Genomic DNA, 72,089 nt, shown 5'->3' with positions numbered 1-72,089 from the left:
CTTGTCCATGCTGGACACAAATATATTACACATCACACATTAGTAAGAAACTGTATTTATAGCCCAACTGCAATTTCAGTTTTCTTCATGAATTAAGAGAAACAAGTCATTTTGTTGATGATGAGTTGACAATTATACTTTACAGCTCGATCGAATAATCAGATCTGATGCTGAAGCTCCAAAGATTGGAACACAAAGTTCCAATAAGTTCAATAAGATCTCACATTTGGACAAAGTGTTTTTTGTACAGTACTATAAATACTATGTATGTATGTATGGTTGAAGAGAGTCTAAATTATAGTAAAAAGTAGTACTCATAATCAAAGAAGTTGAACTCTTTGGGGATGTGATCAGGGCCCTCGTGCTTGGCCCACAGTAAGATAACTGACGGTGTCATCTTGTGGAGAAAGGTGAAAGACTTTAACACACCAAGGTTGTTTTGTTTTCTTAAAATGAACCTTGTCCCAGTTTACCCTGAAAACAAAAGTGTTGCTGGGAAAAAGAAGTCTTTTTTTTCAATTCACAAATCATTACAGCAAATAACCTAACTTGAAAAAACTCATGAGCTTGTACAGATCCTCAGCTCCATCACTCAGGTTCAGTATTGGTCTCAACCACAAACCCTGTGGACCTTTCTGTAAAGCCTTCTGTCTGCTGTAACTGAGTAAGCTAGAAAGTCTTCATGTGTCCACAAAACCAGGAAATCTTTATGATTTTGACAGTGAAAATTGGTCCATGCGGACATCAGAAGTTATACTTGAAAGTTTTGGCACAAGTCTATAAAAATCAAATTTCTATATTTTGTTTTAATTGTATTAATATATTTACATGTTTACACAGACAACTACTTTACACTTAAAGTGTGTAAGTCAAAATGTGCCATTAATCCAATCACGCAAAAAAATGTGTTAACCACCATGAGATAAAAGTGACGCATTTGAGATCAGTTATTGACTGACCTGAGAGTTATATTCACTATAGATCATCCCTGAAGCTTTTAGCAACCTGAGACCTTTAGCTGTGAAATGTTACCATCTAATAAGATAATCTGCTTTGGAAATCCTGAGTAATGTGTATTCGTTTTTCCACAAAAAGGATATAATTCATAAGTATTGAAAATGTGTCTAATCTAGTAGCCTGCTGAATGTGTGTACATGCACTGAATATGGCAATAATTCAACTGGGCATTTATATGCACAGCAATACCATGATTAGAATTCAAAAAAACAAACAAACAAACAAACAAAGTGGATCAGTGAAGTAGAGTGGCGGCTACAATTATCGACACCTTAATGATCTTTTGACTGTTGCAAAAGTAGAAAAAATTTTCAATACATAAATTGTGCATGAATAGTTACTCAAACTTCCACTGGAAAAAAAATGAGTTGATTCCCGATTACTTAGCGTATGAGATCATGTGACACCATTCCACAAGTACTGACACCTTTGTCCACAGTTATCGACACCGTTCCACAATTATCAACACCCAGATGATTATTTATTTTAAAAAATAATCAGTATGTGTTATTAAGTTAACAAAACATAGTTCTTATTTAAAATTTGTTTTACATAGACATATTTCGTACCAAATATATATTTATATAAATATATAGATGTCGGTGCTTACACAAATGAGGAAGTAATTCTAATGTTTGGAAACAAATGAACTGATAATGTTTAACCTGTCAGAAAATATTTTTGTTCCACTTTCTACCCACTTTCTAAGTATTTTCGTAGATCACATTTTGTTCATCATTTGTTGTTGTTTGTATTAATTTCTAGTTTTGTAGCTTACCAATAAATGTCAACAGGCAATTGACATTGTAACTGCATGAAACTCCAGGTCAAAGGTTGCATGTCGTTCCTCGAACCAAAATATAAAATGTTTACTGATATTGTAATATGTGGTAGATATATACTGCAAAAAAATATTTTCTGAATGGAATAGAAAAATCTGAACATTTCAAGCATGTCATCTTTTTTTTATATGCTAGGAATTTAATTCTGGTCTAATTCTATTTATTGCAATAGGATTCCAAATACTCTATAAACATTCCATTCTGTTATGAATCAGAAAAAAAAATTATAAATCACAGCACTTTTTTTTTAAAAGTACTTCATCTACTTCAACAATGCTACATGAAGATCGATCCATAACAGTTGTAAATGTCACTTAATTCCACAGGGTGTCGATAATGGTGGACACCAGTGAAAGTGATCACTATTATCGAAACATCACGTGACTTCTCAAACACGTGTTTAGATACAAAATGGCGACTGTCAAATGAAAGAGTAAGAAATAAAGTAGGTTTAGACAGGATATCATGAAATATCTGTGAATTTGATGAGTAAAAACATGTACATGATCTTTCCACCATGCTTACCTGTGATGATAACATCCAGGTTTTTCTCAACTTGCTGATCGTGCTAAAAAATTCCATCTCAGGTAATGAGCATGTCATCAGATGACAAGATCAAAGGGTGAGGTGGGTCTTCCGGTTGATTAATTAACCAATGATACTTGTTGTAACTGAAACTCATCTCATCATCTGTAGCCGCGTTATCCTGTTCTACAGGGTCGCAGACAAGCTGGAGCCGAGCCCAGCTGACTACAGGCAAAAGGCGGGGTACACCCTGGACAAGTCGCCAGGTCATCACATAGACACAGAAAACCATTCACACTCACATTCACGCCTACGGCAATTTAGAGTCACCAGTTAACCTAACCTGCATGTCTTTGGACTGTGGGAGAAACCAGAGCATCCGGAGGAAACCCACGCAGACACGGGGAGAACATGCTAACTCCACACAGAAAGGCCCTCGCCGGCCACAGGGCTCGAACCCGGACCTTCTTGCTGTGAGGCAACTGCGCTAACCACTACACCACCGTGCCGCCTGTAAAACTGTTTTTTATTGGTAAATCTGAAGAGGCGTCAATACTTATGGACTGTTTATAATTTTAGCCATAAGAATAACAACACAAAAAAGTTAGGATAGGGAAAACAAAAGACTGGGAAAGTTGTGTAATGTTTAAAAATAAAAAAATTAAAATTAAAAACAATAATTAAAAAACGAATAAGGTTAATTGGCAACAGGTCAGTAACATGATTGGGTATAAAAAGAGCATCCCAGAGAGGCTGAGTCTCTCAGAAGTAAAGATGGGGAGGGGTTCACCGCTCTGTGGAAGACTGCGTGGGCAAATAGTGCAACAATTTAAGAATAACTTTCCTCAAAGTTAAATTGCAAAGAATTTGGGAACACGTCCTCTACGGTACATAATATCATTAAAAGATTCAGAGAACCTGAATAAATGTTTGTCCACAAAGGATGAACATACTCTCGTCGTATGGTCAAAGGCATCAAAAATCAGGCCAATGCATTACCATATTCTCTTAAGTCTGGGGCTACGCTCTGCTATAAATGAATAAAAGTTGATTGGAATAAATCATGGGGTAAACTGGGCAACAAAGTAAACTACAATGAATTTAAAACAGGATGCAGCAGTAACACCTGACACACTCCCTCTTTATTTTTATTTTCTGTTATTCAGCTGCATCTGTTACCACATATGTTTGTATCTGTGGTTAACTGATAACAAGTTGGTAAAGGAAGTATCTTTGATAAAAACCTTTTAACTTCATATGTACTGTTCTTAGGTTTTTGTACAGCCTCTCATTGACTCTGTATTACTGTGCTGCTGTCAGTGCGCAGTGATAGAGTGCAGAATCTGAGATCTGTAGATCTTTAATAGTAAGTTCAGTTGAGTCTGAGGATGTTTCTGAATTGAATCGAGCGCCAGAAGGGTTGCGCCCATCAGAACTTCGTGACTTTGCCCCTTTAAGCAGTAAAAACTGTGGTGCGCTGTTAGGATATTGTTTATACCAGTAAAGCCAAATGTCATTGCTGCTTGACTGATATGAACATTTCAGAGTAACAGTGTCTGTTTCTTTCCCCACAATGTTGGTATCTTTGTCCATCGGCCCAATGTTATCTGCAAAACTGCCTGTTTGCAAAGAAGAATATAAAGAAATAGATCTGTGAAATATTTCTGTTAACAAAATACTGACTTACAAAATTAAGAAATTAATAAATTGATACACACACGAGCATTAGTTAATACAATGAATGAGCTGATGAAGGTTAATTACCTGTTGCTACAGTGAGAATCAGTGGGATGTATCTCACTGTGTACAGTAAGTTGTATAGTTGAGCCATTTCTGAACACAGCTCTGTGAGGATTCTGTATAATAGTGCTGTATGTGCTGAAGCTGAGGTTGAAACAAGGTTTACACATGAGGGAACATGTGTCTCTAGAAGGCCACACCCAGGAAGTGCAGCTGTTGTAGCAGAACGTTACACAGATCATCACTTCACAGCATCAGTGACAGTGAACTGAGTCACCAGTACAACACAGAACAAGTCCTGCTGCTGATCAACCCAAAGCATCTGATTTTTTTCCCATCGCAATTGTAGTTCATGATGATTTTATCCATAAAATTGATGGATGATCATGATTTGACTCTTAACCAGCATTATTTTAAAAAAAACAGCACACATCCAGAACTGAATATCTCCACCTACACACATCCCTTTATCTTTACTAAGTGCACAGTGGATCTGGAACCTTTTCCTGAACACACTGAGTGAGTCACAGGAATTATCTTCATTTTATTTCAGAGTTTTTGGAGCTTCACAAAAGAAGACTTTTTTTGTCACAACTTGAGGCACAAGCACCTCTGCCAGTTTCTCTGAAATAAATTTTTCCGAACAGGACTTAAACAACGTGTGGAAAAAGGTTTACACACAATGGGTTAGTAAAATGTATATATTTTTTAAACAAGTCAAAATATCCTTGGCAGTTCATCAGTAGATATCGCCGATGGGGAATAAACACCAATAAACAAGATTTCAGCAGATAATTATTGTACAACAATCCTAAAATACCCTAATGATACCCTGAATATGCTGCTGGTGTGAAATTATTTTTCTTGTACATTGCATGTACATCAAGTTATTTATTAAATAAATATATGCAAAACATTATGACTATATTTCAATGAGTTATGGAATTATGTATGAATATTGTAATATCACATTGATATCACCACATTTTAATCAAATTTAATTCCATTAGCCAAGTGATTATCTCATTTAGTGTCAAATTTCTGCACCTGTAACATTGTCTGTGTGTGTGTGTGTGTGTTTATATATGGGAGACCATTGCAAACTTGGCACTGTGAATAACAGTTGAAATAATCATGACTCCACGAATCCACTCTGAAGCTCCACTTCTCTGACCAGCAGGTCTAGTTTTGCCTGTTTAAGGCCCATCCGCTCCTGATGGTGCCACTCATACAGGTCTCGGAGTAACTGGAGCCACTCCTTCTCAATGCTGATCAGCTCCCGGGTGCACTGACGCTCTCGGCCAGCTGTAATCTGGCTGCCTGCAATCTGGGAAGCGGCACTGCGGTCTGGGGAGGTGATGGGATCGATACTGTACCTCCTTCATATGCCAAACATCACTCAGCTGCAGGCCAGTGTATAAGGGACATTAAGCTCTTGACTGGGTAACAATGAAATGAGCAGGCACAGGAAAAACATTTTACTGAACTATTTAACTTGTTATTTGTTCATAATTTTATGTGAATGTTTGCTCATTTAATTAAAAAAATGCTTGGAATTAAAAAACAAATTATTGTCCAAAAATGTAAAAAGTTTCAATTATTCATTCCCACATTATATATGTAATGCTTAACAACAATACAATATATAAACATATTTTGACACTTTATATTTCATTGTTTTTTTTTATTAAAAACAAATACCATCTGACCTCATCGACTGGATTTAGTAACTATGATAATGCCTTTAGCAACTACAGTACAAATACCTTTAGCAGTTACTAATGCCTATTGCGAGGATGCGCATTGCAAAGACGCTCTGGACAAAGTTGCGCTTAAGATTCCTTCTTACGAGTGAGTTCAGGAAAACCACATACAGAGACAATGTTCGTTGCTTAAGAACGTCTTGAAATTTGCTCTTTAGCTCTAAAGTGCAACGTTATCAGGAAACCCACCCCAGATCATTGATAAGTCTGTGTTATTGTTTTTAGCAACATAACTGTAGTCTTTGTTCTCTTGTACCATAGCCACAAAGTGCACAGAATTAACAAATTAATGGATAATTAACATCCAAACATGAAGAGGAAAGGAGAATCTTTACCAGTTTCTTCTCTCAGTTAGTGTTGCTGTTGCTCTGCCCCTCCTCTCTCTCTCTCAGCTCTCTTTTTCTTATATCCACCAACAAAAAAGAATGAAGACATTTCTGCAGAATCAATTAATAAATAAAATGTTATTTTTTTTTAAATCAGAAAAAATTATCCTTGGGGCATCATCAGTATATCTGGAGCATGCAAGTTTCACCTGTGTGTGAGAAACACTGCGAGGCTTTCAGTGGATCATTATTGTGCTACAACTTTGAGAATAATTTTACAGGCTTTGGTGGCCATGAATATATTTTGCACATAATTATTGTTAATGAAGTAAATAATAATAAAAAAACACAAGTAAAGTTTTAACGAATCATTAGTATTTTTAAGAAGTTAGATGTGAGGATTAGTATTTAGGTCTAAGTCCAAATTAAACATTAACAGTTTATAATCAGGACAAAAATGATGATTGATCATCCGAAAGCGAATTGACATACAGGCAGTTAGAATGTGCATGTGAACATATAAATAGCTCCATCTTGTGAGAAAAGCACGACTCTGTTCCAGTCATGTGTAGTGCTTTTTGTACAGTGTAGTTGGGTTTCCTGTCACTGTGGGGCCCAGAGCGCAGTAGTACAGTGCAGAGTCTGTCACTGCAGCAGGGGAGATGAGCAGATCCACTTTCTTACTCGTTTTATCAAGTTTTATGGAAAATTGTGAACGAGGCGGTTGAGCCTTGGTGACACTTTCAGTAACTTCATCAATCAGCATCAGAAAATCTGGTCTTGATCCAGGCTTTTGTCAATACCAGTGGACACGCCAAACTGATCCAGTATATGTGCAGGACAGTGTGGTGAGGTCACTCATGGTGCTTATGGTTTGTCTCTTGAGGTCTTGGCCTGTCCAGTGTTTTTGTTAGCTCAGATGAGAAAGTAGCCAGAATCCACAGCCCACAGCCCACTCTACGATTGACACACTGCATTATTTAAAATGCGTGTCCAATTTTTGCGAGACAAATAGTATACAGAAGCTAACTGCAGCTAGGAACTAAATTTGTGAGTGACTTTACAGCAGTTTCTGGGGGCTGTTTTGGGGCTCAGTGCAGGGTCTTCAAGGTTCTGCTGTTGCCCCAATCTTCAGGAGCTGCAAAAGAGTTAAGGCTCCATAGTTCACAGTGGTGAGAGCACTAGTCTAGTAAACCAGGGGTTGTGAGCTCAATTCTCACTAGAGCCTATAAAGAGTTTGTGAAACTGTCTCTGAATCTTACTTTTGTTGGCTAGGACGCTACCAGTTTTCATATCGGGTGTAAACAAACCACAGCTGATGGATTCTCAATCCTCCCTGCCCTTCTCTTTCTGTAAACGATAAGTTTTTTTTTTTAATTATTAAAACAGAAAAAATGCAGTGAGAAGGTACATTCCAACATCCATGTAGGTAAACCTAGGCCAAAAATGGACATCGTCACTCCAATAATTTTGAGCAATTTTGCACACATCATAACCATAAATAAGCTAACTTCTGTCTGTATCTATCCTTTGCTTCTCTCTGACTTAGATTATCCAAGCAATCTGGTAGTAAAGCTTTTCTAGTGGTAGCTTTCTTCGAACTGCAGACATCTGACATCTTCAATATTGCTTGCCTTCAGTATGTAAACAAAGTTCGCTTGTCCCCCAGGATAATGGCAGTAACGGTTGCTAATGTAAGTGTGACACCAGTGCAAGGGGTCTGTTGCAAATTTTGATAATGTGGCACAAAGTTATAGAAGGGAACTTCTTTATAATCTCACTATCTGGTGTGACCCAGATGAGGATGGGTTCTCTTTTGAGTCTGCTTGCTCAGCTATTGGCTCCAAATCATCCTCAAACAAAAAAACAAAGATTGAGGACGAATTTGAAGCGCTTTCGTGTCTCTTTCAAAAGAATCGGTATCAAGAATTCATGCCACTGAGGAGAATATTAGAGTCCGTGTGGAAACAAAAGAAGGTACTGGTGCAAATAACATCAAGCGTGCAGCGCCGCCAAGCTGCAAATTGCTGTGATCTAATAATGGCGGGCAAGCTTTTAGTGATTTTTGGAACAGGATTCAGATGCAAAAAAGCATTTTTTGAACCAATTTTTTCTTTATTCGCAAACTTTACAGTGTAATTGAGCACAGCACACACAGAAAACCAGGTACGGTATTTTCTGATGTACCTTTCATGAAACAAGCACTTTCAGAACGATGCAGCCAAGAGAAATCCATGTCGCCAGCAGTTCAGGTCGACCGTTGAAGGCATCCATTAAATTAGCTAACTCAATTTTCTGATATTTACCTAAAAGCTAAAAACACAGAAAACAGCTACAACTTAGTAAATGAAGATAAAATATGACAGAACTACAGACAAAAAGATCGGAACTTCAGCAAATGGATGCATGAATTTTTCAACTAGCATCCTGTCTGTCAGTGTTAGCTAACGCTACTTATGTCATCTGCTGCACTAGTATATTTTGCCTGAGAAAGTTTCTCAACTAAAGACAAAATAAACAAAAGAACCACGACTTACCTCTGTCTACTTTGCTAAGGCATCGTGTTTAGCAGATAGTTACAACTTCATACGACACAAATCCTCATAAAATATAAAGTATGACGGACTGATAGAAAACAGTGGTGCCAATTTCTCGAGCTGAAGTTCATTAACGTTAACATTAAACGTATGATGATGCTGTGTGATGTCACGCATTCTCGCAGCGCATGCGCATTCAATGATAAGTCCAATGAAAATGTTTTTTTTTTTAAATTGATGGGTGCAATTCATTTTAGCTTATTTTTTGTTGTCTAAATCATTATTGATGAACTCTCATATTGATGGTGTTTTTAGAATAGATGAAAATGAATAAAAGTATTATATTATAATAAACACTGAAGCAGAGGGAGCTCAGCTCCTGCTGGCTGTACTGCCGAGGCGAGGAGGCGGAGCTGAGCTCCAGAGGGCTCCGCCCAATTTAATTTCTGGGTTCGGAACCTGAAAAGTCGGTCCCCTTCCGGATAGCCGTTTTGTTTTTTGTTTTTTTCCTGGTGCGAACCGTGACGACATCAGAGGGCGTGTTTTTAGTTTAGGATAAGTTTCTACATCTTCTTATGATTACTAGTTGGTCTGTGCTCGTATTTTGGAAGAAAGCAAATATCTGCTATGTCTGCAAGTCTTATGAAGACAAGGAGGCTCAGGCACCAAAGCGCAGCGTGTGGAGAAAATGTAGCTGGCTCCGCATGTTGCTGGTGTTTTTGTTCTGCTCGCACGGCTTTCTGACCACCAGGGAAGAAATAACAGAGCAAAGCTTGCGGGCAAGCAATGCGATCCACCATCTCCGGACTACTGTTTACTTCTGCTGTGCACTGTGCAATGCCTTCTGTCGATGACGCATTCTTGATGACAAATTTCTGTTGAAAACTCATGGAGACCAAGGGCATCACTAGGCCTTTTTTTACTGGGGCACGTGCCCCAGTAAAAATCAGCTGTGCCCCAGTAAGAAAATGTTGAAAGATTTTTGTAACAAACTAGTTTCTTTGGCAGATCATTTATCTACTGTAAGTTGTAGGACAGAGTGTGTTTCAAACTTCTATCGCCTCTTCTTTCTAACTAATTTTCTGATTGGTCTGGGAGATTCTCACTGTAAACATAGTGTGCATGCGGCATGCCATGAGTCCATTTAGCCTACTGGAGAGATGAGTCTACTCTTTGGATGAGTCAGAGAACGGGCTCTGGATGAGTTAAGGTAGCGCGAAGTTTTTGCAACAAAACTAAGCAAACCATATTCTAACAAACCCATTAAACTACATTGAATTAAACGATATTAAATTACTTTTCCAGATGGATATCAGACAATTCTTCTCACGAAGCAGAGACAGGGGCAGGGAAACAGTGACAGATGAGGAGGAGGGTGAGAGAGGTAAGATTAAGGTTGTAGGCTATGTGCTAGTCAGTCATAACTAACTAGCTAAGTTCGTGAATCGTGAGAGTTGAGGTGACACATTTAGCATCAGCATGCATTAAAAGCCCAAATGCCAACAATAATTTTTTTGGGGACTGGGATGTGTTTTCCGTCTAGTTGACCTATTCCTCGCATAACTTCATCCACAAGAGCATGAGAATTATCCACTTTGCATAGGTTGGGGACAGGAATGTTAAGGTGCATTGTGCGGGGGGGCATTTTGTGTGTGTGTTGGGGAGGGGGGGGGTGCAGTGCCCCAGTAAAGCTTAATTCCTAGTGACGCCCCTGATCGAGACCCTTGCTCATGCCAAGGTTCCCAGAAGCCTGACCTAAACCCGTTCAAGAACGCGTTCCCTGGTGGTCGGAAAGCCGTGTGAGCAGAGTGAAAATAACAGCAACATGCAGAGCCAGCTACATTTTCTCCACATGTTGCACTTTGGTCCCTGAGCCCACTTGTCTTCATAAGACTTCAAACACATCGTGCAACTTGCACTCCAGAGCACAACATCAGGGGAGGGGAAAGAAGGAAGGAAGGAGATAGATAGATAGAAAAGCCACCAGCTCTATTTTTGACTCTGTCAGGGTTATGGGAAAGAGAAGAGAGCAGGAACGCATTCCCCCACTTTCAGAAATTATGCAGTCGATATTCCCGCATTTGAGGAATTCGCAAAGGTCTGCACGACCCCGGTGAAATTCCCTCCATCAATGGTGCATCCTCAACAACCATTTTCTGCTCAAAACCCGTGGAAACCCTAGCTGGGTGCTAAGGATAAAAGAAGCCTGAACAAAACCTGTTTTCTAGTGCTCAGAAACACAGCAATACACAGAACCAGAGAGTTATTTTCCACATGTTACCCTTAAGAGCATAACCCTTCCAGCTCCTCAAAGATTTAAAGCAGCTAGTAGCTCTTGATATAAAACATCTGAACACTAAGAAAAGAAAAAATTCAGAAAGACAAACAGCTCTATCTTTGACTCCCACAGAATTAGGTAAAAGGGGAGAGCACAAACGCAGTCCCCCACTACCAGAAATTATGCAGTTGAGATTCCTGCATTTGAGGAATTCATAAAGGTCAGCACAGCCAGAGTACAATGGCTAGGCCTCACTTTGGGCAAACCACCTTCTTGATCATGGTGTTGCCCCTACCAGGTAAGTATGAGCTTCTTTGCCTGGCTGAGATGTAACCCTGCAAGGGTGTAGGCCGCTCCGTGAGGGCAGGCAAAGCGTCCGAGCAGGGTTTTGCATAATTTTTGGCCCCTCCTCTTCCAAGTCAGCACAAGACACTGGTGGTGATTTCATGTGCGCTCCCTCTACTGGTCAGACAAGATATGGACCCGACAAGACTTTGCACCAACCGACACGTCACCCTTTTCCACCAACAGGGAATGGGTTCCGTTCTGGTTCGGGCACCAAAGTTTGATCCGTTCAGAGCATTTTGGTCAAAAATCCATTTGTTCAGACAGTGGTTAAATTGGCTTTTGTAAGGAGGGGGAGCCCTTCTTCACTCACAGTGGTCAATATCTCTCAAAACATTTTTATTTATCGCACCATCGGTTTAATACATATTTTATCAGCTTATGGCCTAGTTATTTATATCTCACATCAATGCACATATTGGTAACTTATTAAGCCTATGTTTCACCATCAATCTACACTGTAATTTGTAAAACTTATTCACAATATACACCACCAATTCACATATTAGCAATAGTTATTTACATCTCATCAATCTGCACTATTATTTGCATTACTTGTTTACATCTCACACCATCAATTCACATATTAACAATAGTTTTTTACATCTCACACCATAAATCTACATCAATCAAATCAATTGTTTGCTAAACTTACTTACATGTCACAACATCAAACCACATATCAGCAATAGCCATTCATTACAATTTAATTTACAACTTTCCAAATAAGACTTAGATCAAGTTTCTCCTGCCTTTCCTGTCTCTGTCTACATGCTCCTGGGGAGACTCCCAGAGCGTCCAGGAGACTAGGGATGTCTGAATCATTAGGGCCCGAGCCCTATGGGCAAAGGCCCTATTGTTCTTGTAAGAGTTCACTATTATTATTCTTCCGTCTTCTTCTTCTTCTTCTTCTTTTTCCGTCTTCTTCTTCTTCTTTATTTTTCTCCGCTGTTGGGCCATTTTCGGGGCACTTGCCATGGGCGAAAACGCACGAAATTTGGCGCTAGTTCCGAGAATTGCCACCGCTACTCAGAACCAGAAGCCCAAACTTGGCCGGGGCTCAGGGCCTCTATAGCGCCCCCTAAGTCGTTGTGATTTTGGCCTCCCGCATTAAGGTGCCTGGGTGCCATGTGGTTTGTAATAGTGGCATGCCATTTGGTAGGCATATGTATCTCACTAAGCCGGACAAAAATGTAATGCCAATGCATTAGCCACGCCCAACAGGAAGTGAGGTAATTTCACTTTTGTGCGAAATGCATGGCCACGAAGACGGCGCAACTCCTCCTAGACCGTTCATAGGAATGTCACCAAAATTGATACACATCATCTACAGACATGGCTGACAAAAGTTACTAAATACGTTTCACGTAGGATTAACCGTTCAGAAGTTATACATCAATCAATTTTTGATGCAAAATTTTACATGCTTAAAAATTCATAACAAATCTTCTGATTGCTCAAAACTGCTCATACTTCACAAGCAAATCACTCATTGGGCTTCTGACATGTTACCCAATTTCTGTGATATTTCGCCACTGGGGGCGCTATTTTTGGGCAAAAATTCCAATCTTTCCTCAAACTTGGTCAAACTTCATGGCCACCCTCTTTCTACCTCCCATGTCATGTATACCACATTTTGGAAATTTTCGTCCATGGGGGGCGCTGTTTTTGGCCGACGCAATTGCTCCAAAACGGGTTTTTGGTTAATAATTGCATGATGCTTTTCCTTCACACCACTACCTTGTGATAGTACGTTGCTGTTGTAGACACTTATTTTTCCTACTCATAATCGCTCATGTACAGCATAGCGCCACCTACTGACATGGGAAAAACCAAAAAATTTATTCGTCAAAAATCTATATCTCATCTTCTATTTACTCAATTGTCATCAAACTTCATACGCAAACTCTTCATAGCTCACCTGACATATACGCCAAATTTTGTGCACTTTCGCCACTGGGGGCGCTATTTTTGGGCAACAAATCCAATCTTTCCTCAAATTTGGTCAAACTTCACGGCCACCCTCTTACTACCTCCCATGTCATGTATACCACTTTTTGGGAATTTTCGTCCATGGGGGGCGCTGTTTTTGGCTGACGCAATTGCTCCAAGACGGGTTTTTGGGAAATAATTCCATAATGCTTTTCCTTCACACCACTACCTTGTGATAGTACGTTGCTGTTGTACACACTTATTTCTCCAACTCATAATCGCTCATGTACAGCATTGCGCCACCTACTGACATGGGAAAAACCAAAAAATTTATTCTTCAAAAATCTATATCTCATCTTCTATTTACTCAATTGTCATCAAACTTCATACGCAAACTCTTCATAGCTCACCTGACATATACGCCAAATTTTGTGCACTTTCGCAATTATTATTAGGCCCCGAGCACCGTACAGTGCGAGACCCTATTGTTGCCATGTGTCCGATTCTGTCCTTTGTCGCCATTGTGGGAGTAATGTCTCTTGCCGAGGACGCTGTGGAAAGTATTTCGCGGGGACACATGCCCCCGCCCCCCTTGGCCGCTGGCGCGAGGGCCCGTCGAGGCCGCTTGCGGCTTTAATTTAATTTTGTTATTTAGTCTAGTCTTAGTACCCCACAGCAACCTCATAACTTTGGCCACCCAAAGCAACATTGGATTGGGGGTCGAGCGGCGAGCCAATGGAAAAATCCAGGCTGCCAGTTCTCACTATCACGAGGGAGGTTTGCTAATGCTCCATGCGCAAAGATAGGTTAGCGGGCATCCATTAAATTAGCTAACTCAATTTTCTGATATTTACCTAAAAGCTACAAACACAGAAAACCTTTTTTTTTCTGACTTTTACTAGACTTAGAAATAGAATATTATTAGAAGAACATCATCAGAGGGTCTACCATTGGCAATTTATAGTAATAGTCATAACTGACATTAACATTGACTTTAGGCATATTAAAGAATGGTCTATAGTCACTGGATTTATCTAGATCTGTTACTATTAATAAGATTTAATTGACACAAAATGTGGCCATTCATATACACACACAAACATTTTATATATGCTCAAGGGCACTTCCACCCAACACCACCCCATGTTAACTGAACTACATGTCTTTGAACTGTGGGGTTAACCAGAGCTGACACAGGGAGAACACGCAAACTCCACACAGAAAGGCCCCCACCAGCCGCTGGGCTCAAACCCAGAACCTTCTTGCTGTGAGGCGACAGTGTGAACCACTCCATCCCCCTGCTGCCCAAGTTAATTAATTTTTAAAGTCTCCCTGTCAGGGAATCAAACCATGGTTTTCCACGTGACAGGCAGAGATACTGTCCACTATACTAACAAGGATGACGCAATAACCCTCATTTATTTGTGGTCAACAGCATTCCTGTCAATAATCAAACTCCAGCTGATGTTTTCATATTTAATTTATAGGCTACATCCGTGATATTGGACAGATCACACAGCACTCAACTGTTCCTTTTCAAAGTTCAACACCCATGGGCGCCGCCAGGGGGGGAAAGGTTTGAACAATTCTAGGGGCCCAGCACTGCCATGGGGCCCTTTAAGGGGCTGATAATATGCTTTTAATGATTTTAATAAGACTTTTGAAATAACAACAATACAATATTCCATCTGGTAAAATGAGCTAATTGAACAAGGTTGTCTATTTCTTGAGTTCTTCAACATATTGTCATTTAACCCTCCCCCTTTTGCGAAATGGTACGGTCCAGTTCTGGTAGAAGCGCGATGCGTTAAATCTGTGTGCTGATCAGTGCAACGCTACTTGCTGCTGTGTCGCAGTGCCGCAGCCAGCCAGCCAGCAGTGGAGTGCGTACAGTCTATGATCGCTAAATATGAAGAGTGGCTGTCAAAAACGTAAAGAAAGGCAGCTGAAAGCTGAGAGGGACCGGAGAGGCAGGCAACTGGTCACTCAGTTTTTCCCAAAGAAAGGTAGCTATCGCTCACATGTGTGTTCAAAATATTAGCGAATGGTAAATGAACAGTATGAACGTGGTTGGATTAGCCTATCAAGAGAACACTTTTACAGTTTGTACAGTGACTTTTTTTCCATTTTAATAACTGAACTGACTTGTGTGATAAACAAGATGAAATATTATGTTATGCTGGTGCTAATAACCAGTTTCATAACTAATGGGGTGCCCTAAATATGCACAGATTCAGCCTCAGGGGAACCTCCGCCCTACCAAACCACTGAACCCCCCTTTGGAGAAGGAGGTAAGCAGCAATACAACCCATAAATGCTTTAGGATTGAAGTTTTTAATGAGCAAGCGCCATATACAGTTTGCTAGATTAAAGTGTTGCTAATAACGGACACCAGTCAAGTGTTTGACATGGTTATGTGTTCTATGATTTATTAGCAGTCACATCACACATTTCACTACCAATTGTCCTAGCACAAAAAGGCATGTGGCAAAATCTTGAATTTTCATTTGTGATTGTAAATGCACCAGAATTAGTCACTGACCAGTTTTCATCTAGTCCCTGGTAGGTTAATACACAAAATGTAATAACAAAGTCACAAACTTAAGATCCATGGGCTATCAAAAGTCAAATAATGACAATAGTGCAATTGTGACGAAGGTGGGCAAAGTTGAGGGGGCCAAAACTCTAAACTTTCATGGGGCCCAAAATTTCTGGTGGCGCCCCTGTCAACACCCCCCACCCCGCTTGCTTATCTTTCTTTCTTTCTTTCTTTCTTTCAAAAAAGCTCGTTGGTCAGACATTTCTCTGCCTGTGTGCAATGGCTACTAAAGCTGTAAAGGTGTAAGAGATTGGCCTAGGCCACCTTACCCTATACCAGCTTTCTGCACCTCCAATTCAGTGTCACTAACCTGATCCAGTGTTAAGTGCAGCTCAGGTTTCTTTTTATTAACGCATAAGTCTTTTGCCTTTTACTAAAGATTTCTGTGGAAATAAACGTTAATGAGTTCGGCATATTTTTGTAGGTTTTGCTCTGGCAGAGCTGAACATTTTTAGTCAACAAATGTTAGAACTATTGATCTTTTTGCATTAAAGCATCTCCTACACGCCCCAAAAGGCGATATCTCTCTTCAAAAGGATCCAGCTGTTGGGGGCGGAGTCTAGCTGTGTTTACCTTTCTGGATTTTAATATGTGGAAGTGGTATATTTAAAGCCATTAGCTGCAGTGAGTTACTATTTCTCTGCATCTGTATTTATTCTAATCAATTTAATATCTGGTTTGTTCTCTAAACGAGCGCGTTATATCAAGCGGATTTTTTTTTTAGAGCAAGGAGCTGGGATAGGGGTTTGCTCTTTCGGCCCCTTATACCAACCTGGTATTGCAGTATCTCTATTTTTGTTTTAGAAAATTTTTTTTTCTTATTTGACACACTTTTTAAATGAAATAGATGAATGGGTTTTTTAGAGTAGAGAATAAAAATAGGAATTTGGTCCTTTTATTCTGTACTCTCATATGGTGTTATAGTAGATTTAGGAATGGTTATCTTATTTTAAAAAAGAAAGAAAAATATATTTTGCCTGCCCTAACTTTTTCCCTATTTTCTGGTTTTCTCCATGCTCAACAACACAGGTGTAGAATTGGGTGTGGGCGGTATGGGAGAGAAATGTTAACGAGTTCAACGTATTTTTGTCGGCTTTGTCAGAGCTGAATATTTTTGGTTATCAAGTGTTAGAACTATTGATCTTTTTGCATGGAAGCATCGCCACATACACTCTACAAGGCGATCATGTCTCTCTTCAAAAGGATCCAGCTGTTGGAGGTGGAGCTAGCTGTGTTTACCTTTCTGGATTTTAATATGTAGACGTGGTATATTTAAAACCATTGACTGCAGTAAGTTATTGCTCTTCGGTCTTTTGGTTAAGCTCAAGCGTAGTATCTATTCTTATCAATTTAATATCTGATGTGCTATGAAAGTATTATAACACACAGGTTTCTTTAAAAGAGGGGTTTGCTTATCAACTTGGTGTTATAGTATCTTCAGGAATAGTGCCTTTACTAAAAAAAAAATGATTTTTATTCTTATTTCATACTCTTTAAATGAAGTTGTTTTTTTTTTTAGAGTAGAGAATTAAAATAGGAATTTATTTTATTTGAGACGCTCATATGGTAGTAGATTTAGGAATGGTTACCTTATTTTAAAAAAGAAAGAAAAAAAATCTTTATTTTGCCTGCCCTAACTTTTTCCCTATTTTCTGGTTTTCTCCATGCTCAACAACACAGGTGTAGAATTGGGTGTGGGCGGTGTGGGCGTGTCCCTACCAATATTTCTGATTGAAGAAAAAACAAGAACACGTAAAAAGCCACTAAATTAGAAAATAAACCTTAAATAATATAGGTAATAATAATATATCAAAATCAAAGCAAAAGAAAACAAGACAAAAATACAAATAAGGATGCACTAAGCAGTTTTGAGTTTAAGGAGTGGGCTGAAGTAAAAACTTATTTAATCCCACCCCTCTACTTTAGTCAATATAAATTGATTATCGAGCTTCCTTATTTATATATATATATATATATATATATACTGTATATTACTTGTTACTTCAACTATTCAGATATCAATTCTCTTTGAATATATCATATAATTAATTAATTATATGTGTATATTCATATGTCTACACACAAGTTTACTACAAATACCACACTCACAATGGAGAACAAAATAAAAACAAAACAAATAGATGAAGACTCAAAAAAGAAACTTTACACAATAAACAGCCAGTTATGATTAATCCCCTTCATCCTTATACCTTGTGAAAATCAAATTTTTGTACATCTTTTTAAACCGCTTCATGTCTGGACATCCCTTGAGCTCCTCATTTAAACTGTTCCACCGCTTTACCCCACAAACAGAAATACAAAAACTTTTCTTGGTTGTGCGCGCCCTATAATTTTTAAATTTAAATAAACCCCTTAAATTATAACTCCCATCTCTTTCAGTGAACAGTTTTTGAATATTATGTGGTAGTTGATTATTGTTTGCTTTGAATAATATTTGTGCTGTTTGATTGTCCACCAGATCTGCAAATTTCAGTATTTCTGACTGTAAGAATAATGTATTTGTATGATCCCGATAACCAGCCTTGTGTATAATCCTTATTGCTCTTTTTTGGAGAATGAATAATGAATGTATTTTATTTTTGTAATTATTGCCCCATACCTCTGCACAGTAACTTAAATAATCAAATCAAATCAAATTTATTTGTATAGCGCTTTTAACAATAAACATTGTCGCAAAGCAGCTTTACAGAATTTGAATGACTTAAAACATGAGCTAATTTTATCCCTAATCTATCCCCAATGAGCAAGCCTGTGGCGATGGTGGCAAGGAAAAACTCCCTCAGACGACATGAGGAAGAAACCTCAAGAGGAACCAGACTCAAAAGGGAACCCATCCTCATTTGGGCAACAACAGACAGCCTGACTATAATTTTAACAGGTATAACCCTCAACTGTCCTCATGGGGCCGTCCTTCACAGGAGCGGTGCGATAAAACTCCGACCAGACACAGGGCACCAGGATGGATCAAGCAGGTCCGAGGGGCAGAAGAGGCCAGCATCTCAATCCCAGGATCAACATGTAACTCAGAGGGACAGATTGGGGGGGAGAGAGAGAGAGAAAGAAAACACGTTGTTAGGTATGCCCTAAAAATGACAAGTATTAAATCTGTGTGGTAGGCTCGCAGAAACGAGAGTCTTTGCATCAGGCATAACACACAACAATGGCATGTTAATATGGTAAAATATATCATGACCTGCTCTGGCTGGATGCTTGATTGGGTGATGGGAGCACACTCCTCAGCAATGATGAGATGCAGATGGGACCCTTAGGGCTGGCCAAGACAATTCAGTTACATTTCACCGGGTCTGGGACATGCGACAGAATGTCTGATGGCCGATTCCCTGCAGGCTACGATAGCCAGTCGAGGTCTCCACCCTCTCCACCAAAAGATTTTCTGTTGACTCCATGTAACTCAGAGGGACAGATTTGGGGTGGGGGGAGGGAAAGAAAACACAGGTGGTTAGGTATGCCCAATGTCACCTGAATAAGTAGGAGCAGTATACATATTGCACCGAGTACAAGCAGGGACTCCGGCAACTAACTATGACAGCATAACTAAAAGGAGAGAGCCAGAAGGTAACACAGGCATGAGGGAGCCCCGGGACATAAAGCAGCCAGCCACTACACCGTCAACAAACTCGAGTGAGCAAGCGAGTGGGGACTGACAGCATCCATACATCCCAGTTTACCAAAACACTCTGTGTCTGAGGACCCTCCAGATCTACTCCTTTACCTCATAAACACCATTAACAAAAGGCTTGACTAAACAGATATGTTTTCAGCCTAGACTTAAATGCTGAGACTGTGTCTGATTCCCGAACATTACTTGGAAGGCTGTTCCATAACAGTGGGGCTTTGTAAGAAAAGGCTCTGCCCCCTGATGTAGCCTTCACTATACGAGGTACCAGCAGATAGCCTGCACCTTTTGATCTAAGTAGGCGTGGCGGGTCATAGAGGAGCAGAAGTTCACTCAGGTACTGTGGTGCGAGACCATTTAGTGCTTTAAAGGTCAATAGTAGTATTTTATAATCAATACAAAATTTGATTGGGAGCCAATGCAGTGTGGATAAGACAGGCGTGATGTGGTCATATTTTCTAGTTCTAGTAAGGACTCTTGCTGCTGCATTTTGAACTAACTGGAGCTTGTTTATGCACTTATTGGAACATCCAGACAGTAAGGCATTACAATAATCCAACCTGGAGGTAACGAAAGCATGGACTAGTTTTTTCTGCATCATGCAATGACATTAAATTTCTTATCCTTGCAATATTTCTGAGATGAAAGAAAGCTATCTGGGTGATGTTATCAATGTGAGTTTCGAATGAAAGACTGGGGTCAATAATCACTCCGAGGTCTTTTACTGCTGCACGTGAAGAAACAGAAAGGCCATCCAGAGTTACTGTGTAATCAGAAAACTTACTTCTAGCTGTATGTGGTCCTAGTACAAGTACTTCAGTCTTGTCAGAGTTAAGCAGAAGGAAATTAATAAGCATCCAGTGTCTAATGTCCTTAACACATTCCTCAATTCTATTAAGCTGGTGTCTCTCATCAGGTTTTGCAGAGACATACAACTGTGTGTCATCAGCATAACAGTGGAAACTAATACGTTTACGAATAATATCGCCCAGAGGTAACATATATAGAGAAAAAAGCAGTGGACCCAAGACAGAACCTTGTGGAACACCAAACTTTACCTCGGTACGTCTAGAAACATCACCATTTATATCAACATACTGATAACAATCAGTTAGATAAGACCTGAGCCACGAGAGGGCCATTCCCTTAACTCCCACAACATTTTCTAGTCTATCCAGAAGAATGGAATGATCAATGGTATCAAATGCTGCACTAAGGTCAAGCAACACAAGTAGCGAGACACAGCCCTGATCAGACGCCAACAGTAGGTCGTTTACTACTTTAACCAGTGCTGTCTCTGTGCTATGATGAGGTCTAAATCCTGACTGATGCATTTCATGGATGTTATTCCTATGTAAATATGAGCATAACTGCTGTGCCACAGCTTTTTCAAGGATCTTGGAGATAAAGGGGAGGTTTGATATTGGCCGATAATTGGACAGCTGACAGGGATCAAGGTCAGGTTTTTTAATCAGGGGTTTGATAACTGCTAGTTTAAAGGATTTGGGTACATAGCCAATCATAAGAGAAGAATTTATTATTTTTAGAAGCGGTTCAATTACTCCAGGCATTATCTGTTTGAATAGATGTGTCGGTAAGGGATCTAGTACACAAGTTGAGGCTTTTGATGTAGAGATTAATGAAAGTAATTCAGTTTCTTTTAGGGGAGTAAAACATTCTAACTGATGATCTGATACAGTTATATTGCTAACCACAAGGTCACCCCCACTGTCTAACCCCAAATTAGTAGTCTGAATTTTTTGTCAGATATTCTCAATTTTGTCATTAAAAAAATTCATGAAGTCGTTGCTACTACATACTGCAGGTGTGCATGTGTTGATAGTGGACTTATTCCTGGTTAATTTTGCTACAGTATTAAATAGGAATCTAGGATTATTTTTGTTATCTTCTATTAGGGAGGAGAAATATGTTGATCTCGCAGCACTAAGAGCTTTTCTATACTTCAGGAAGCTCTCCTTCCAAGCTAATTTGAACACTACCAATTTTGTTTGACGCCATTTACGTTCCAATTTTCGAGTGGTCTGTTTTAATGTGTGAGTGTCATCATTATACCAGGGTGCTAATTTTTTGTCTCTGACCATTTTCCTTTTTAGAGGAGCTACATTATCTAAAGTATGGCGGAATGTTGACTCTAAGCATTCAGTTGCCTGATCAAGTTCTGCAGGGGCTGACAGTGACCCAATCAAAGTTGACAGCTCTGGGAGATCATTTATAAAGCTCTGTGCAGTAGTTGACGTGAAAGTACGTTTAATACAGTAGCGTGGTGAGGTGCATATATTATTACTCAGACATATTTTGAATGAGATGAGACAATGATCTGAGATAACTTCAGACTGTGGAAGTATGACTATATTGTCTACGTTTAATCTGAATGTTAGTATTAGATCAAGGGTGTGACCACCATTATGGGTCGGTCCTATGACATTCTGCTTAATCCCGACTGAATCTAAGATGGACACAAACGCTGTTTTTAAAGGGTCTTCTGGGTTATCGAAGTGAATATTAAAATCTCCAACAACTAAAGCTTTGTCTAAGGAAATAACCAGATCTGAGATAAAATCTGCAAATTCAGAAAGAAACTCAGAATATGGCCCCGGGGGCCTGTAAATAATAAGCAATGGAATTAACTGGGTAGACTTATTTTTCGAGGCTACATACATTATATGAGTATGAAGAACTTCAAATGTATTAAATTTATAACCAGGTTTGTGTGTTACACCTAGATAATCGTTATAAATAACCGCGACGCCTCCTCCTCTGCCAGTTAGACGAGGCTGGTGTATATAACTGTATCCAGGAGGACTCGCTTCATTTAATGCTATATATTCATTTGGCTTAATCCATGTTTCTGTTAAACACAGTACATTAAACTCCTGATCAGTAATGAGTTCATTAACCATTAGCGCTTTAGATGTAAGAGATCTAATATTTAATAGCCCCACCTTTAGATCAAAGGTGCTGGCAGCAGCTGTACAGTCAGTATGATCTAATTTTATATCGATTAGGTTACTGGAACAAACTCTCTATTTCTACCTTTTTGTTGAGCTTGGGGAACAGACACAGTCTCGATGTAGTGGACCCTGAGTGACGACTCTGTGCAGCTAGCAGACAGTCAGTTTAGCCTGTTCGTCTGCTCCCTGGCCTTGGCTCTGGATTGTCAGAAATTAACTAGGCCTCTTCTGAGACTATGACCTATGCTGCAGGAAATGAGAGCAGCACCTTCCCGAGTGGGATGGATACCGTCCCGCCCTAACAGGCCAGCAGTGCCCTCAAAATTAGCCCAATTATCTATAAAGCCCACACTGTTTTCAGAGCACCACCTGGACAGCCAGCAGTTCAGCGACCATAACCTGCTGTAAGCTACATCGCCACGCCGCATTGGGATGGGGCCAGAGCATACTACAGCATCGGATATCGCCTTCGCTAATTTAAACACCTCTACAAAGTTACTCTTAGTAACCTCAGACTGACGAAGGCGTATATCATTAGCTCCTGCATGGATAACTATCTTTGAGAACCTGTGCTTGCCTAGGACCCTAAGATTACCTGCTATGTCCGGCGCCCTGGCTCCCGGTATACACCTGACTAAAGCTGCTGGTGCCCCTAAAGGCTGAGCTAATTTCACGTGCCGTATGATAGAGTCCCCTATAACCAGAGCTCTTTCAGGTTTCTCAGTGGGTGCATCACTAAGGAGAGCAAACCTGTTCAACACGTGACGCGGAGAGGAGTGGTGCTCCCGTGGGCGAGCCTCAGCGGTAGCTTTGGCTCTACGCTTATTCCGCCGAGCCGTCACCCATTCGCCCCGCTGTAAGGGCTCTAATGCCGGAGTTGGGGGATTGCTAACTCCACCTAGGGCGTCCAGACTTTCCCTAACAGAAACTACACTGTTCTCACGCTCACTAACCTGCTCTAAAGCCTGGACACGCGCTTCTAGCACTGTAATCTTCTCCGTCAGAGAGCTAACTAATCTGCACTCATCACAAGTAAAGCTAATAGAGCTATCGCTAGTGACGGAGGAAGAATGACTAAACATCCTGCACTCAGCACACTGAACAGGCTGAAGGTGTGCCATGATGAAAAGATTCACGTACCTTAAATGAAGATCTGTTGATATTAAAGCAGATCAGATGTGGATGGCCTCCGCTTGTGGACTTTACACAGGAGGAGAGAAAAAGAAAGCTTCCGGTCTCGGCGTTCTAAATAAATAAACTAAATAAGGTGAAACCAGGGAACAGTAAAGAATCCGGAGTGAATTGTGATCTAGAAACTGTCTGACTTTGTTGAATATTGCAATACTTCTTGATACTTTGGATTGTATGTTTTTTATATGTGGTTTCCAGCTAAGTTTTTCATCAATAGTTGTTCCAAGAAATTTGATTTCCTTAACTCTTTCTATAATAAGCCCAACTATTTGAATATTTATTTGTGTGTTTGTTTTGTTGTTACCAAATAATATTACTTTGTATTTGTTCAAGTTTAATGATAATTTGTTACTGTTGAACCATGTTATTAATTTACTTATTTCTGTTGTGATCTCCTGCAATAGTTCCATTAAATTATCACCAGAAAAGAGGATATTTGTATCGTCAGCAAACAAGACAAGCTTCATTACTTTAGATACACTACATATGTTGTTGATATATAGTATAAAAAACTTTGGTCCTAACACTGACCCCTGGGGAACACCACAAGTTATGTCCAAACATGAGGAAGCGCAATCTCCCAGCTTCACAAACTGTCTCCTGTTACTTAAATAGCTTTTAACCCAGTTTAAAACTACACCCCTGATGCCATATCGTTCCAGGTTTTTTCATTAATATGTCATGATTTATTGTATCAAATGCTTTCTTTAAATCAATGAATATTCCAACTGCATGTTTTTTCTGCTCTATGGAATTGGTGATTTCTTCAACTAATTCTATTAAAGCCAGTGATGTTGATCTATGTGCTCTAAATCCATACTGACTGTCACTAAGTAGTTTATGTTTGTCAATAAATTTATCCAATCGGTTATTGAAAAGTTTTTCGAGAATTTTGGAGAATTGCAGAAGTAGTGAGACAGGTCTGTAGTTTGTGAAGTGGTGTTTGCTCCCAGTTTTGTACAGAGGAATGACTTTTGCTGTTTTCATTCTGTTTGGAAATGTACCAGTTAGAAATGACAAATTGCATATATATATATATATATATATATATGTGTGAATGGGGGTGGCACGGTGGTGTAGTGGTTAGCGCTGTCGCCTCACAGCAAGAAGGTCCTGGGTTCGAGCCCCGGGGCCGGCGAGGGCCTTTCTGTGTGGAGTTTGCATGTTCTCCCCATGTCCGCGTGGGTTTTCTCCGGGTGCTCCGGTTTCCCCCACAGTCCAAAGACATGCAGGTTAGGTTAACTGGTGACTCTAAATTGACCGTAGGTGTGAATCTGAGTGTGAATGGTTGTCTGTGTCTATGTGTCAGCCCTGTGATGACCTGGCGACTTGTCCAGGGTGTACCCCGCCTTTCGCCCGTAGTCAGCTGGGATGGGCTCCAGCTTGCCTGCGACCCTGTAGAAGGATGGAGCGGCTAGAGATAATGAGATATGTGAATGGCTTGGATATTCCATCAATAACATTTTTCAATGTCATCACAGTCGGTAGATTTTTTTGTTCATACATTTCCCAACAATATCAACAATTTCTTTTTCTTCCACTGCTGCAAGGAACATTGAAAAATAATTATTATCTATCAAATTGCCCAGATTTTCAACAGATGTTCCTGGAGCCGGGATTTGTTCTGCTAAGATTGGTCCTGTGGTAGGAGTGGTGCTGTTTCAGATTGGCATACTGCAGCATGTGGCGTGTGAAGCTTTGGGCACACCTGTAGAGTCCATCATTGCCACAGAGGACAGACAGCTGTTTGCTGACAAGCTGAAGGAGATCGATGAGAGGCTCGCCCCCAGTGTGGCTGTGGAGTCAGTGAACCCTGCTCTTCTCTCGTTACACTCCACACGTGTATATCCAATATCCAGCACACGATATTCCCAGTCACCTGCTTTTAAAGGCCTACTATATAGATCAAATGGGTGTGCTTTTATACGAATGTTTGCATGTGTAACATTATTTATGATAATATTTACTCAGCATGTAATGATATATTGCAATGATAAATCATGATACATATTTATGATGATTTGAATAAATGAATTACAAAACAATATCAACTGTGAGCTACTGCTCACTTACGTATCCCCTCGCTCTCGCTTATATCAGAATACAAGCAATTGAAGGAATAGGACACTTATTATGAATGCTGACTTCAACAAAGAATTAACCCTGAAAAAAGTAAGTAAAGAGCAGTGTTCTCCCCAGGTATTTCAAATAGCATTCTGATAAACTGTCATTTTGAAATAGCATTTTGCTTCTTGAAATAGCGTCTAAATTCACCCTATATATTTCATAAATACATTCAGTCGGTAAACAGATAGTCGATGTGCAACAGACCTGAAAACGGTATACACAGTATAGAACCCCAAGCTGAAGTTCAGTACCAAATATCAATTTGTTCAAATATCAATATTTGTTTTGTTGCAGCAGCAAGTTATCAAACATGTGAATAGAAAAAGACACACTGTGCAACATAAAATAGAATTAAAAAAAGAACAAGCTGACTTTACAATATACAGATAAAAATGTAACAATAAAAAAAACCTAAATATGCACTTTGTACATGTGACTGTGCATTAATAGTGCTAAAATCAAGAATTGTGATAAATGAAGATAAAAACTGTGCAAAAGTGTCAATATTGAATGGAAGACAAACAAATAAATAAAAACAAATCAACTCTAACAGTGCAAATGACTAATGACCCAAAACTATACCTCTTCAGATAGCTTCTTTTTTTGCCATGAACTGGATTTGAACCAGGGCTGCTGCAGCCACAAAGCAGAGTACTAACCACTATATGATCATGGCAAACCACTCAAAGATAGCCATACTAGCTTTCAAGACCATACCACTCATAGTTTTCAAGTTCTGCTCCGGAAACAAAACCTTCCCCTCAGACGAACCTGAGAAACTCAGTCTGATATTGTTTCCATGGAAACATGAAAAATTAAAATTTCTCAAGTTTCTTAGTATGAAAAGGCACATCTACATCACCTTGTTAATATGTATACCAAGTTTCAAATCCGTATCATGAATAGTTTTGGATATATGCTCCGGAAACAAACATTGCTCTTAGAAACTAAGTCAAAATCTATTTTTTATGTAAAAATTTGAAAAATACTTGAGAAAGTAGCCAGAATGTACAGTGCACAGCCCACTCTACGATTGACACACTGCATTATTTAAACTGTGTGTCCTTTTTTGTGAGGCAAATAGTAAACAGAAGCTAACTGCAGTTAGGAACTAAAGTTGTGAGTGATGTTCCAGTAGGTTCTGTGGGCCATTTTGAGGCTCAGCACAGGGGCTCCATAGCTCAGTGGTGAGAGCACTGGTCTAGTACAGCCTTTCTCAACCGGGGTGCTGTCTGGCTTCATTAGGGGTGCCATCAAAAAATTATTCTAACATTGAAATAAATAAAATGAATTAAAATTCCAAAAAATTATTGTTACACTAATGCAGATCATCGCCGCATCATCAAAATTTGTCTCACAGCCCCCTTTCCCATGTCACAACATCACTGCCGGGGTCAGCGTGACTGCATATATTTTATATGGGGGTGGCTTGAGAATTTGCATACTTCTGAAGGGTGCTGTTACTGAAAAAAGGTTGAGAAATGCTGGTCTAGTAAACCAGGGGTTGTGAGTTCAATCCTCACTGGGGCCTGTAAGGGATATTTTGAAGGTGGAAAGATGATCCAGATAAAAGAGGGGATATTGAGACCACTGACGCCAGAAGGTGAGCAAGTGCTGCTCATGATTTCTCATCACCTGAAGACCACTTTCTGCTGGTGAGAATGGCCTCATGTGGAGAGTTTGAAGATCAGTGAGATCACTGTGGATAAGACTGAGGACCTGACGGTGTCTTTGGTGTGCAATTTCTGCAAAGCACTTTGACTTAGATCAAGTTTCTCCTGCCTTTCCTGTCTCTGTCTACATGCTCCCGGGGAGACTCCCAGAGCGTCCGGGAGACCAGGGATGTCTGAATCATTTAATTTTGTTATTTAGTCTAGTCTCAGTGCCCCACAGCAACCTCATAACTTTGGCCGACCAAAGCAATATTGGATCGGGAGTCAAACGTGTTAGCCAATGGAAAAGTCCAGGCTGCCAGTTCAAACTATCACGAGGGAAGTTTGCTAACATTCCATGCGCAAAGACAGGTTAGCAGGCATCCATTAAATTAGCGAACTCAATTTTCTGATATTTACCTAAAAGCTAAAAACACAGAAAACAGCTACAACTTAGTAAATGAAGATAAAATATGACAGGACTGCAGACAAAAAGATCTGAACTTTAGCAAATGGATGCGTGAATTTTTCGACTAGCATCCTGTCTGTCAGTGTTAGCTAACGCTACTTATGTCATCTGCTGCACTACTATATTTTGCCTGAGAAAGTTTCTCAACTAAAGACAAAATAAACAAAATAACCATGACTTACCTCTGTCTACTTTGCTAAGGCATTGTGTTAAGCAGATAGTTACAACTTCGTACAACACAAATCCTCATAAAATATAAAGTATGACGGACTGATAGAAAACAGTGGCGCCAGTTTCTCGAGCTGAAGTCCATTAACATTAACATTAAACATATGATGACTCTGTGTGATGTCACGCATTCCCGCAGCGCATGTGCATTCAATGATAATTCCAATGAAAATGTTTTTTTTTTAATTGATGGGTGTAGTTCACTTTAGCTTATTTTTTTTGTTGTCTAAATCATTATTGATGAACTCTCATATTGATGGTGTTTTTAGAATAGATGAAAATGAATAAAAGTATAATATTATAATAAACACTGAAGCAGAGGGAGCTCAGCTCCTGCTGGCTTGGAGGAGGAGGCGAGGAGGCGAGGAGGCGGAGCTGAGCTCCAGAGGGCTCCGCCCTATTTAATCTCTGGTCACGGGTGCAGCGCTGCCTACCCGTCAATCGCTGTGATCTAATAATGGCGGACAAGCTTTTAGTGATTTTTGGAACAGAATTCAGATGCAAAAAAGCATTTTTCAAACCAATTTTTTATTTATTCGCCAACTTTACAGTGTACTTGAGCACAGCACACACAGAAAACTGGGGGTTTTCTGACGTAACTTTCATTAGACTAGCACTTTAAGAACGATGCAGCCAAGTGAAATCCGCCTACCCGTCAGTTGCTGCAATCTAATAATGGTGGACAAGCTTTTAGTGATTTTTGGAACAGAATTCAGACGCAAAGAAGCATTTTTTTATTTATCTGCCAACTTTACAGTGTATTTGAGCACATCACACACAGAAAACCAGGTATTTTCTGATGTACCTTTCATGAAACAAGCACTTTCAGAACGACGCAGCCAAGCAAAATCCGTGTAGCCAGAAGTCCAGGTCGAGCATTTAAGGTAAAATCTAGGCTTATCTAGGATTTGAACCAGAAACTTCTTGCACCCTAAGTGCAAGACCCCCCCCCAAAAAAAACCCTCTTTCTCTGTGGCTATAGGCTCCAAATCATCCTCAAACAAAAAAACAAAGATTGAGGATGAATCTGAAGAGCTTTCGTGTCTTTTTCAAAAGACTCGGTATCAAGAATGCACGCCACTGCAGCGAATCACATTAGAGTCCGTGTGGAAACAAAATAAGATACTAGCACAAATAACGTCACGTGTGCAGCGCCTGTAAATCGCTGTGATCTAATAATGGTGGACAAGCTTTTAGTGATTTTTGGAAAAAAATTCAGATGCAAAAAAGCATTTTTCAAACCAATTATTTATTTATTTACTGTATTATGATCCATTTACAGGATGAGTCGTGAGCAGATGTTGAGGTGAGGAAGTGTCATAAAGTGACAAGTGCTTTATTACTTTACAATACTACAGATGAATTGTAGTAACAGACTGAGTTATTTGGAGATAGGGGGAGAGAGAGAGAATTCAGCATCCCGACAGCATGGTATATAAAGCTGTTCGCCAGTCTGGTGGAGCTAGCTTGGAGGCTCTGGTACCTTTTTCCAGAAGGCAGGGGACTGAAGAAGGTGTGTGAAGGGTTAGTAGGTCTATGTTTTGGTTGCACATGGCTGCCTGCATCACTGTCCCAGTCTGTAATGTCAAAACAGTTCTGAAGTGCAGAAGTAGCACCTCTGGCTGCACACGTATCTCTTTCAGAACTGATTTGGTCATTTTCACCCTTGGCCTGTATGCTGGCTTTAGCATAACTGTGATGTGGTCAGAGAGTCCGAGGTGGGGGAGGGGGGCGGCCTTGTATGCTCCTTTGTTGTTAGTGAAAACAAGGTCCAGTGTATTATTTCCTCTTGTTGGGAAATCAACGTGTTTGTGTAGCTTGGGTAAAACAGACTTTGGATTGGCAGAGTTAAAATCCCCAGCAAGAATAAGAAATCTATCTGGGTGGGCTGGCTCTTGCTCACTGATAGCTTGGTACAGTTCACTTAGTGCTGCCTCTCTGTTGCTGTTATTAGTGCTGGGTGGAATGTATACAGTTACTAACAAAATAGCTGTAAATTCCATCAGCAGGTAAAAAGCTCAGCACTTCATGATCATAAACTCCACCAGAGCTGAACAGTGTTTAGAAACCACTATCATATCCCGACACCAAGCATTGCTTGGTCTTACCTCCCACTCCCCAGGCTCAGTCAACTACTGTATGTGGCACATTAGCCAGTCTAGCTGTATGCCGGAGTCCGAGATGGTGTTATTTAGCCATGTTTCTGTGAAAATACAAACACATTTTCTCGTGTCGCACTGGGTGGCTCTCAGAAGGTGTACATGGTCCATCTTATTGTCTATGGAACGAACATTGGCAAATATGATAGATGGTACTGCCGGTCTATTCGGAGGAGCCGCTAGCCTCGCCTGTGTCCCTCTGCACTTTCCCCTTTCCTGCTTCCTCTCACAATGCCTGCAGTGCCCCCTCTCCTGATAGGAAACAGTACTTGAAGTCAGTGATGTGATCTGGCAGAGTAGGCTGAGGCTCTAGAGTTTTTTTGTTCTTGTGCTGCTTGTCAAGCTGTGTTCACTTGTTCTGCCAATATTCACCAGAAACTGGTGACTGTACTTGTGTCTTAACATATACAAACATGTAGACATAGATGAAGAAACATTTCAAAATACAACCCTGATTCCAAAAAAGTTGGGACAAAGTACAAATTGTAAATAAAAACGGAATGCAATAATTTACAAATCTCAAAAACTGATATTGTATTCACAATAGAACATAGACAACATATCAAATGTCGAAAGTGAGACATTTTGAAATTTCATGCCAAATATTGGCTCATTTGAAATTTCATGACAGCAACACATCTCAAAAAAGTTGGGACAGGGGCAATAAGAGGCTGGAAAAGTTAAAGGTACAAAAAAGGAACAGCTGGAGGACCAAATTGCAACTCATTAGGTCAATTAACATGACTGGGTATAAAAAGAGCATCTTGGAGTGGCAGCGGCTCTCAGAAGTAACTGAGACGTAGTAAAAAACGATGCCGGTAGTCCAGAATTTTACGTAGTAACTACGTAAAAACACTACGTAACATCTACCAAACCACTACGTTGTAAGTACGTAGTTACTACGTAAAATTGTTACCTGGGTATATCAGAGAAAAACTGAAATAATCTCCATAAAAATAATTATAGTAGTAAAAGAGCCGTTCAAAAATGATCAAAGACTGAACTGGAAAAAGAAAATAAAACAATAAGATTGAATGGGAGCGCTATAAAGATATATAAGGAATGCGGGTAAAGTTGAGAAAATAAGAGGAAGTAATGAAAGGGTGGAAAAAATCGGGAAAGACTTGAGCCAAATACACGCGATGTGCGTGGTAATATGGCGGCCAGATGACTTCACTCATCTGTACAGCGCGGATTGGACAATGAGCTCTCCAGCTATGTTACGTCAAACAGAAAGGCTTTCACCGGCCAATCAGGTAGCACTTTCCTCCTGCCTAATTCCTGAATATTAATGAGGTCCCCGCCCACCCCGCGTGTTTTGAAATGTTTATGTTTAAATCGTCGCTGTGTTATTTTTCAACAGCGTTCATTCGTGAAACCGGAGAAATCAGGATCAGACCAGCGACTCGGACACAGAGATTATTCCTGAAACACCTCTGGATTTATTCCCGTCTTCAATGGTGCGCTCCAGGAGAAAAGCCCCTCAGGCCGGATGGAGCGGACTGACCGAGCCCTGCAACGGCGAGTTACCGAGTTTCCCCTTCAACAACAAGCGCTTTAAAGTGCTGATGACACGAACATAACTCTATGCAATTTCTTAAATAAACTATACAACATGGCAAACATGTTAGATTTCTGTTATAATTACGTGAAAAGAAGCTGTTGTTACGCGAATATCCAACTTTTAATTGCACAGCGCAAGAAAACTGCTACTGTCAAATAATGTGTGTGTGTGTGTGTTACAGGGATGGAGCATAAAAGGAGAGAGAGAGAGCAGACAATGGGTGCTCTCTCACCAACCACAATACGTGTGCGTGCGTGAGGAAAGCAAGCAAGCAAGCTAGCTGAAAAGACAGAATAAAGTATTTGTGTAAAACATCAACTCTTGCCTGCTGTGCTTCTGTGCTCCACCCACATCAGGAAGTGTTACACACACACACACATATATATATATATATATATATATATATACACAATGTTACAGGTGTAGAAATTTGTCTCGTTTATGCCACTAAATTATATAATCACTCGCCTAATTGAGTTTAATGTGATTAAATTGTGGCAATATCAATGCGACATTATGATATCATATGTAATTCCATAGCATACTGAAATATATTCATAATGTTTTGTGTGTTCTGAATTATATCTCTACATGTGTAGATATAGAGTGGCAGCTACAATGATCAACAGTACATAATTACTGACACCTTTTCAAATTTACCAATTGAAAACAATTTTACAAAGGTGAGTTTCAGTTACAACAGTTTTTTATTGGTTAATTAATCAACCGGAAGACACCCCTCACCCTTTGATCTTGTCGTGATGACACAGCTCGTTACCTGAGATGGAATTTTTTTCAGCACGATCAGCAAGTTGAGGAAAACCTGGATGCTATCATCGCATGTAAGTATGGTGGAAAGATCATGGACATGTTTTTACTTATCAAATTCACCAATATTTCATGATATCCTTGTCGAAACCTACTTTGTTTCTTACTCTTTCATTTGACAGTCGGCATTTTGTATCTTATCATGCATTTGAGAAGTCATGTGAGGTGTTGATCATCGTGATCACTTTCACCGGTGTCCACCATTATCGACACCCTGTGGAATTAAGTCACATTTACAACTGTTATGTATCAATCTTTGTGTAGCATTGTTGAAGCGTGCAAGCATATCTGCACGACTCAGCCACCGCACCTCACAATGGTAAACCAGGTTTCCATACTCTGACTCAAGCTCACTCAGTAGCTCTTTAAACTGGCGACTGTTAAGTCCTCTGCTTTTAATGAAGTTGATGGTGGAAACAACAGTAGTCGTCACATTATTGAGCTTCAGGGAATGTGCACACAGGCTCTCTTGGTGTATGATACAGTGGCACACAACCAACTCATTTGGATCCAGACTGAGATGACTCATTTCTTTTTTAACCAACACAGTCAATCCTTTCTGCGTGCCAACCATGGCTGGGGCTCCGTCTGTAGCCGGTCCACTTAGCTTGTCAAACTGGAGGTCGAATTTGTTCATAGCCAAAACAACTTGCTCAAACAAATCCTCACCTTTGGTAGTGCCATGCATGGCTTGCAAAGACAGCATTTCCTCCCGTGTATCAAACTCAGCTGTAATCCCACGCATATATATATATTATTTGTGTGTGTGAGTAATTATGAAATCATCTTGTGGGCCAGATCAAACAGTCTTGCGGGCCGTATGCAGCCTGGAGGCTGGACGTTCCCCACCCCTGCCTTAGACCAATGAGCCAAACAACCCATAAAATTATTGAAAAAATATAAATAAATATTTTTAAAAAAAATCAGTCCGCCTCTTTCTCTGTGGCTATAGGTTCTAAATCATCCTCAAACAAAAAAACAAAGATTGAGGACAATTTTGAAGAGCTTTCTTGTCTTTTTCAAAAGAATCAGTATCAAGAACCCACACCACTGCAGAGAATAGTATAGAATCCGTGTGGAAACAAAAGAAGGCATTGCTGCAAATGACATCACGCATGCAGTGCCGCTGACCTGTAAATCGCTGTGATCTAATAATGGCGGACAAGCTTTTAGTGATTATTGGAACAGAATTCAGACGCAGAAAAACAGTTTTCAAGCCTTTTTTTAATTTATCCACCAACTTTACAGTGTATTTGAGCACATCACACGTAGGAAACCAGGGATTTTCTGATGTAACTTTCATTAGACTAGCAGTTTAAGAACGATGCAGCCAAGTGAAATCCATGTAGCCAGCAGTCCAGGTCAACCATTTAAGGTTAAACCTGGGCTTGTCCGGGATTTGAACACAGGACCTCTTACACCCTATTTGAGAATCATACCCCTAGACCAGGGCAGCATGGTGGTGTAGTGGTTAGCGCTGTCGCCTCACAGCAAGAAGGTCCTGGGTTCAAGCCCCGTGGCCGGCGAGGGCCTTTCTGTGTGGAGTTTGCATGTTGTCCATGTGGGTTTCCTCCAGGTGCTCTGGTTTCCCCCAAAGACATGCAGGTTAGGTTAACTGGTGACTCTAAATTGACTGTAGGTGTGAATGGTTGTCTGTGTCTATGTGTCAGCCCTGTGATGACCTGGCGACTTGTCCAGGGTGTACCCTGCCTTTTGCCCGTAGTCAGCTGGGATAGGCTCCAGCTTGCCTGCGACCCTGTAGAAGGATAAAGCGGCTAGAGATAATGAGATGAGACCCCTAGACCAACAACAATAAAAAGTAAAAAAAAAACCAGACAAACAAAAAACAACCTTGTCTGCCTCTTTCTCCATGGCTATAGGTTCGAAATCATCCTCAAACAAAGATTGAAGATGAAGTTGAAGAGCTTTCATGTCTTTTTCAAAAGAATCGGTATCAAGAATGCACACTAATGCAGAGAAAAGTGTAGAGTCTTTGTGGAAACAAAAGAAGGTCTCATCTCGTCTCGTCTTCTTCCGGTTATCTGGGGTCGGGTCATGGAGGCAGCAGTCTGAGCATAGAAGCCCAAACTTCCGTCTCCCCAGACACCTCGGCCAGCTCCTTGGGAAGAACACCGAGGCATTCCCAGGCCAGCCGAGAGACATAGTCCCTCCAGCGTGTTCTGGGTCTTCCCCGGGGCCTCCTCCCAGGGGGACATGCCTGGAACACTTCCCCAGGGAGGCGTCCAGGAGGCATCCAAAAGAGATGCCCGAGCCACCTCAGCTGATTCCTCTTGATGTGGAGGAGCAGCAGCTCTACTCAGAGCTCCACCTGAGTGACTGTGCTTCTCACCCTATCTCTAAGGGACTGCCCAGCCACCATGTGAAGGAAACTCATTTCGTCCGCTTGTATCCACGATCTTGTTCAAAAGAAGGTACTGGTGCAAATAACATCACACGTGCGGCGCAGCCTCCCCATCAATCCCTGTGATCTAATAATGGCGGACAAGCTTTTAGTGATTTTTGGAACAGAATTCAGATGCAAAAAACATTTTTCTAACACATTTTTATTTATCCACCAACTTTACAGTGTATTTGAGAACATCACACACAGAAAACTGGGCATTTTCTGATGTAACTTTCATTAGATGAGCACTTTAAGAACAATGCAGCCAAGTGAAATCCATGTAGCCAGCAGTCCTGGTCATGTAAGGTAAAACCTGGGCTCATCCGGGATTTGAATCCAGGACCTCTTACACCCAAAGTGAAAATCAGAACCTGTGACCAACGAGCCAAAAAATAATAATAATAATAATAATAATAAAATTCCTCCGCCTCTTTCTCCATGGCTATAGGTTCGAAATTATCCTCAAACAGAAAAAACAAAGATTCAGGACGAATGTGAAGAGCTGTCGTGTCTTTTTCAAAAGAATCGGTCTCAAGAACACACACCACTGCAGAGAATCGTATAGAGTCCGTGTGGAAACAAAAGAAGGGACTGGCGCAAATGACTTCACGTGTGCAGCGCCGCTGACCTGTAAATTGCTGCAATCTAATTATGGCGAAGAAGCTTTTTGTGATATTTGGAACAGAATTCAGATGCAAAAAAAATTTTTTCAAACCAATTTTTTAATTTATTTGCCAACTTTACAGTGTATTTGAGCACATTACATACAGCAAGCCAGGGATTTTCTGAAGTAACTTTCATTCAACGAGCACTTTAAGAACGATGCAGCTAAATGAAATCCTTGTTACCCCAGTCCAGATCCACCATTTAAGGTAAAACCCAGGCTCATCCAGGAGTTGAACCCAGGACCGCTCACACCTGAAGCAAGAATCATATCCCTAGACCAACAAGCCAAGCTATTCAACACCAACTGAAAAACAAAAACAAACAAACAAAAAAAAAAACCCTCCACTTCTTTCTCCATGGCTATTGGTTCTAAATCATCCTCAAACAAAAAGCCAATGACTGAGGACAAATTTGAAGAGCTTTTGTGTCTTTTTCAAAAAGAATCGGTATCAAGAATGCACAACACTGCAGAGAATAGTATCGAGTCTGTGTGGAAACAAAAGAAGGTACTGGCGCAAATGCCATCATGCATACAGCACTGCCGACCTGTAAATCGCTGCGATCTAATAATGGTGGACAAGCTTTTAGTGATTTTTGGAACAGAATTCAGATGCAAAAGAACATTTTCAAACCAATTTTTTATTTATCCGCCAACTTTACAGTGTATTTGAGCACATCACACACAGCAAGCCAGGGATTTTCTGATGTAACTTTCATTAGACGAGCACTTTAAGAATGATGCAGCCAAGTGAAACCCCTGTTTGATGTGAACATTACCTGAAGCTCTTGCCCTGTATCTGTATGATTTTTTTTGTATTATGCTGCTGCCACATAATGAATGTGCAGGTGTACAGAATGTGCAGGTGTACAGTACAGGTGTTCCTAATAAAGTGGACAGTGAGTGTATAGGAAATTTAGTGTGACCAATCCACCTAAATGCATGTTTGAAAGTCTGAATCACAGAATAAATTGAAAAAAACAGTGCTTGATGAAAGTCGAGAGTCATCTCTTAATCACATAATTTTGTTTTACATGATATACATGACCCATATTCATCAAAGTTCAGTGTAATCAAATCTTGCGATGGAAAAAGGAAAAGCAAATTCCACTGGGAGTTTTCTTATTTTTCTATTTCATTAATTTTTTGTATCTGTATGATCAAAGTCACATCTGTTCATACATATATACCTACATGCATAATAAACACATGAGCAAATGAATGAATGAAAATTGACTCCAGTAGGTTATGGGGAAACCCAGAAAAGAGTTCATTAGTTTTATTCCAGTGCAAACCAGCAAAACCTGACACAATGGATCTGGAAGTGTCATTAAAATATTTTGGAGAATGAAACATGTAGGTTTGTGAATTCACTGTGATTACTGTGTAGTTGTTGTGTTAATCCCTCATTAGTCTTCTTTTCTATTTCCTCCAGCTGCATATGTTACCACAAATGTTGTTTGTGTCTGTGGTTAACTGACAAGTTGGTAAAGGGAGTATCTTTAATCTGTGGTTTTAGAAGCTTCATGTATACGATTTGTATGTTTTTGTACAGTCTTTCAATGAGTCTGTATTACTGTGCTGCTACTCCGAGAGCACAGTGATAGAGCGCAGAATCTGAGAGCTTTAGACCTCTGATAGTAAGTTCAGTGGAGTCTCTGGTTGTTTTTGACTCTAATCGAGGATCATCAGGAGTGGTCTGGTAGGAGCTTGACCTTGCACGTTTATACAGTAAAAACTGTGGTGCGCTGTTCGGATATTGTTTGTACCAGTAAAGCCGAATGTTCTCACTGCTTGACTCATATGAACATTTCAGAGTAACAGTGTCTGTTTCTTTCCTGACAATGTTGGCATCTTCATCTGTCGGCCAAATTTTGTCTGCAAAACTGCCTGTTGTAAAAGAGAATATGAATAAATGAATCAGTGAAGTATTTTTTTAAACCAAATACATACTTAAGAAATTAAGAAATTACTAAATGAAAACAAACATGGGTATTAAGTAATACAATAATTTAGCAGTTAAAATGTATTGTAATAATTAATGATTGTACTAATTAATGTAATGATGAGCTGATGAAAGTTAATTACCTGTTGCGACAGTGAGAATCAGTGGTATGTATCTCACTGTGTACAGTAAATTGTATGGTTGAGCCATTTCTGAGCACAGCTCTGTGAGGACTCTGTATAATAGTGCTGTATGTGCTGAACTTTCCACATGAGGGAACACATCTGTAAGAAGTGCACACCCAGGAAGTGCTGCTGTCGAACACTGTATGGACTTCAATAAATAAAGTTTAAATTAAATCTGACTTCAGCCTAATCTGACCGAGTTTGGAGAAGGCCGTCTGTTTGAGTTTTGTGTCACTGTGAGCTCCAGGGTGCAGGACGACAGTGCAGAGTCTGATACTGCAGCAGGATTACAAAGATGGAGTAACAATACATTCATTAAACAAACATTAAATGTGGATAATATAGTTTATTATGTATGTTAATTCTGCTAATGTAGATGTTTTGCTGAATTTTGGGTAATGTTGAAAAAAAGTTATAGACTAATATGAGCTACTATAATATATTAATTAATATATTTTCTAAAACGCTTATCCATTGTGGGTCTCTGGTGAACTGGAACCAATACCAGCTGACACTGGTGGCTGATGGGAGACAGGGTATTCCTTCGACAGGTTGCCAATCTATCGTGGGGTTAACACAGAGAGACAGACAGCTATTTCCACTCACATTCACACCAGGGGGCAAGTAAGAATAACCAGTTGACCTAATCTGCATGTCTTTGGACTGTGGGAAGAAACTGGAGCACCCAGAGGAAACCCATGCAGGCACAGGGAAAACATGCAAACTCAAACAGGAAGGTTCATAACCTACTTGCTGTGAAGTGACGGTACTAACCACTGCACTACCATGCCACCCATATAATATATTTCTTTGGATAAAATAAACAAAAAGAAATCTTAAGTATTAACAATTTTGATTTAAATTATGATATTGCATCTTTATGATTTTCTTTACTTAAAAAAGTGTCACAATTTTCACCAACTATGGTTCAAGTGATCTTAGCATGTAGTGTGATAATCTTTGCTCTGTGACAATTTAGCATTATAGACTCTAATGTTGCACATACATTGAAAGACTAAGCAGTTAATGAATTTAAATAAACCTGTTCATTTTCACTTTATGTAACTCATCTATTCCATTGTATTTCAATGCAATTGCATAAAATTTTCTAAGACATGACATGCATCAATTACAGGAACAAAACAGGAAATGCACAATGCTTGCTCTTGAGGCCATCACTTGCATCACTGAATTTAACTACTACAATTTAAAGGTTTAGTTCACTTTATTTTAACAAACTTATTTCATTGTACATCAAGCTAACTGCATCAAATTTCCTCAGGTGTTACCTGCATTAGACAACAGGTTCAGGAGAGACTGAAGGAGTATAGCAGGATGGAGTCATGAGGTATAGCATGGGATGGATGAGCGATTTAGTTGTAACGCCTCATTACTGGATTATAATGATAGCTGATACCTACGTATCATAGACAGACAGCCACAAGACTTGACATGCTTTTGGACTTTCAAGCACTTAAAACTGTTTATGATCGCTAATCAAGTGGCTGTACTTGTGTGCATTATATAATTAGGGCTTGCATTGATATTGATCATGTTTAAATGCTGTATAGGCACCCTTTAATTGGCAACAGGTGATAATATCATGACTGGGTATGAAAGGGGCATCCTCCAAAGGCTCAGTTGTTCACAAGCAAGGATGGAGTAAGGTTCACCACTTTAAGATCATATCCCAATGCACAATTACTAAGTATTTAGGGATTTTACCTTCTACAATCCATATCGTCAAGAGATTCAGAGAATCCAGAGAAAGCTCTGCTCATAAGGGGCAAGGCCAAAAACCAATACTGAACAACTGTGACCTTCAATCCCTCTGGTGGTATTACATTAAAACAGACATGATTGTGGAAAGGATATTACTACATGGGGCCGGGAACACTTCGGAAAACCGTTGTTGTTAAACAGAGTTGATCACTGCATCTACTGTAGCATGCAAAGCGAAACCCATATTTCAATAACATTCAGAAATGATGCTGAATTCTCTGGGCCTGAGCTCATTTGAGATGGACTGACACAAAGTGGAAAAGTGTGCTGTGGTCTGAGGAGTCCACATTTTGAATTAATGTTGGAGATCATGGATGTTGTTTTCTCTATATGAAAGAGGAAGAGGACCCTCCAGATTGTTACCAGGACAAAGTTAAAAAGCCAGCATCTGTGATGGTATGGGGTGTGTTAGTGCTCATGGCATGTGCAACTTGCAAATCTGTGAAGGCACAATTAATACTGAAGGGTACATACAGGTTTTGGAAAAACATATACTGCCATCCAGATGATGCATTTTTCAGGGATGTATCTGCTTATTCCCACAACACAATGCCAAGCCAATTTCTGCACATGTTACAACAGTGTGGCTTTGTAGTAAGAGTGCAAGTGCTAAACTGGCCTGCCTCTCTCCTAGACAGACTCCTTGTGTGTGATGTCATACATCACATGATAATTTCTCCTGGGGGATAACCAGATACCGTCTTTTCTCTAAGCAAGGCTTGAGCTGTCTTAAATATGGTTCATTTTTGCGCTGTTTTTGGTTATTCCAATCATTCAAATAGAGAAAAAGATAAAAAGTATTACCATCTCCCTGGACCTTTGTCTCTAACTTCTGATTGTGGCTTAGGAACTTGACTTGAGCATTTCTTTAGAAACAAAATATCACTGATCTAGGAGTAGGAGATTTTTTTCACAGCAGTCGGAAGAACCCAGTACGCCTTTTTATGTGTAACTAATGAAACCCTTTGTTTCACTCCAGCTTTGATAGCCCAGAACAACAATGCTATGTGAAAACAGCTCTCTCCGAGGCCTGCCATAGAGGCACAGTGTATGACCATGATCTTGCCATTTTCTTCACTGACAATCCACAGAGTTAAACATTTTTCGGTCATTCTTTGCAAGTGGTTAACCTGGAATAGAATATAGGTTGTATTCAGTCATGTGACTTTTGCTTGTGAGTTTACTTCTCGTGAATGAAGCAGTGGTCAGACAAACCAATTTGGCTGCCATTATCTGAAGAGCTAGTGAAACCATATCTGACGATTTTCACAGTGTACAGTCAAAATGCTTTCAAAAAGTTGTTCTTTGCACTAGGATAGATCCTTACATGCTAGGAAAGAAGGATTTTTCTGATTATTTGAAAAATTATCCATCAATTGAGTTCGCCGCCTGATGGATACACCTGACGGATACACCAATTTCTCTGAAATAGTATCTGGTGTCCTACAAGGAGATACATTGGCACCCTATCTGTTTGCAATAGTACTTGGCTACTGTATGCGGCAGGCAATACACGGCAGGGAAGAACAGCTGGGATTCAAACTGGACAAAAGGCAAAGTCGCCGACATCATCCATCAATCATCACAGACACTGACTTTGCAGATGACATAGTGCTTATCGCTGAGGAAACTGCACAAGCCAGTGAAATGCTGAGACATGTAAAGGTGGTGTAGTGGTTAGCACTGTCACCTCACAGCAAGAAGGTCCTGGGTTTGAGCCCAATGGCCGACAAGGGCCTTTCTGTGTGGAGATTGCATGTTCTCCCCGTGTCTGTGTGGGTTTCCTCTGGGTGCTCTGGTCTCCCCCACAGTCCAAAGACATGCGGGTTAGGCTAATTGGTGGCTCTAAATTGACCGGAGGTGTGAATGGTTGTGTGTCTATGTGTCAGCCCTGTGATGATCTGGCAACTTGTCCAGGGTGTACCCTGCCTCTCGCCCATCGTCAGCTGGGATAGGCTCCAGCTTGCCTGTGACCCTGTACAAGATAAGCGGCTACAGATAATGGATGATTTTGTACCAAATCATTATTATAATCAACTGTTGACATCACCTGATTCAAATCACACCATTATTTCATTGTTTTACCTCATTATTTTTGGAATGTTTTTTCCACTTAATATGCAAGTTATTTTAGATTAACAAATGAAATGAAGATGACCAGAAACAAAAACAAAGCATTAAAATCTTTTGTTCATAATGTCTGCAGTGAAATGCAAGTGAAAGTAAATTAGGAAATCACTGCTTTCTTTTATTTGTATTTTCCACACCATCCCAACTTTTTCTGATTTGCGGTTGTACCTGATAACAGTGCATTTACTATTACCTTGCACTTTCTGCTGTCTTGTTTTATTGTTGTTGTGTAGCAGAGCTCAAATACCTAAAACTCCTTGCTCACAGGATGTTAACCATGAAGAGGCCCAGAGAGCAATTGTACAGACAGCCATGGGGATCTATGTTGTAAAACAGGAGAATGCAGAAACTTTTAACAAGCCTGCAGATGTTGAGGTTATCATTGATGGACTCAAGGTTCTAACTGATCTATGATGCATCACCTTTGGACTTGTGATGTTAATTGAAATAATCTATGGACTCAACTTGAGTTATCCCCAGAACTGAAAGGCACATTTGAGGTGTTTTAGAAGATACTGATGAACCTAGATCAGGACAAGCTGCCCCCCAACTTGAAACCCAAGTTGTTTCAATAAAAGCAAATGTCTCATTATCTCTAGCTGCTTTATCCTGTTCTACAGGGTCGCAGGCAAGCTGGAGCCTATCCCAGCTGACTATGGGCAAAAGGCAGGGTACACCCTGGACAAGTCACCAGGTCATCACAGGATTGACACATACAACCATTCACACTCAATTTAGAGTCACCAGTTAACCTAACCTGCATGTCTTTGGACTGTGGGGGAAACCAGAGCACCCAGAGGAAACCCACACGGACAACACGTAAACTCCCCACAGAAAGGCCCTCACCAGCCACAGGACTTGAACCCAGACCTTCTTGCTGTGAGGCGACAGCACTAACCACTACACCACCTTTGTCATGATATCTTCCTTCATATTAATCATAAGTGATACCGGGCGAGGTTTGTTTTGCCTGGCAACACTTGTTTAATTTGTTTAGATTTGAGAACACATCACATACATTTAAGTGTTTTAATAGTGTGTTAAGATTTATGTGAATGAATGTAATAAACTGTTGTATATCAAAAATTTCAGTTGTATAAATCTTAATATGCAAGTTATTTTAGATTATTCATTTCAGTTTGATGGAAATTTGTCTTATAATTGAAATGCATAAATCTTTAAAAAAAAATGGACCCAAATATAGTACTGGGCTGTCTTTTTGTATGTTCTTTGGGTAATTTCTCAGTGAACATATTAATACTAGCTTGCTGCTAGCTCAACTGGCTAGTTGCACAAAAGTGGTATCTAGTTAAACAAAAATGGCCACAAGATGCTGAAAATTACTGATGTTTTGTTTTTTTCCTCATTAAAAAGCCTTTTTTTATTGAGAGTGAAAATGAAGATGAGGAAATCTTATGTGCAGCAGCTCCAGAGGTGCAAACAGGGATTCAAACATGTCACCTTTTGGCATAAATTTTGTGATACGTGTAGCTCTGATGAGTTTTTGAAATCGGTGGTGGTGGGGTCTGGGTGTGTCGGAACAGAATCACGGGGAATGAAATAAGAACCACACCTTCTGAGTTGTCAAAAAAAAAATACGACTGAGATCTCTCACTATGATAATATTGAGGTATCGTGAGGATTAAAGTCATATCCTGCCTGGGCTTGGATCTCCCTTCCTGATTTTTCCAAACAGAATAATCATTGAATGAATGGATATGTGGAAGAGTTAGTGAGTGTGTATTACACTTCAGAAGAGACGAGTATTGCTTGTTTTTATAGTGTTTTAATCAGCAGACAATCACAAAGCACCATTTCAAAAATAAAATAAACAGCCATGAAAAGTTTATCTTTTTAAATTCATGTTCTTTTATTTTGTGTCTTCAAGATACATAGCCACGTGTATTGGAGACACATTAAAATGTGAATATGTTTTCCATTCCATTGTTATTTCTGCAGTGTTTGAGTCTACAGCCCTATCTGAACACTTTCTTTGCCGTGCAAGAGGTTTTTGTACAATGTTAGCAAGTTTCCTGTCGCTGTGGGCCTCAGAGCGCAGTAGTACACTGCAGAGTCTGATACTGCAGCAGAGGAAACCTGCAGATCCTCAGGCTTTTTATCAGCGTTTGCAGATTGCTGTCCAGATGAATAGACAGAGACACGAAACTCTGGTCTGGATTTGGGATACTGGTGATACCAGTGTATATAATCACCTGGAGTTGCCTTTAAATTGCAAGACAGAACGACATCATTTCCTTCCAAGACATGCTTTTCTGATATATGCTGCTCAGTCATTTGCAGTAATGTGCTCCCTGGGGAAAAAAAGAGAAAAGAAATTAAATTAATAAATGAATGAAATATGAAAACATATTATGACTAAAATTAAGATGAATGTACCCAGAAGAAGCATGAGCAGAAAGAGTTGAAAGAGCAGCATGATGGAGATGATAAGTTGCTGAAAGATGAAGGTGAATAAGTGCAGTTTACTGTAGTAGCCTGTGGAGCTCCACCCTTTCTGTAGCTGACACTGCTGATCAGAATATGTGACACCAGGGGGTATAGTGACACCAGGGGGGGTTTATTTATAATGACTGCACCACACAACCAATATAAACAACATTACAGTCATACAGCCCTTATTACATGTAATAATAATAATAATAATAATAATAATTTAAAATGAAATCAGAAAACTAAATGCCACAGGAGCAAGTAATGCAAAAAAAAAGTGAGAACCAACATTATATAACTTTTTGTATTTGAATAGAAAGTCCTCATCTCTACAACAGATTCATCTGATGCATAAGAATTGCTGAAACGGTAACCCTTTTATGCTTGATTTTGGATGAAAACTAGATGTGTGTAAAAACTGTTTTATCAGTGGTTATCAATATATTAGAATTATTCACGAATAAGTGTCAAGAAAATGTATACGAGATTTGTCATCAGGCTAAATTTGATCATGTCCACTAAATTATTCCTGTACTGATGAATGTTTTGTGGTTGTAATTCTGTCCCACTCCAAATCAAGAATAAATCATCAATGTAATGTTTGAATTGTCACTCATAAAAGGATGATTGGAATAGACATATTAATTCATCCATCCACCATCTGTAGCCACTTATCCTGTGCAGGGTCACAGGCAAGCTGGAGCCTATCCCAGCTGACTACGGGCAAAAGGCGGGGTACACCCTGGACAAGTCGCCAGGTCATCACAGGGCTGACACATAGACACAGACAACCATTCACACTCACATTCACACCTACGGTCAATTTAGAGTCACCAGTTAACCTAACCTGCATGTCTTTGGACTGTGGGGGAAACCAGAGCACCCAGAGGAAACCCACGTGGACACGGGGAGAACATGCAAACTCCGCACAGAAAGGCCCTCGTCAGCCGCTGGGCTCGAACCCGGACCTTCTTGCTGTGAGGCGACAGTGCTAACCACTACACCACCGTGCCGCCCCCATATTAATTCATTCAATCCCAAAAAGAAATTTGTGTAATCAGTGACAAATGTCGCACCCAAGGCTGTACTATGAATCTGTAGGAAATAATCATTTCCAAAAGGAAGATCATTCCTGGTTAACAGGAGCTCATCCATTTTTATTTAAAATAGATAAATAAATAAATAAATAAATAGAAATCAGTAGGAGGAAAATGATCAATGTGAACATCAATGTGAACAGCGGGAAGGAATCAGTTGCCTGTCACTACCTTGTCTGGACGTGACTGAGGGCTGCTCCTTCTGCTTTCCACTAGCATTGTCAGTCGCTGTTCACAGGGCTGAATGACGTCAGTTTGCACCTGGGTGAACTTGTCCTGTGAAGCTGTGAAAAAACCTGAAGTACATGAGTGCCTGCGTGATTTTCTTTCATTGGCGACAAGCTACTTTTTTGTATATTTTCCACAAATGGGGAACTGTACAGTCACTGTTATAGATTTAATAAGCAAAAGTGTCTATATGCTGGCTGGTCTAAAGTAAATACTTGTTGATGCATGATGAAGCACTCCAGAGTCAGTGCCACTTTGCTGAGTTCTGATGCTGTGTGCAGCTCTGTTGACTTGACATCGCACCGTAAACGAGGAAGGAAGTTGTATTTGAGAACACTGCCTCCTTATGACGAATTGCAATTTCCATGCTTCCACAGTCAATGTGCATCCTGCCCACACAAACGCCCTCGGCCTTAAAAACAATATAAGCAGCTGCTTAGTGCCCTGAAGCTGCAGCCTAACAAATGCTTGCCGATGCAAATATGTTGCCAGTAAAGCTCGAGTGCTCGCTCAAAAAAGATTGAACCATCCCTAATCACAGAATTATTATTTAAATTAAATAAATGAAACAATGGCCTTACTTATACTTCATCAAATAGTGTATCATCAAATCTGATTAAAAAACAAAAGAAAGCAAACGCCACTGACTGTTTTCTTCTTCATCCATTTCATCTTTGTTGTATTTACATGATCGTACGAGAAAGTCTCGATGGAGTGTTTTGAAAAGGCCTTTGCCTGAGCTTGATTTGCAGTAAAATCATACATACAGGGACACACCATGCGAATTACATACATTTAAATCAAAACATTCCTGCCAGGTTTTTAGTTTTGGCTCGAGTAATTTCTTTCCTTTTTTATTCATATAAAATAAGGAAGGTTTATTTCTTCAGGATGGAAACTTGGCTGAGTAATCTTCATAAATAAAGCTTTATTTAAATAGTTTGGCAATGTAATCTGACTTACTTTGTGTGTATACAACATATACAACAACAAAAATGAATAGGGTCACAGTGGATCTGGAGCCAATTATGGGAACACTGGGTGAGAGTCAGGCATATACCAAATACCTACATCATACAATAGTTTCATGACAAAAAAAAAAGGTTATAAGACAACAGTATTCTTTCTTCCACAGGAAATAAACTTAATTTAAATTCAATTTTGTGGTTTTCATTGGGAATTCTGAAAATAAGTTTCAGAAGCCAGCTTCACTGAAATACATTTCTCCATGCTCTCTCTCTCTCTCTCTCTCGTACACCTGCTTGCACGCAAACCCCCACTTCCCAGAATTCACAGCAGCTTTCAAATATGGCCACAACAGACTCCAACACCCATCCTGCACATCACTGCTCACAGTCTCCTGAGTGCTCATCATTTGCACTTGTTCACAATCACCATAGCTCACTGTTTATGGACTTCAGCTCTCACAGTTCACTGTGAAGTGTATGCTCGGTCCTTTGTGTATGATTTTAAGCCTTTTGTTATTGTTCTGCTGATTCTGGTTTTGACTTTGCTTTTTGACGTTGCCTCTGATGTTCTGTTTGTGCCTCGCTTGACCTTTGCCTGTTTTTTGATACTGCCTTTTGCATCATGATTTGGATCTGATTAACAGTGTGCTCTTTATAAACACTGTTCTGCTTTTACATCTGTCTGTTGCATGCCAATCTCTCTCTCTCTCTCTCAGTAATTTCACTGTCATACTGGAAAAAGGCATGTAACATTTTCATAGAAGAGAAAAATAAATAAGTTTTAGCTTCTTTTACTTCCTCGATCTAGGATATTCCAGTGTGCTTAAACAAGATTTTGTTATTGGGCACCAAACTCAATAGTTGTTTAACAGGAAATGTGATTTTTTTTTTTTTTATAAACAAATCTATTCTAGTAAACAACTGAAAAAAAAAGCCGCAATATTATAATATCCCATTGGTAAGAATGATGTTTAGGTCTAATTTAGAAAAAAAAAACTTCAGCAGATTAATACACAAATGATGGTTTATCTACAAAAGCAAACTGATATCATAGACTGAGGGTTGAGCCTGCAGAGGTAAACATGTAAATTGCTCCATCGTGTGAGAAAAGCACAGCTCTGCTCCAGTCATGTGCAGTGCTTTTTGTACAGTGTAGTTGGGTTTCCTGTCACTGTGGGCTCCAGAGCACAGTAGTACAGTGCAGAGTCTGCCACTGCAGCAGAGGAGATGAACAGATCCACTTTCTTACTCGCTTTATCAAGTTTGATGGACAATCGTGGATGAGGTGGTTGAGCGTTTGTGACATGTCCACCACTTTCAACAATCAACAACAGAAACTCTGGTCTTGATCCAGATTTTTGTTGGTACCAGTGGAGACTGTAAGCTGATCCAGTATATGTGCAGGACAGTGTGATGTTGCTGCCTTCGGTTCCAGATATAGTGGTTTGTTCTGGTTTAATGCTGTTGTCAGCAGCTTCTGCTATAAATACATTAACATAATATCATGACCATTTATTATTAATAAACTGTTATTAAAAACATTGTTCTTTTTGTTTGTTAAATAATTAAACATTTCATGTATAATGTATCTGACTTACCAATGTCAGCATGAGTGAGGAAAAGCAAGAAGAAGAGTAACATTGTTGTTATGAGTGTTTACTTCAGACCTCTAGTTTTAGGAATAAATGCAAGTGTTGTGTATTTGAGATTGTCTCTGATGTTGCTACATGTAGCTCCACCCACTCATATTTATTCATATTCACCATGACTCTGCTTCAGCTTATAATACACAAGCCTTTATTTGCATGTCTGTGACTTTAATCAATTCCGACTTTGTGGTGCTATAAACTACAGCACAAATATTACAACTTTGAAAAATCCCCAACTTTGCCATGAGATAATCTATATTGTAGATTATTGTATCTATAATCAGATACAAATTGACTGTGGAACAGGCTGTGGGATGGGTTCTGGACTGACAGCCTTTAGGAGGCGCTCTAGAACATCAACCTCAGATGGACTAGCCCTGTCCCCCCAGAAAATTATGGGGGTTCTCTTTCTCTAGGGACTCATAAATGAACCAGAGCATGACCTGAAAATCATGTGAGCTCCGAAGGTACGGGTACTGTAATCGCATGAGGTGTGCTTGTCCAGTCAGCCAAGAAATCATGCATGTTACCCAGACAGGTTCTGGAGGCTTGGGTTCTTCAAGGTCTGCATAATAGGTGCCACACTGTATGATGAAAGCCACACGGGTGATACTCTCCATCGTAGGGTGTTGAGTGTATACGCCGGTAGACTGCCAGAAAAACAAGGCGAGAGGCTGAGATACAAAATTCTAGAAGTGTTGTGGCATGGTGTACTGGAACCCTTCTGCTGCAGCCACTGTTTGATGAAGTATTCTGTCAGGGAGCAGGGGGAGACAGATGCAAGTGCAGAAATATTTATTAAAAACAGCGTGGAAATCAGGTAAACACACAGGCAAACAATCTAAATCGACAGGCAATCTCAAGAAAGGGAAACAAGCAAAAGGTCGGGTGAGGCATGAACAGACTATCACAGGCAAAGAGAAAAATGAAAACTAGGAACAGGCACAGCAATCAGAAAACCAGGAAATCTAGCAAGGGGGAAACCTGTAGTGTTGGTGGTATAGTGGATAGCATAGCTGCCTTCCAAGCAGTTGACCTAGGTTTGATTCCTGTGAGGTCAGGTCAACGGGAAGAAATCAAATGCCTTGTTTGGACGGGCCAAGGAGGTGACTGAGGGCTGTTCTTTCCACTAGCAACGTAAGTAGTTGTTTGCAGGTTTGAATGACATCAGTTTGCCCCTGCGTACGTTCGACCCATGAAGCGGTGAAGAACATGGGCTCCTGCATGTTTTCCTTTCGTTGGCTACAAGCGACAGGTGTATATTTGTCCCCAAACAGAGAACTGTAGAGTCACTGTTTAAGATTTGTTCAGCAAATGTGTCCATACCTTGGCTGGTCGAAAGCAAATACTTGCTTCCGTAGTTGGCACGGACAGAGAAGAGATCACAGCTCAGCAGTCACTCACTGCCGAGTTCAAAAAATAAATAAATAAATCATCCAACCAACCACTGTTTCTGCCCGGGGACCTTTCGCGTGTAAGACGAACGTGATAACCACTACACTACAGAAACCACGGTGCTTTCGCCCATCAGCTGTTGCCTGGGCCTCAAATACAGAAGCAATGGCACTTAGGCATTTGTCCCCAGGGTAGGCCTGTAGTGTTGGTGGTATAGTGGCCAGCATAGCTGCCTTCCAAGCAGTTGACCCGGGTTTGATTCCTGGCCAACGCACGCTCTTTAACGCTTCGTTGCTCTGATGAAAGGCAGAGAGCATGGCGAGGCACTTGGGAGGAAACAGCGGGAACGGATCGGTTGCTCGTCACTGCCTTGCCAAGGAGGTGACTGAGGGCTGCTCCTTCTGCTTTCCGCTCGCGTTGCATGTAGTCGAATAGCATCAGTTTGCGCAAACCTGGGCGTGTCTGAAGGACACGGGCACCCGCGCGTTTGTCTTTCGTTGGCGGCAAGCTGCTACTTTGCCTATTTTCCACAAACGGAGAACTGCACAGTCTCTGTTTTAGAGTTAATAAGCAAATGTGTCTGAATGTTGGCTGGCAAATACTCGTTGATACGTGATGAAGCATTCCAGAGTCAATGCCGCTTTGCAGCGCTCTGATGCCGTGTGCAGGCCCGTTGACCTGACCTCACTCCGTAATCGAGCAACGAAGTGGTATTTGAGAAGACCACCTCCTTGTGACGAATTGCAATGCCCATGCTTCCACAGTCAACAGAAATGTAGATAATGCTCGATTTTGTTTTTAAAGCTGCCGCCACGGTTGGGATTGTTCCAAAAGGCGGGGACGGAGCAGAGATGGCAGCTCGACATTGGTTCGCTGCCACGTTCAAGAAAACCTGCACCGTTTCCGCCCCGTTTCGAATCGGGGACCGTTCTCGTGTTAAGCGAACGTGGTAACCAAGACAATACGGAAACCACGCGTGTGTTAGCTCTTGCCAGGGCCTCAAGAAGAACGCAGATCGCACTTAACCAATTGTCACGAGAATAGGGGCACGGCCTTGGCATCGTAGAGATGAGCTGGTGGTCGAGTGTGACAAGGTTCAGCATCGAAAAGCGCTGCAACAACATCACGGGAAGAAATCAAATGCCTTGTTTGGACGGGCCAAGGAGGTGACTGAGGGCTGTTCTTTCCACTAGCAACGTAAGTAGTTGTTTGCAGGTTTGAATGACATCAGTTTGCCCCTGCGTACGTTCGACCCATGAAGCGGTGAAGAACACGGGCTCCTGCATGTTTTCCTTTCGTTGGCTACAAGCGACAGGTGTATATTTGTCCCCAAACAGAGAACTGTAGAGTCACTGTTTAAGATTTGTTCAGCAAATGTGTCCATACCTTGGCTGGTCGAAAGCAAATACTTGCTTCCGTAGTTGGCACGGACAGAGAAGAGATCACAGCTCAGCAGTCACTCACTGCCGAGTTCAAAAAATAAATAAATCACCCAACCAACCACTGTTTCTGCCCGGTTTCGAGCCGGGGACCTTTCGCGTGTAAGACGAACGTGATAACCACTACACTACAGAAACCACAGCGCTTTGGCCCATCAGCTGTTGCCTGGGCCTCAAATACAGAAGCAGTGGCACTTAGGCATTTGTCCCCAGGGTAGGCCTGTAGCGTTGGTGGTATAGTGGCTAGCATAGCTGCCTTCCAAGCAGTTGACCTGGGTTTGATTCCCGGCCAACGCACACTCTTTAACGCTTCGTTGTTCTGATGAAAGGCAGAGAGCATGGCGAGGCCCTTGAGAGGAAACAGCAGGAACAGACCGGTTGCTTGTCACTGCCTTGCCAAGGAGGTGACTGAGGGCTGCTCCTTTTGCTTTCCGCTCACGTTGCATGTAGTCGAATAGCATCGGTTACTGAGGGCTGCTCCTTTGCCAACAATTGAGAACTAATTTGAAGAGCTTTCGTGTCTTTTTCAAAAGACTCGGTATCAAGAACTCACGCCACTGCAGGGAATAGGATACAGTCCATGTGGAAACAAAAGAACGGACTGGCGCAAATGGTGTCACGCGTGCAGCGCCGCCGACCTATAAATCGTTGCCAACTAATAATGGCTGCCGAGCTTTTAGTGATTTTTGGAACAGAATTCAGATGCAAAAAAGCAGTTTTCAAAATCATTTTTTGATTTATCCGGCAACTTTACAGCGTATTTGAGCACATCACACCTTCTGATGTAACTTTCATGAGATGAGCACTTGAAGAACAATTGAGCCAATTGAAATCCCTGATACGCCGGTCCAGATCGACCATTTAAGGATTTAAGGTAAAACTTGGGCTTGTCCGGGAGTTGAATCCAGGTCCTCTCGCACCCAAATAAGAATTACACCCCTAGACCAACAAGCCACCCTACAGCTCAACAACAACAACAAAAAAATCCACTTCGTTCCCAATGTGAGTTTCGAATGAAAGACTGGGGTGAATAATCACTCCAAGGTCTTTTACTGCTACACGTGAAGAAACAGAAAGGCCATCCAGAGTTACTGTGGAATCAGAAAACTTACTTCTAGCTGCATGTGGTACCAGGACAAGTACTTTAGTTTTGTCAGAGTTAAGCAGAAGCAAATTAATAAGCATCCAGTGTCTAATGTCCTTTACACATTCCTCAATTCAGGTGCAGAAAAAGAAACCCAAGCCAATTTTTCATTTATTTGCCAACTTTACAGTGCATTCGGGCACATCACGGCAGGGATTTTCTGATATCACTTTCATTAGACTCGCACTTTAAGAAAGATGCACTCCAGTGACATCCCTGATACCCCAGTCCAGATCAGCCATTTAAGGTAAAGCCTGGGCTCGTCCGGGAGTTAAACCTGGGACCTCTCGCACCCTAAGCGAGAATCATACTCCTAGACCAACGAGCCAAACTGTCTAAAGCAAAGGATAAATTAGGAAAAAAAAAATCCATCCGCTTCTTTCTCCGTGGCAAAAGGTTCGGTGTCATCCTAATCCAAAGAGCCAACGATTGAGGACGAATTTGAAGAGCTTTCGTGTCTTTTTCAAAAGACTCGGTATCAAGAACGCACGCTACTGCAGAGAATAGGATACAGTCCGTGTGGAAACAAAAGAACGGACTGGCGCAAATGACGTCACGCGTGCAGCGCCGCCGACCTGTACATCGCTGCGAACTAATAATGGCGGCCGAGCTTTTAGTGATTTTTGGAACAGAATTCAGATGAAAAAAAGCAGTTTTCAAAATCATTTTTTGATTTATCCGGCAACTTTACAGTGTATTTGAGCACATCACACCTTCTGATGGAACTTTCATGAGATGAGCACTTGAAGAACAATTGAGCTAAGTGAAATCCCTGATACCCCGGTCCAGATCGACCATTTAAGGAAAAACTTAGGCTTGTCCGGGAGTTGAACCCAGGACCTCTCACACCCAAAGCGAGAATCATACCCCTAGACCAATAAGCCAACCTACAACTCTCTTAAAAAAAACAAACAAACAAAAAAAAAAACACCGTCCGCTTCTTTCCCAATGTGCAAAATTCACAGCTGTAATGCAGCCCCGGCTGTGTCATATATAATCACATACAGACCCAGTCTACCATAGAAACAATATAAGCAGCCGTTCACCAATGAAAATAAATTTCTAGAGAAAACAAATAGTGTTAGCTTAAAGTTTAGAGTCATCTGTGATCTAATAATGATGCTCTCAATTTTATAAAATTAAACTTTGCCTTAGGATGTAGCACAAGCGAACATTTTTGCCTCGAGTCCCAGGAAAAAGTTGTCAATAATTATTTAGGTTTTCAGTCCAGCGATCAGAATATTTTTAAAGAAATATTGCTGCTGGCTCATCCAAGTTTAATACTTCATTGAAATGTGCTTTGATTTGTTTATTTGTATGTTGGTCACATTTGCTTGTGTTTCTAAACTTACACTTTTGTAATGTCAGGGTTCAAAGCTCACACAGCTGCAGTCACTTGACCGCACCTTCTGATATGACTTAGTGTTCCGACTGATTCACAAATCACAACAAAGGAAGGAGGACAAGGACAGAGACTGAAGATCTTAATTCATTTACTTAAAGAAAATAGAAATATTTACAAAATGAGTGTATGGTGTGAGTAAGGCAATTAATCAGTAGTGTTAGACAGTGCAAGCATGTGATGATAGTGGAGTGAACAGCTGTAACATGAAAGAAAAACCAAATATAAAACAAAGCCATAACAAATAACCAAACCCAAGACAGCAGGTGATGAGCTCCAAGCCCCCGCCATTTCCCAAAAGCTCCTCCTTTTAAAGGAGATCCCAGGTGTTTCCGTAATGAGCTCCTCAGCCACAACTCCAAGCATCACAGCGGCAGCGCTGAGAGTCTCCCAGCCTCCAATCCAGTGTCACTAACCTGATCCAGTGTTCAGTGCAGCTCAGGTTTCTCTGCACTGACCGCAAATCTTTCACCTTTTAGTAAACATTTCCGGGGAGAGGGATGTTAATGAGCTCAGCTTATTTTTGCAGGCTTTGCTCTGGTAGAGCTGGACATGTTTCATGGTCAAATGTTAGAAATATCGAGTCTTTTGCATGGAAACCACACACACACACACCAAGGCGATGTCTCTCTTCAGAAGGATCCAGCTGTTGGGGGCGGAGTCTAGCTGTGTTTACTTTTCTGGAGTTTAATATTTGGAAGTGGTTTATTTAAAGCTGTTCACTGCAAAATTTTATCGCTTCTCGGCCTTTTGGCTAAGATCAAGTGTAGTATCTGTTCTTATCAGTTTAATATCTGATATGTTCTCTAAATGAGAATGCTATATTAAGCAGATTTTTAGAACAGGGAGCTGGAATAAGGGCTTGCTCTTTCTGCTCCATGCATCAACCTGGAATTGCAGTATTTCCAGGAATTGTGCCCTTGTTTAAAAAAAAAGGGTAAACTTTTTTTTTCTTAAATAGGTTAGTTTAATGTTTGCGTTTTCTTTGTAAGAGTAGATGATAGCAAAGAGCTAGAACTGGGGCTTGCTTTTTCTATTCCATGTATCTGTGTGATATTATAGTAGTCTAGAAAGAGTTATTTTGTTCAAAAAATTAAAAAAAATTCTTTTTTTTGTCTGGTCTCCTGTTTTCTGGTTTTCTCCATGTTTAACAAGCAGCTGGACTGTTAGTCTGCAGTAATACTTTTTCATGAGACAGATCACATAACATCTACCTTCTGCTTTCTTTCTTTTTATTTACTTACTGGCTTATTTATTTCTCTGCCTGTTTGCAATGGCTAAGAAAGCTGTAAAGATGCAAGAGATTGGCCCAGGCCACCTTACCCTGGACCAGCTTTCTGGACTTCCAGTAGTGTTTTCACCAACATCACCAAAGCATGAAAGTTCGAGATGTGTACCATATTAGAGGTTTTGATTTCTGTAAACAGTGTTTCTATTTCACTCGAGAAAAAAAAAAAATCACATTTTTTGTAATGGTATTGGTTAAAGAAACTTGCAGTAAGAAGACAGAAGCTGCTAGAAAGTATGTAGAAAGCCTAGAGCCCAGTGTAAGAGCCTACTATCTGGAGAAACTGCAGTTAATCAACAGCCTGGAACCATATGAAATGGGAGAGAAACTGAGTGAAAACAACGTGTTACTGCCGGCTGTAATATACCCAGACATCATCAACTACTTATTTTTTTTTTTGGCCAAGTCCATACACTGCTGAGGATCTGAAGTGTTTCAAGGGACTAGAAGCCTATAACCAGATGTGCTGTGTCTGAGTCAGGGAACGAAAAGCATGGAAATTTGGTGACAAATGTCTGGTGAAAGCAAAGGTGTGTACTGTGTACATTACATGTACAGTGATATACTGTAGGTCATGCGTGCACATCCCCTGTGGGCCTACCTCAGCTGACAGCAGATGGCTGATTGTGATTTTTAACTTTAGCTTACTCTCAAGAGAACATACAGAAGCACCATCACGGCTAGACAGTAGAAATATGGTGTTATGTTTAATTTTAAGACATAGATCAAAACTTAAAAAAAAAAAAAACCTCATACCTGATACAAAGTGAACTGAACACACTCTTATGTTGTGCGGATTTTTGTCGGTCAGATCCTGGTGTAGTGTGGCAAGCCAGAGACGACGACACTCCTCTGACAATTTTCTGTTTTCCTCCCCCTGAGTTTAGATTATTTTAGGTAATCAGTAGAAGTGCAGATGTTTCTCGCTATCTGAGTGATTGTGGCAACCCAAAACTGTGCAGTAATTCACCATTATTTGGTTTGTTTATTGAAACATTCACAAAGATTGCTTTGCTGTTGATGTGTCCAATGCCTCCAATATGGCCGACTTCCGGTTTGATGACATCACGTGAAAACTCTATACAGTTTCACTAGCCTGATCCAGAGTTAAGTGTAGCTCAGGTTTTCTTCATTGATGCATAAATCTTTTGCCTTTTACTAAAGATTTCTGTGGAGAGGAATGTTATTGAGATCAACTTATTTTTGCAGGCTTTGCTCTGGTAGAGAAATTTTTGGTGGTCAAATGTTAGAAATATCAAGCTTTTTGCATGGATCCCCCCACCACACACACACAAAAAAAAAGCCCCTTTCACCATACATTTTTTTTTATATGACTTTGATCTATAGCTGTCAAAGGCCTCGGCCTTAAAACCGGTTACCGCTGTGACGTTACACACTCAGGGCTGGCTGGCTCAGCAGGGCAGCTCAAATGCCAACTTTGTGGTCAATTTTAACTCTCAAAAATATATATATATATATTTATTCCCATTTATGCAGCAAACAAGAGTCAAGGATGGAGATATTATCCACTCAGAAATGTATTTAAAAATAAAGGTTCTGCGTATCTCCTTTAAACATGGTAGAGGTTTTTTTTTTTTTGGTTTGGGCTTTTTTGTTTTTTTTAAATTAACATGGAAACATCTACAGAAGTAAAGTTGTGCATTCTGAAACAGTGCAGGAAGTTTTAAGTTTTTTAGACAAAAAAAAACAGTCATGGTGTATTAGTCAAGGATTTTACTATTTTAGAATTGCAAAACTGTCTTCAAGGTTTTAAACAACGAAAGTCTCCAGGAGCGGTTGGACTCCCTCTGGAATTTTATCAAACCATTTGGGATGTTTTAGCAAATGACATTTTGACTGATTTTAAAGAATTTGAAAGGCTGGCTCGACTTCCAGACAGTTTCAGGATAGGGATAGTTGCTTTACTGCGCAAAAAAGGTGACAAGACAGACTTGAGGAATGGGAGACCGATCATCCTTTTAAATTTTGATTGTAAGCTTTTTAGCAAACTATCACGATGTATGTCAACAGTTTTAGAAGACATGATCCACCCGGATCAAGCCTGTGCCATCCTCCTGAGGAAGATCACGGACAGCCGAGTGCTTGTTCGAGACGCCATCTGTTTTGCGAGGGACAGAAACTTTTGGCTATTAGTTATAAATTTAGACTTTGAGAAAGCCTTTGATCGGGTCTCACACCAGTATCTTTTTCAGGTACTGGAAAAGGCGGGTTTTCCAGGGAGGTTTAAAGAGTGGGTGGGTCTGCTGTATCAAGATATTTGCAACAGAATTTTGGTAAATGGGCACCTCACAAAAGTGATTGATGTTCGCTCTGGTGTCCACCAGGGGTGCCCATTATCTTCATTCCTGTTCATAGCCTATATTGAGCTGCTGGCGCAGATCTTGAGAAAGGACAAAAAAGTTCTCTCCAAAGCCTGCCATACAGTCACAGTTTGCGACCATGAGCTTGCCATTATATTCATCGACAATCCACAGAGAAGTTTTTCAATTGTTCTTTGCAAGTGCTTAACCTGGAATAGAACAAAGGTTGTATTCAGTCACATGACTTTTGCTTGCGAGTTTAATTCCAGTGAAGTGGTGGTCAGAGAAACTGATTTGGCTGCTGGCATGTAAAGAGTTAGTGAAACTGTCTCCGATTCTTGCTTTTTGTAGGCGTCTTTGTGGTGATTGCTAAGATGCTGTAAGTTTTAATATTGGGTGTAAACAAACCATAGCTGCTGGATTCTCAATCTTCCCTGCCCTTCTCATTCAGTAAACAATAAGGGTTTTTTATTATTATTTTTATTCTCATCTCATTATCTCTAGCCGCTTTATCCTGTTCTACAGGATCGCAGGCAAGCTGGAGCCTATCCCAGCTGACTACAGGCAAAAGGCGGAGTACACCCTGGACAAGTCACCAGGTCATCACAGGGCTGACACATAGACACAGACAACCATTCACACTCACATTCACACCTACGGTCAATTTAGAGTCACCAGTTAACCTAACCTGCATGTCTTTGGACTGTGGGGGAAACCGGAGCACCTGGAGGAAACCCACGCAGACACGGGGAGAACATGCAAACTCCGCACAGAAAGGCCCTCACCGGCCACGGGGCTCGAACCTGGACCTTCTTGCTGTGAGGCGACAGCGCTAACCATTGTCATCGCTCCAATCATTTTGAGTAATTTTGTATGGATCAATAGATAGGTACTTGTTTAAGGCTCCATAGCTCAGTGGTTAGAGCACTGGCCTTGTAAACCAGGAGTGGTGAGCTCAATTCTCACTGGGGCCTTTAACCTGCCTTCTGAAGGTAAAGAATTGTGACTGAGAAAAAAGTGGTGCCTTATCATTTGTTGCCTGAGAGCTCTTACTGTTTCTTCTACTCAGTTCTCTATCAGTGAGCGAGTTGATATCAACAAAAAGACTGCAGCTAAAACTCTAAAGGATTCTTATCATGCTGCACATATTTGTAAGTTCCTGGTTACACAATTACAATTTTGGACTATATAGTGCTTGGGAACTTGGGACAAGAAGTCTATGAGATATGCATGGAAAAAGCAAGAGGTTGAGAAAATTACATTAAAAAAAAGAACCAAAAACACTGGTTAGATTTTTTTGGTTGTAGTTCTCATCACCTGAAAACCACTGGCTGCTGCTCAGTGTGTTTAGCTAGAATGTACAGCCCACAGCCCAGTCTATGATTGACACACCACATTATTTAAAATGTGTGCCCATTTTTTGTGAGGCAAATAGTAAACAGAAGCTAACTGCAGCTAGGAACTAAAGTTGTGAGTAATGTTATAGCAGTTTCTGTGGGCTCTATTGAGGATTGGCACAGGATCTTCAAGGTTCTGCTGTGGCCCCAATCTTCAGCCGCTGTGAAAGAGTCAAGGCTCAGTAGTAAGAGCACTGCTCTCATAAACTAGAGATCATGAGTTTGATCCTTGCTGGGGCCTGTAAGGGACGCTTTGAACGTAGAACGTTGATCCAGACAAAAGAGGGGATATTGAGAAGGTGAGCAAGTGCTGCTCATGATTTCACATCACTTGAAGACCATTTTCTGCTGGTGAGAATGTCTCCATATGGACAGTTTAAAGATCAGTGTGATTACTGTGGATGAGACTGAGGGATTGAAGGTGTCTTTGGTGTGCAATTTCTGCAGAACACTTTGCACTCAAGTCTCTATCAATGCACAGTTGATAACATCAACAATGGACCATGTGATGATGGCTGACGAGAAGATGTGTTTGGACAGCATGCAGTCTTCTTATCAGGGAAGTTCACTCTTTTTAATCAGTTGCCTTTTTTCTTTAGTTCTGAAAAAAAAATACTGAGGTCTGGACCTCAGTGACTGCATAGCTGGTGACGGACATAATTTTAGTACAGCCTAATTCCCAATAAAGCTGTTCTCATTTACATTTTTTTTTCCTGTTTCGGTTATTAGGCAATGGAACGAGTATGAAATAGTGACTAAAACGTGGCCTATTAAAATAACATGTTCACCAGCAGTCACATCCAAGCCATTTTCACGCTGCTGCTCTGCACTGAGAAAATTCCTATTTTATAACCTCAGTGTCATCTGACAAAATCACCATGCACAAAATTTTAAAGAAAACAACCGTGCAGTGATAATTACTATATTTCCATATAAAATGATTACTCAGAGAGAAAGTTTGAAGAGACAAGGTGTTTTCCTTATTTTTTCTCTCCCACAGTGCACAGCCTCTGTCTGCCTGGGAAACCAACCACAAGAAGGATGTTTCGTTTTCAGTCAGGGATGATTCGGCCTCATCTGCCCTGTAGTGAATAAACCTTTTAATCCTCTGGAGACAAAGATATCGTCTATCGAAAGTAGCTAAGATTTGTCCAAAAACTCACAAGATTTGTCGCTAGTCACTTTTTTTTTTAATTTAAAAAAGTCACTAAGTTGGCAATAATGCTTCGAGAACTGACTGTTCACTTGTTGCCTAATATTTCCCACTTCTTGTCAGGTGCCATTGTAACGAGATAATCAATGTAATTCACTTCACCTGCCAGTGGTGTTAATGTTATGGCTGATCGGTGAATATAAATGTACTATGTATGTATGACTGAAGAACAGATCGAGCCTATATAATTGTGTAAAGTGTTATTTATATAATGACAGAAGTCTATATCTCTGGGGTGTGTGTGCAGGATCCTAGTACTTGGCCCACAGTAAGATAATTGACTATGCCATCTTGTGTAGAAAGGAGAAAGATTTTAACACACCAAGGTTATCTATCTATCTATCTATTTTCTTTCACTCATCCCTACCACTTTGCCACATTTTGCACAGATAAAAATGGATGCTGGGAATAAGAAGTCTTTTTTGTGGACCTTTCTGGAAAGCTTTCTAGCTCATGTACTGTAGATGAGCAGATTATTAAATATTCTGTTAGCAGGATGGGAGGGAACATGCTTAAAGTGGGTAGTTTTTTAAAATTCATATTTTCTGGTAAAGATCCTCAACTGAGGTAAGAGAAACTCTGATGATGGTTCCAGTGGTTTTCATTATGTGTTCTAGCAGCTTGTGCTTTGACACAGAATGCAGTTTTCAGAGAAGATACTCACAGAGCTGCACAGGATGCTGTCTATGGTTCCCCTAAATGTATTGAAGCTAGGAGGGGTGAGGTTTGCTCTCCTGCCTATGCAGAAAAGTGAGACAATGTTGGGATTTTCTGGCACAGATAAGATCCTCTGTCATGTGCACCCCAAGACTGTCTCCATGATCACACTAGCGGAAGAGCACAGATTGATCAGTGTGGGACTGTGAGTCCTACTTGGGTCAAAAATCATCTCTTTTGTTTTCCTCCATGGATTGTTGCTTCTACTGTAGTCCTCTGACCCACTTCACCTTCTCTCTGTATGTTGGCTCATACAATTTGTAGGTACATTTGGTAATTATTAAGTGATCAATCTCATTAAATCAGTCTCATTAAATTTGAAGGTTAATAATTAAATTGAATCAGTCTCATTTGAATCATTTAAATTGAATCATTTAAATGTAAACATTCAAAGTGAATCATTTAAAGTGAATCATACCATTAATTTTGGTGCTTAATAATAAATTACCAAACAGCTAAATTATGGTATATTCCAAATTATTATGATCACTTACCGTATTACATAACTTATATGCACCTTTTTGAATTCTTTGGGAGATTGGGGACTTCAAAGATATTGGAACACAAATAAAACACACAGTTTCAATAATAAATGGAATTTATTATAACGAAGATAAAAATGGATAATAGCAGATGGAATCATTATATACAAATATGATATGGTGTGTGTGTGTTTGTGTGGGTGTGTGTGTACGTGGTGGAGGCCTAGTTTGGTGGCTAGCTAAGACAAAGGAATGTTATCTTAGTAGAACAAAGGATTAGCTCTGTTGCTAGCTAAGGTGTGTTTGTGAGTGGTGGCCACGTGGGGGAGTTGACCACGTGTTTAGACCTATGGCCTAGCAAAAGGAAGAAGCTAGCGTGGGATGCTAACTGAGGTGTGTTTGAGCACGTGGTGAGGCCTAGATTAGCTTTGTGTTGTTAAGTAGACAAAAGAATTATCCGTGTGGCTAGCTAAGGAGGGTGTGTCACCACGTGGGGTTTGAGAACAAAGGATTTAGCTCTGGTGGCTAGCTAAATTGTGGTTTATCAGGCCTGGTGGGGCCTGTGACCACGTGTGTGTGGGCTTAGATTAACCTCATGTGGCTAAGCTAAGACAAAGGAATGCTAGCTCATAACACTACTAAATCCACTGAAATCTTGATAAGATCAAGATGTATGATAAGGAGAATTAAATATGTCAGTAGGAATAAAGAGAAGCATGCACAGCCTATCTATTAAACAATTGAGAGAACATAGAACAAAATAAATCAATTCAACACGCTGCGTGTTTAACAGTGTAACAAATAAACCTGGGTTTAAATTCACACTATTTCAATAAAAGCAAATTCCTAAGACTAGCTTTAATTATGCCCAAAAATGCCAAGTCTTACTCAATATCTTGCCTCTAGCAAGATTATGAAGAGATGTTCCGAGGCTTTCGGAGTTTCGCCTGTGGAGCATGTGAGTAGCTTCCGTGAGGCGCAGAGAACTTCTTGATCCGACGCATGGTCGCTCATGATGAAAAGAAAGTCTCTGATTAAACAATGTGCACAGCGCTTCAATCAGGAGGAATTCTGGTCGCTCCTAATTATAAATTAACTGCTTTGAGCTGCAGTCGTACGTACTTAATGAATGAAACCGGTTGTAACTCACTGAGTTTAAAATCGCGCGATCTTAGAGTCTACCGTGGCCAGTGGTAAACAAAGAAATCGCGCTAACTTGTGGATCTTGCAAGAAAGAAAGAAAAAGACGTCTTTTTAAATTTGCTTGGGTGAGCAGCCTCTTTGTGTACGCAGACCGCTGGTCCTGCGACGGAAAGAGGAAGAGTGGAAGTTTGTTCCGTTATTTATGCTTTCATGGAGGACGTGATGTTGGTGCTCCCGCTCTGGCATGACGCAGGTCAACACGGAAGTTGGCTGATGGGAAATGTAGTTTCTTAAAGAGATGGGCTATGTACCTACAAATTTAATGACAATAAAATACAATTAAATTCAATTTTACCTGTAGAATGCTTTTAACAATGGACATCATCACAAAGCAGCTTTACAGAAATATATAAATTTTACATAGATAGAATTTATCCTGAAGGATGAAGCCAGAATGCGATGGTGGCAAGACGGGGTCACTGGTATCTCAGGTGTCGCATGTGTAGTGAGAGAGGGAGGGGGTTGGGCAGATGGAAAGAGAAACCCTCCTCTAAATACACACAATTTCAAACTGAAAGTCTGCAATGTAATCTCACAATCAATTCAAAATATTTTTGGTTGTTTATTTTATAACAGACATTTTCTGGAGGATTTCATTAAAGTGAGAGAAAAAACAGCTGCTGGTCTTGGTAATACTATCAAAGATGTCATCAAGTCATTAGGCCTTACAGGGGAGTGGTGTATGTTGTGTGTGTGTGAGAGAGAGAGAGGTTTGCTGGTGTGAAAGAGAGTTGAAGTGGTTTTCAGTTGGAGTGTGTGAGTGGTAAACTGAGTGTTTTACTTGCTTTAGGTTTCTTCCTTCCTTCCTGTGGCCTTCATTTACATTTAGAGTAGCTTTTATCCAAACTGACAGTTGAACTCAGCATTCATGGTATTAATGTCCTGCCTTCTGAATAAGAAGTTCAGAAAGCACATATGGGTGTCATGGTCAAGTGTCCACATATTTTTGGCCAGACATTGTACTTGCATATACCTGGGTGTTCACAGGTTGGGATGGGAAGTAAACATTGATAACCTCTATGTGAATTTCTCCTCGAGTCCTGCACGTGTTTCCTCCAGGTTATCCAGTTTCTGATCTCCTTCCAAAAACATACCGGTAAGTAGACTGGAGACGTCCCTTACAAAAGTTCAGGTTTCTGGTAGACAGTTGTGGTGAACCTTTGGCAATGTTGCCACAAATTTGTGGCAAGGTCATATTTTCACATGCAAATTAATTTTGTGGCAAACCTCTGGTGCACTTGTGGCTAACTTTGTGGAAAACTTACAGCAAACAATTGATCCCTAATTGTATTTTTTGCCGCAGGTTTGCTAGAATGTTTGCTGTTTGCAGTAAATTTGCTGGCTGTGAGATGAGTGCTCAGGGACTGTGTACAAAGTGCAACACTGAAAAGATTTATGACAAAGACATTCAACAACTTCACTCTTACACAGTGTAGTATCACCAACATCACTGCACATATCGATAATTTTTATTATTATTTGTGGCAGCAGGGGTGTGGCCAGGCATCGGTTTGTGAATGGAGGGCGGGGCCAGGGAAGGTGAGTGGGAAAGTCAGTACACCTGTTGTCAACTAATGGTGTGTGTGTGTTTGTGTGTGTTTGTTTTGCAGTGACGACGGAGGATAGAAAGGAGGGAGTGAAGAGAGGGATCTCTCCTGACCAGAGCACGTGTATGAGTGTGTGAGCGAGTGAATGAGATTAGTAAAACTGAAAAGCAGCCCAAAATGAGAAATAAAGTCTGTGTTAACATCATTTCCCACCTGCTGCACTTCAGTATTCCACTAACATCAGAGACTTACATTATTATTACAGAAAAGATTAACTAAACACAATTAGAGTGGCGGCCTAACAGTTTCTATGCAGAGAATTGTCACTCAATTTTTTGTTTGCTTGCTTGTTTTTCTCACCATCCTGTGTAACCTGTAGAGACTGGTGTGTGTGAAAATCCAGAAGATCAGCAGTCTCTGAAATACTCAAACCAACCTTTCTGGTACCAACAACCATGCCATGATCAAAATCACAGAGATCACACTTTTTCTTCATTCTGATATTTGATGTGAACATTACCTGAAGCTCTTGCCCTGTATCTGTATGATTTTTTTTTTTGTATTATGCTGCTGCCACATAATCGGCTGATGAGATAATTGCAAGAATGTGCAGGTGTTCCTAATAAAGTGGACAGTATAGGAAATTTAGTGTGACCAATCCACCTAAATGCATGTTTGAAAGTTTGAATCACAAAATAAATTGAAAAAAAATAGTGATTGATGAAAGTTTAGAGTCATCATCCATTAATCACATAATTTTGTTTACATGATATACATGACCCATATTCATCAAAGTTCAGTGGAATCAAATCTTGCGATGGAAAAAGGAAAAGCAAATTCCACTGGGAATTTTCTTATTTTTCCATTTCATTATTTTTTTGTATCTGTATGATCATAGTCACATCTGTTCGTACATATATACCTACATGCATAATCAACACATGAGCAAATGAATGAGTGAATGAATGAACAAATGAAAATTGATTACAGTAGGTTATGAGGAAACCCAGAAAAGAGTTCATTAGTTTTATTCCAGTGCAAACCAGCAAAACCTGACACAATGGATCTGGAAGTGTCATTAAAATATTTTGGAGAATGAAACATGTAGGTTTTTGAATTCACTGTGATTAATGTGGAGTTGTTGTGTTAATCCCTCATTATTATTCTCTTCTATTTCCTCCAGGTGCATGTGTTACCATGAGTGTTGTTTGTGTCTGTGGTTAACCAATGAGCTGGTAAAGGGAGTATCTTTGATCTGTGGTTTTAGAAGCTTCATGTATACCATTTGTATGTTTTTGTACAGCCTTTCATTGACTCTGTATTACTGTGCTACATCTCTAAGAGCACAGTGATAGAGCGCAGAATCTGAGAGCTTTAGACCTCTGATAGTAAGTTCAGTGGAGTCTCTGGTTGTTTTTGACTCTAATCGACGATCATCAGGAGTGCTCTGGTCAGATCTTGACCTTGCGCCTTTATACAGTAAAAACTGTGGTGCGCTGTTCGGATATTGTTTGTACCAGTAAAGCAAAATATTATTGCTGCTTGACTCATATGAACATTTCAGAATAACAGTGTCTGTTTCTTTCCTGACAATGTTGGCATCTTCATCTGTCGGCCAAATTTTGTCTGCAAAACTGCCTGTTGTAAAAAAGAATATGAATAAATAAATCAGTGAAGTATTTTTTTTAATCAAATACAGACTTGATAAATTAAGAAATTACTAGATGAAAACAAACATGTGTATTAATTAATACAATGATTTAGCAGTTAAAATGTATTGTAATAATTCATGATTGTACTAATTAATGTAATGATGAGCTGATGAAAGTTAATTACCTGTTGCGACAGTGAGAATCAGTGGGATGTATCTCACTGTGTACAGTAAATTGTATGGTTGAGCCATTTCTGAACACAGCTCTGTGAGGACTCTGTATAATAGTGCTGTATGTGCTGAACTTTCCACATGAGGGAACACATCTCTAAGAAGTGCACACCCAGGAAGTGCTGCTGTCGAACACTGTATGGACTTCTTATTGGCTCATTAATATCAATAAATAAAGTTTAAATTAAATCTGAACTCATCCTAATCTGAGTTTGGAGAAGGCCGTGTGTTTGAGTTTTGTGTCACTGTGAGCTCCAGGGTGCAGGATGACAGTGCAGAGTCTGATACTGCAGCAGGATTACAAAGATGGAGTAACAATCCATTCATTAAAACAAATATTAAATGGGGATAATATAGTTTATGATGTATGTTAATTCTGTTAATGTACATGTTTTGCTGAATTTTGTGATAATATTGTTGACTAATATGAGCCACTATAATATATTAATTCATTCGTTCATTTTCTATACCACTTATTCATTGCAGGTGTCAGGTGAGCTGGAGCCAATACCAGCTGACAGTGGAGGGGGATACCTTGGACAGATCACCAATCTATTGTGGGGCTAACACAGAGAAACAGCCATTCACACTCACATTCACACTTATGGGCAAGTTAGAGTACCCAGTTGACCTAATCTGCATGTCTCTGGACTGTGGGAAGAAACTGGAGCACCCAGAGGAAACCCACGCAGGCACGGGGAAAACATGCAAATTCCAAACGGAAAGGTTCAAACCCATAACCTACTTTCCGTGAAGTGACAGTACTAACCACTGCACCACCATGCCACCCCATAATATATTTATTTCGATAGAATAAACAAAAAGTCATAAGTATAGATTCCAATAGAGAATTACAGCAAAAGGTCGCTTGGGGGGGGGACCGATGTACACTCCAGATTTCTGGGTTTTTTTTTTATCTTAATTATTGTTTGTGTCACCATAAACCAACAGATTTCACCTTTAATGTGGTAGGCATGTTGTGCTAATCAAATGGTGCTAACCCTCCAACAATCCATTTTAATTCCATCTTGTAATGCAATAAAACAGGACAAACACCAGGGGGATGAATACTTTTGCAAGACACTGCATCTGAGAGCTCTTTTCTATTCAACAAGGCTTTGTGTTTACTGAATTTGATAGTGTGGCAGCAGAGGCGTGGCCAAGCATCAATTTGTGCATGGAGGGCGAGGTCAGGGAAGGTGAGTGGCCACGTCATTACACCTGTTGTCAGTTAACGTGTGTGTGTATGTGTATGTGTTGCAGAGATGGCGGAGCATAAAATGAGGGGGAGAGCAGAGAAGGGGAGCTCTCTCGACCAGAACACGTGTGCGTTGTGTGTGACTGTATGAGATTAAAGCTGAAAAGCAAAGAAAATAGGAAAAATAAAGTGTGTGTGTGAACATCAACTCCCACCTGCTGTGCTTCTGTGCTCCAGCCACATCAGGGACTGTTACAGATTGCTTGTTAGCTGCTAACTTGGCTGTCAGTTCTTCTTCTTCAGACCTCAGATCAATAGAGATCTTGCAGTCACGTGACCGGAAAGTACACAACCGCCATCTTGTCGGTCAAAAACACCGCTGAATACTGCTGCACTCGTGTACAGAATGGATCAATTTCAACCGACGGACTACACGGCTCATTTTTCTAATGAACAGATAACTAGATATATGTCTAAAATAAGCGATCTACAGATTTGTGACCCTTATGGCTTTCCGGATGGAGTTTTCACGACCGGATTTTGAACTGCCAGAATACCCGGACGTGTATAATTACCTCATCAACTTTCCCTCGCTGTTCAGTGGTGAAACACTGTGCCTATAAATCTCTGGACAGTTATCTTTACAGAAATTCAGGATTTGTCAGCGACTCAGATGTGGCATCTTGTAAACAAATCCTCATTGGATGGGTAAGTCACTTAAGTATTGAGTATAGCACTGACCAGCCGATTATAGAATAGAATAAGGTAATTCCAGTTGTAATTCCAAATCGTCCGTCTTGTTTACATGGATCTGGCGTTGGAGAGAGAGAGGCTTAGCAGTGGAGGTTTGAGTGGCTGTTTTCTGAGCTTAGTCAACAGGCCGGCTCTGCCTGCAGCCTCGCTTTTGCTCCCGGTGCCGCCTCCTTCGCTTTGCTTCCGATAACAATCCATAGAGACCCCGCTGGTCTCGCTATCTCGTCCGGAATGTTTTTTTTTTCTCGTCCGGAATGTTGTGCATGCGATGGAAATCGCTACAAACCATCATTTTCTGCTGGAATTCATGTCCAGTAAGTCCATACAGTTGTAGTGGATATTGAAGTCCGGTACAGACGAACAACACACAAAAATACACACAAAAAACATAAAAAATGTGCACAGGTAGGGAGAGCTTGTAGCCGCAGCCGTTGTAGTAGAATTGTATATAGTAGGGTTTTCCAGAAGAAAAGGTAGAAGTAAAAGCAGAAGTAGAACCAGAAGTAGAAGTAGAAGGCGGAATATGGCATTTGACCGACAAGATGGCGTCTGTCACAATCTGGATCGGCTGTGACGTCACATGCAAGTGCTCCATAGGAGGAACAGACACCTGCCTGAGAAAGCTGACTGCTAACATCAGCGTACTGGATCAAGTGCTATTTTATAATCTGTTAAATAATGAGGGTGGAAACCATCGTGTTAAATTATGAATCAGAATCTCAAACTATTTCTTCATATTAAGGTCTGAACATTGTGTTACATTGTCATAGGAAGTGTAACTTTTCCCCCATTGATTGCTCAAAGAAAGCATTACCAAAGATGATGGCTGTAGATATTCAAAGCAAATAAATATCAAACTTTGTGAACTCAGACAGAAAACTGTATTTGAATGAAACAGGTAAACAGCTCCCCCTCCTGAGGGGAAAAAAATCAGTCTGCACTTTTTGTACAGTGTGTTTGAGTTTTGTGTCCCTGTGGGCTCCATGGCGCAGTAGTACAGTGCAGAGTCTGATACTGCAGCAGGAAAGATCTCCACATCTACTTTCTTTTCCTTTTTATGAAGTCTGATAGACAGTCTTGGGTCAGGTTGTTTAGCTTCAGTGACATAATTTGAAGATATAGTAATCATCAGAAGAAACTCTGGTCCTGATTGAGGCTTTTGTCGATACCAGTGGAGATCTCTAGCCGAGTCATCATATGTGCAGGTCAGTGTGGTTTTGCTGCCCTCAGCTGAAGATATAATGGTTTGGTCTGATTTAATGCTGCTGTCAACAGCACCTGCAGTAAAGACATTGCAACATCATAAACATTTCTATTTTCATTGTTTAGTGACTTTTTTTTTTTAAACCAACTAAATCATCATGTTTAGGTGTCAGTACAAAAATCTCCAGCATCCACCTGAAGTTTGTGTATAATATAAATGACTTACCAAAGGTTTTAACGACTATAAAAACAAAGAAGAGTAACATGATTGCTGTGTCTCTCTTGCAGTCGATATACCGGTAAATGGCAGTAACTCTGTGTAACTGTCTAAACTGCATCTCACCACATCTTGCTCCACCTACTTTCACAGTCACATCAATTCTGACATCAATCTCTCAGTGAATAATCTTGTACATTCTGCCATCTTTTAATTAGAAATTAAAAAGAAGGAGTCATAATTATTTAAATCAAATCATTAAAACAAATATTGAATGTAGATAATACAGTTAATCATGTGTGATAATTCTGCATGTTGCTGAATGTTCTGATAATATTACACAGTTCATTAGCATAAGGACCTTCTGTAGTTTATGTGATATTAGCAGACAGTGCGATAATTTTCTTCTCTATGAAACACATGCATTGATCTAATAAACAGTTAATTAATTCAAATATACAGTAACTTTATTTTCACTTTATTTAACGAATGTATTTCATTACATGTCAAAGGAATTACATGGAATTCCCTAAGGCATGACATGCATCAATCACAAACAAACAAACAAACAAATAAAAGGCAACATATCAAATGCTGAAACTGAGTTGTTGTTTTTTTTTTATTAAGTATACAGTATATATGCCCCTTTTGAATTTAGTGCCAGCAATTTCCTTGTTTTCTCCATGCTCAACAAGTAACTGGACCGTTAGTCTGCAGTAATTCTTCCCCTACTTTTTCATTAGACAGATCACACAACACTCAACTGTTCCTTTTCAACATTCAACACCCCCTACTTACTTATTTATTAATCAAAAATGCTTGTTGGTCAGACATTTCTCTGCCTGTGTGCAATGGCTAATAAAGCTGTAAAGGTGTAAGAGATTGGCCCAGGCCACCTTACCCTATACCAGCTTTCTGCACCTCCAATCCAGTGTCACTAACCTGATCCAGTGTTAAGTGCAGCTCAGGTTTCTCTTCATTGATGCATAAATCTTTCTGCTTTTACTAAAGATTTCCGTGGAGAGGAACGTTATTAGTTCAACTTATTTTTGCAGGCTTTACTCTGGCAGAGCTGTATATTTTTGGTGATTGAATGTTAGAAATATCGAGCTTTTTACATGGAAACACCTCCCCGCACACACAAAACAATGTCTCTCTCCAAAAGGATTCAGCTGTAATTTTTGGAACAATAGAACTGTTATAATATGCATGGAACAGAAGGAGTAAGCCCCTATTCCAGCTCTCTACTCTAAAAAATACATTTAATACATTATCGTCATTTAGACAACATATCAAACATTAAATTGGTACACCAAAAAAAAAAAGTTTTCCTTTGTTTTGGAAATAAGAGCACCATTCCTGGAGGTACTACAATAGCAGGTTGATGTGTGGAGCAGAAGGAGCAAGCCCCTATTCCAGCTCCCTGTTCTAAACATCTGTTTAATATAACATCCTCATTTAGAGAACATATCAGGTATTAAACTGATAAAAACAGATACTACACTTGATCTTAGCCAAAAGTGCTAAGAAGGTTAGCATGCTTCTAGTCTGGTGACACCAACACAGATTTTCTTTAGCTAAATGTGGCAGGCTTCACACATAATGTAAGGCAATCAACAGAATGATACTCTCACTGTAACACTAACAAATCAGTAAATTATTGATGCTTATCATTATACAAGGTCGATCTACTGGTAACAATGAACCAAAAATATATGATGAGCGAGCAATGACTGTGAGTCTGGTAGCAACTGCTGGATGTGAATTGCAGGTCAAAATGTCCGCGCTGCTCCGTGACTGGTTGGACAGCATCACATGGTTATCACTGCTGCTGACTCGCGTGCAATGGTAAATACCCCAGTGTTTCTCGTGGTGTTTCTAAGCACGGTTCATGAAGATGCTGGTGTCTTGAATTCAGACTTAGGTTTGCTGCATGAGTTTTAATAAGTGATTACTGTGAAGTGATGAAGAAAACCAAACTTAAAAAAGAATGAATAATACAAACAAATAAGATGCCAGGGACATGTTTAACAGGCCCATCTAAAGTAAGTAGTTTGTTTCAGTAGGCCTATATGCAGCTTGTAAGGTTGGGTTTATCTTCTTTTTTAGTACAGATATGTAGCTATTACTTTTTTTCCTAACATCAAAACATTTAACAGAGCTCGTGCCCAAATAAATTGTTAAAGATCTATACTTGGCTTGGGAGATCATTCTTACAAGCTGATAGGCCAATTGAAGATGCATCTTGTGTCTACTGATAGATGCCGGTGTCTTTATAATAGTTATGTGTGCTTTCTTACATCCTCCATATAGACCCATGTCTTCCTAGAAGACACTGAAGTATTATTTAAATACCCCAGTGTTTCATGTAAATACCCTAGACACGTCTTATTTATTTACAGTGCAGCAGGAGACCGAGCCAAGAGATACTGGATATATATTTTCTTGACCTATTGAACCCACCATTTCTTTATTTTAATTCATTATATCATTGATATTATATCATCTGGAATTATGTAACTTTGGAAGTTGATCAGCTTTCAGTGTAACATAACTGTGTGAAAGTTTTTGTACAGTGCAGTTGGATTTCCTGTCACTGTGGGCTGCAGAGCACAGTAGTATAGTGCAGAGTCTGATACAGCAGCAGAGGAGATGAGCAGATCCACTTGGTTATTCTTTTCATCAACTTTAGCAGAGAGACGTGGTAAGTTAGAGTCACTTTGGAGTTGACTTGGTAAGATATACAGAAGGAACTCAGGTTTAGAGTTTGGATATTGCCTGTACCAGTGCAGGTTGGTCACTGTGCCACTGAATTTTTTGTAGCTGCAGGACAGAGTAACATCACTGCCTTCATCTATAACTATATGAGTGAAACGTGGCTCGATTGAATCTGCCATGGAGTCACCTGTCATAGAGAAGAGAACATAATGTTTTTATACATTAAACAATTAAGCCAGAACGACATAAGTCAGACCCACATTCTGATTTTTCTTCCCACCACACAGACGAATAAATCATTAATTCAACATTTAA

General features: G+C 40.2%; 11 non-coding genes and 2 pseudogenes across 11 annotated transcripts; 10 read left to right on the top strand and 3 right to left on the bottom strand.

The window, feature by feature from the left end:
- Positions 1–11,170: 11,170 nt before the first annotated feature.
- Positions 11,171–11,334, bottom strand: LOC132895708 (U1 spliceosomal RNA). Its single transcript, XR_009655812.1, has one exon. It is a non-coding gene; the product is annotated as a U1 spliceosomal RNA (small nuclear RNA).
- Positions 11,335–16,233: 4,899 nt separating this feature from the next.
- On the top strand, positions 16,234–16,347 carry LOC132895791 (U5 spliceosomal RNA). Its single transcript, XR_009655834.1, has one exon. It is a non-coding gene; the product is annotated as a U5 spliceosomal RNA (small nuclear RNA).
- A 191-nt stretch (positions 16,348–16,538) lies between these two features.
- Positions 16,539–16,713, top strand: LOC132898999 (U2 spliceosomal RNA; annotated as a pseudogene).
- Positions 16,714–17,201: 488 nt separating this feature from the next.
- On the top strand, positions 17,202–17,361 carry LOC132898721 (U2 spliceosomal RNA; annotated as a pseudogene).
- Positions 17,362–27,022: 9,661 nt separating this feature from the next.
- On the top strand, positions 27,023–27,383 carry trnat-agu (transfer RNA threonine (anticodon AGU)). Its single transcript has 2 exons — positions 27,023–27,059; positions 27,348–27,383. It is a non-coding gene; the product is annotated as a tRNA-Thr (tRNA).
- A 23,771-nt stretch (positions 27,384–51,154) lies between these two features.
- On the bottom strand, positions 51,155–51,227 carry trnav-uac (transfer RNA valine (anticodon UAC)). The gene has a single exon. It is a non-coding gene; the product is annotated as a tRNA-Val (tRNA).
- An 87-nt stretch (positions 51,228–51,314) lies between these two features.
- On the top strand, positions 51,315–51,386 carry trnag-ucc (transfer RNA glycine (anticodon UCC)). Its single transcript has one exon. It is a non-coding gene; the product is annotated as a tRNA-Gly (tRNA).
- A 2,683-nt stretch (positions 51,387–54,069) lies between these two features.
- LOC132896613 (U5 spliceosomal RNA) lies at positions 54,070–54,183 on the top strand. The gene has a single exon (XR_009656111.1). It is a non-coding gene; the product is annotated as a U5 spliceosomal RNA (small nuclear RNA).
- Positions 54,184–54,369: 186 nt separating this feature from the next.
- LOC132897058 (U2 spliceosomal RNA) lies at positions 54,370–54,560 on the top strand. The gene has a single exon (XR_009656229.1). It is a non-coding gene; the product is annotated as a U2 spliceosomal RNA (small nuclear RNA).
- Positions 54,561–56,038: 1,478 nt separating this feature from the next.
- Positions 56,039–56,151, top strand: LOC132896133 (U5 spliceosomal RNA). Its single transcript, XR_009655942.1, has one exon. It is a non-coding gene; the product is annotated as a U5 spliceosomal RNA (small nuclear RNA).
- A 1,994-nt stretch (positions 56,152–58,145) lies between these two features.
- On the top strand, positions 58,146–58,218 carry trnat-ugu (transfer RNA threonine (anticodon UGU)). The gene has a single exon. It is a non-coding gene; the product is annotated as a tRNA-Thr (tRNA).
- Positions 58,219–70,017: 11,799 nt separating this feature from the next.
- LOC132896217 (U5 spliceosomal RNA) lies at positions 70,018–70,130 on the top strand. Its single transcript, XR_009655970.1, has one exon. It is a non-coding gene; the product is annotated as a U5 spliceosomal RNA (small nuclear RNA).
- Positions 70,131–70,399: 269 nt separating this feature from the next.
- Positions 70,400–70,591, bottom strand: LOC132897344 (U2 spliceosomal RNA). The gene has a single exon (XR_009656304.1). It is a non-coding gene; the product is annotated as a U2 spliceosomal RNA (small nuclear RNA).
- Between the last annotated feature and the right edge of the window lie 1,498 nt (positions 70,592–72,089).

This window comes from Neoarius graeffei, chromosome 1 (assembly GCF_027579695.1).
Source record: "Neoarius graeffei isolate fNeoGra1 chromosome 1, fNeoGra1.pri, whole genome shotgun sequence".
Taxonomy (NCBI): Eukaryota; Metazoa; Chordata; class Actinopteri; order Siluriformes; family Ariidae; genus Neoarius; species Neoarius graeffei.
Note: the sequence above shows the minus strand (reverse complement) of the source record. Positions and strands in the feature narration are given on the sequence as shown.